Source organism: Meriones unguiculatus, chromosome X (genome assembly GCF_030254825.1).
Source record: "Meriones unguiculatus strain TT.TT164.6M chromosome X, Bangor_MerUng_6.1, whole genome shotgun sequence".
NCBI classification, from domain to species: domain Eukaryota; kingdom Metazoa; phylum Chordata; class Mammalia; order Rodentia; family Muridae; genus Meriones; species Meriones unguiculatus.
Window position 1 is genome coordinate 105,072,443 of NC_083369.1, and position 72,089 is coordinate 105,144,531.

Genomic DNA, 72,089 nt, shown 5'->3' on the forward strand with positions numbered 1-72,089 from the left:
TCCATCTTGTAAAGTGGGCTTAAGTCAAATTAGATATTGGTTGGTTATTTCCACAATGTTTGTACCACCATTGTACAAGCATATTTTGTGGAGAGCATCTACATATGTTTCTTGTGCCTTAGATTATGCTTTTTTGTTTTTGTTTTTGCTTTTCTTGTTTTGTCCTATTCTGGTGTGTTAGCTTTCATTTTTTCTCACTATAATTTATTAGGTTGTATTATGTTATGTTATGTTATGTTATGTTATGTTATGTTATATTTCCTCAGAATCCAGCTTTTTTTTTTTAATGTGAGAGAAAAGGGGAGTGGATCGTAAGGGAGATGCGAGGAAGAACTGTGAGGAGTAGAGAGAAGAAAAACCATATTTAGGATATATTAATTTTTAATAATATGTTTTTAATAAAAGGCAAAAAAATGCAAGATTATAAGTAGAAAAAATGTAATAATGGTTTGGCCTGAAGATATGTATTTTTTGTTTGTTTTGTTCTATATTTGGCTCACTAAGTGTGTTTGAACTTCTTGTAATCAATTGAAAAATTGTACACTAATTCTGACTTGTAATATGTTATCAATTTCATGGTAGTTGAAATTTGCTACTGCGTAAAATACCAGCACAAAAACAAGCTATTTCATCTATAACCAAAACTGTGCAATGGAACTATCCAAACAGTCCACATTAAAGCTTGGAACCCACATGACTTATCCAGATATAAGATAGTTACTTGGAGCACCACAAAGACAATTACTATTTTTCTTCTGTTAATAATGAATTCTAACCCAGGCTTAATCACAAGAGTGACAACAGTTGAGCACATATTCCAAATGCATATGCATTCGTGATAGAACTTCAGATAATGTAATGATTTAGTTCACATACAAAGTTGTGATTTAACTCTTGATATCGTAGTATGTTATCTCTGAGTAATATGTGGATCCTACTCAAATCTTCTTTGTCTCTTTGTATCCATGTGTGTACGAGGGATGATAGCAGTATTTTCTACTTCCTAGGCAGTGTTGAGTGTTGAATGAATTCATAGATACAAAATATGTCAATAATTGTTAATCTTTTTGGAAGCTAACATAAAAGAAAATCTCTGTGTATGCATATATGTATGTGCATGAGTGGAAATCAGATGGTTCTACGGTATGAATGCACAGAGATGATTCTTAATAAATATTGAACAGTGAGTCATTTTTCAGGCAACAAAGAAAGAATAGCCAAAACAGAAAAGAAATCATGAAAAGTGTTATACACTGTGGTTCGACTGCAATTAAATACAAGTAAAAAAGATGTATTCTGGCAGTGTTGGCATAGGGCAAGATGTACTTTCTGTGATGACTGTTAAGTTCTAGACTGAAAGGAAGTAGATCTCCAGGAAAGGAGATGACAGGGGGAGCTGGGAAGATTGAAGAGATGATAAACGCTGGTAGGGATGTATTGTATGAGAGAAGACTCTATTTTCAATGAAAAAGGAAAGAAAGTAAAGGCAGATTCATTAGGCAGTAAAGGAATGTGATACAAACTAATAAGCCCCATACAGTTTTCTTTATATGAGCATCCCAGATTCTTTCCATTCTGGTTTTAGCACTTGATTATAGACATCCATTATTTCACATTTAACCCCTAATCACAGTAATGTTTTTGTCATAATCATATAAAATGTTATTAAGTTTCATCTGTTTGGCAGCAAAACTCTTATGTTTGATGATGGAAGATAACACCTAAATGCTTGTGTATAGGAAGTTTAGTTTTCAATGGCATCCAAATGTGGGGTCTTTGGAAAGTGTATGAGATTATGAGGTCTCTTAAATCATCAATGGAAAAGGCAATGATGGATTCATAATTGGATAATATTGTTGCGAGGTCATAGAATTGTTATGAATTGAGGACAGATAGAAACAAAATACCATGGTGTGCCACTGAAGGTTACAGTTCTACTTGCCCTTTTTCTTCCTGTGTCTTTTTACTGCTTCCTATATATCATGAAGTGAACAGTGTTGCCACTCCTGATGTGATCTGATAGACTAAGATCAGAAAGAAGGAGAGGAAGTCCTCCCCTATCAGTGGACTGCTGGATGAGCAAGAGTGGAGAAGGGGGAGAGAAGGTGGGTTTTGGAGGGGAGTAAGGAGGGAACTTCAGAAGGACACTAAGGGAATAAACTGTAATTAATAAAAATAAAAATATGCTACATAAAAAAGAAACCACCACATTTATCATTCCTTTCTTCCTTCCCACTTTATTATTATATTATTAGTCTTATGTCAAAAACATTCTCAACAAATCTCTTCTGTAAAAGTAGTTATTTTTTTTGTTAAACTGTGTGTTCTGGCTCAGTTTATGTCAACTTGATACAAGTCAGGATCATTTGGGAAAAAGGAACTTTAGCTGATAAAATGGGCTCGCCACAATAGTCTGTGGGCAAACTTGTATGCTGTTTTCTTGACTGATGATGGATGTGGCAGGGTTAACTTTACTTAGGTAGTAGTACCTAGTTGATTTGACAGCAAAAAGAAAACAGGTTGAGTGAGTCATGATGAACATTCCTCCTTGGTTTCTGCATCAAAATCCCGTCTCTAGCTTTTCACTTTGTATGAGCTTCTGCACTGAGTTTTCTCCATGGTGGTCTGTGATATGGAAGTGTAAGTAAAATAAACCATTTCCTCATTAAATTATGTTTGGTCCATGTATTTTTCACAGCAATAGAAACTGCAACAAAAACACTAACAATTAACAGTTTTATGCTTGTTATATAGTTACGTTTAGAACAAATAACAGGTTATAATTTCAGAGACTGTTTATTGACAACATTGAAGGTATTAACAATTTTTTTTAACTTTTATTAATTACATTTACTCACTTTGTACCTCCCTAAACCCCTCACTCCTCCCCTCCTAGCAGACTAGGATCAGAAGGAAGAAAAAGAAACCCTCCCCTACCAGTGGACTTGGGGAGGGGCATTCGAGGAGAAGGGGGAGGAAGGGAGGGATTGGGAGGGGAGGAGGGAGGGAACTAGAGGGGGGGATACAAAGTAAAAAAAAAATAAGGTGTAATTAAAAATAAAATTAAATTAAAATTAAAAAAAGATCCAAGCTAACTCTAGAAAGCAGAACAAAAGATACTTATCCTATGTTGTCATATTGGAATGAGGGATTAAAGAGACACTTCTTTCCTCTGAAGTATCTGATGTATATCTTCAGGTCTTGAAGTGAGATTAAAATTTAAATTGAGGGCCAGGAATGTTCATATACAACAGTAGTGATCAACATACAGGTTGTACCCACCATCAACTGACCCACTATTGCCTGATCTTTAGTCTTATCTGGTAAGGTGTTTTTTTTTTTTTTTTTTTCAATGCAGTTTATTCAGGAACCTTGAACAATCATCTGACCCTGGGGAAAGCCAGCCCACAGCTTAAATAGCCTCTGGGTAGCCAACCCAGGCGTGCTACGTGTGCAATGCAGATAGGTCCACATACATGGAAGCAAGCCAGATCCTCAGCCTTAGCCAAATGTGGAATTGTTCGTGACAGAGAGCACTCACCATCGGGAAGGTGGAAGGCGGAAACCAGCTCCATCTTTAAGGCACAGCATTACGCAGCTCTCTACGGTTCCCCCTTTTTGTTTTAGACGCATCAGGCAAGAGTAGAGGTCTGATCTCTGATATTAGAAATAAATTGGGACTTTGTACCGATGTTCATTTAGGTGTCATCCACCCAAAGAGCATCAGACCCGTCCGATACTGGTTTGATGATTGTGAAAGTTCTCCCTTTGACTGGAGGTTTTTCCTTCACTCAGCATGAGATTTCTGTGGGGAGTCCCATTTCTTTGAGGTCTGTTATTTCACTAGTCTGATAGATTAAGAGACACAAGTGTCTCTTTAGTAAAACCTCGTTTCCACTGGGCCTGTTATAGAAGCAACACACTGTGAAGTTCCTGCTCAACATCAAATTTCTTATGAAGGATATTCAAGGTTATTCTTGCCACTTCCACTACTTTCTCTGAGATGTAACAAGTGTATTCTAATATGCTGATGTCTTTGGTGGGCCTGAAGGACTTTCCTTACTTATAGAGTGGGATATAAAAACACAACTAGGAGACCCATGTCTAACTGGAAATGTTTCCTCTTTTTGTGGCATAGTGCTGTCTCTGACAATATTGCATGTTTTACAGCCTCAGATAGGTTGTGGCAATACACACACTTAACATTTTGCCCTTCTCTTGCAAAATACAAGGAACAGGTACACATTCTTCTTCATTCTTATCTATGAGATAAGTGAAAAAGAGGAATTTTTTCTTCTCCCCTCCTCCTTCCTTTCCTCCCTCTCCTCCTCCCATCCTCCTCCCCTCCTCCTCTTCCTTCTCCTTCTCCTTCTTTAGTTTTATTTTTAATTTTTATCTTTTACAATTTATTTTGTATACCAAGTGTGGGCCTCTCTCTCATCTCCTCCAAATCCTATCCTGCCTCCTTCTTCCCCCATCCCTTTCCCCTAGACCACTGAGAGGGCCAGTCCTACTGCCCTGCCATCTGATCCTAGCCTATCTAGTGTCATCAGTATGGACTGGATCCTTTAATTTTGTTGGAAAGGCCATGTCGTTCTCTTCATTCCATCCATGTGTGTAACAGAGTGCTTACTGTCTGGTCCTCAAAGATGTGAGATCCAATGTCACTTCTTTGTCATATGTATACCCACATTCCCTTCTTTGTAATATGTCCAACCAAATTCCATGTGGGGCCTCCATCAGAAAAGCACCTTAAATGTCTACCTTGCCATATCCCCACCTAAAGTCCCCATTGTGTCATATACCCACCTAAGTCTTTTTTCTGGCACCCAACCATTTGTGACCAAATTCTGTTTTTTTCTCATATACCCATCCAAATTCTCTCCTTGTTCATGTACACACCCAAATTGCTTGTCTGGCCCTAAACTTGGTGATACCTAAATCCCTCTCTTTTCATAATACCCCCCACACACATACTCCTTCTTTCGCTCTATACCTGCCATTCATTCCTCCTTGCCATTTCCAGTTCTACCATGAGTGACTCACAAGGACACGAACCATTTCAATTAAAAATTAATTTATATTTAACAATAACAATGTGATTTAAATTTTATAGTTTGTGGAGAGAATTTCTCCACATCATGATAACCATTTATGCGTTATCTTCCTCAACTCCTCCGGTTGCATCAAACCTGGTAGCCTGAACTGTGGTGACACTTGCAGTTGAGGTAGTTGTGGTGATGGTTGTACTTGTGCTTGCCAGGTTTGAGGTTTCACTTAAGATGACTGAATGTTCATCTTTGACAGTTGAAATTTGGAGTACTATGGATGAAATTTTGCATGCAATGGTTGAATTTTGGCTTGCAATGGTTAAAATTTTGCCTGCCATGGTTGAAATTTCACGAGTGATCATGGAAGTTTCACCTACAATGGTTAAAGTGTCACTTGTGATGGCTGACATGTCACCGGTGAAGATTGCAGTTTCGCCCGAGAAGGTTGAACTTTGGCCCGAGAAGGTTGCATTTTGGGCAGCGAAGGTTGAACTTTGGCCCGAGAAGGCTGCATTTTGGGCAGCGAAGGTTGAAGTTTCGCCCGAGAAGGTTGCATTTTGGGCAGCGAAGGTTGAAGTTTCGCCCGAGAAGGTTGCATTTTGGGCAGCGAAGGTTGAAGTTTCGCCCGAGGAGGTTGAATTTTGGGCAGCGAAGGTTGAAGTTTTGCCCGAGAAGGTTGCATTTTGGGCAGCGAAGGTTGAAGTTTCGCCCGAGAAGGTTGCATTTTGGGCAGCGAAGGTTGCATTTTGGGCAGCGAAGGTTGCATTTTGGGCAGCGAAGGTTGAAGTTTCGCCCGAGAAGGTTAAACTTTGGGCAGCGAAGGTTGAAGTTTCGCCCACAAAGGTTGCAGTTTTGGCCGCGAAGGTTGAAGTTTCGCCTGCAACAGTGCTTGTGTTTGGTTCTCTGGCATGTTGATCACTGAAAATATTTTCAGGCTGTTCTTCGTGCCTCAAAGGTTCATCATCCAGCTTTGTCTCTTTGGCCTTCTTCAGTACAGGCTGTTGAACATCATCTTTTTTAGAAGTCTTCTGCTGGGAGCGTCTGCCACGCTTGTTGGCTTTAGAAGCCTATAGTGATAAGAGGGAAGACACAAAAGATTTAGTTAATTTATAAAGAAGTGGGGATAAAAAGTGAAGGGGCATTGTCAGGAAGAGTGAGGGTACATAAGGTGATTTAGGCCAGGCTAGAGAAAGAAAGTCACTTTAAGCAAGAGTAGTATATCAGTGGAGGGAGCTCTAGCAGGATAGGTCATCTTACCGCTTTGGCAAGTATGCTTGGTGGGTAAAACTTGTAGGCTGCCTTTGTCTTTATTGGCATAACTGGCTTAGATATGGCTTCCCCATCGTGGATAGAAGATGTCGGGCAGTCCATTTTGGACAGCTCTTCCTTTGGTTTATTGGTCTTCTTTGCCATGTTCAATTTCAGGTTGTCTTGCTTCAAGAGGTCTGGGCAACTGACCAGCAGTGAAGTCCACACCCCTCAGGCCTGATTGCTCACGAACACTTCAGCCAATAGGAGGCCAGCACATGCTCAGACATCACAAAACATGGCTCTGACCCACCGGGATGCCTGGTGAAGCAACAAACAGCAAAATGTACCACTCTGGCCACTTATTGTGAGGGAGAAACAAATAATGAGGAAGCAAAGAGAGTCCAGTGTTATAAGGAAGCTTCCCTTCAACAACCCCAAGGCAACTTTTGCACACCATTCTTCTGCATCTATTCCTTTTAGCTATTGCAGAACACACAACAAGGTATTTGCTTCTCAAGACACCTCCCCAAGTCTCCCATTGCTCAAGGATTCATTCCACTATGTCTTCCTTAATCTTTGCCTAGTATCTTGAATGTCTTCCCTAAAATCATTCCTAAGTGCATTGCTGTATTTGGATATCAGTATATATGCCAATCATGATCCCTAACTGTTGTAACAAACATCTAGGCTCCCAGCAGGAACCAGCCTCTTAACTCACATCTATACACAGAACTCTTTGCTCTGTATATCCGACCTTACTTTATACAGAGACTTCCCATGTCCTCCTCCATGGTCAAGCCTGGTGAATTTACCTTAGCAAATTATACTTGTTTTTTCTACATCCTATAATATGTAGCCTGGGTCCCAACCTATTAGGCTTCCTTCAGTCTACCTATATCACCCAAGCTTGTCATACCATTAAGTCCTACTGCCAATGTCCAGGAACTCCACCTAGTACCACCCTAAGTATAGGTAATATCTAGGATCCCTCCATGACTGGCACTATTCACATCTACTCACAGGACAGTTTGCAACATATACATCACACTCCATACACAGACTTCCAAGGACCTCTTCTCCTACTCTAGACAGGGTGCCGAAACACACACACACACACACACATACACACACACACACACACACACAGAGAGAGAGAGAGAGAGAGAGAGAGAGAGAGAGAGAGAGAGCCCTAAGTATTTGTACTTCTGCATTCCAATGGAACAACTGAATCTACCTAACCTGGCTATGTAGTCTTGTGATAGTAAAACTACAGGTTTTCACTGGGTCCCAAGTCATAAACCCTAGCTTAGTCTCAACCTTTTCCTTTGCTTTGGGAAGAATATAGGTGCCTGTGAGGCCTTCACTCACCCATGGGGCAATTTGCACAACATACACCAGTGAAGTCCAAACACAATAATTTCACTTCTTCTTCCAGTTTTTTTAACATGTTGAGTACACTACCAGACACTTGCTGTCCAAAACCTGCCAAATCTAAAGTGTGTACCACAAAGAATGGCCAGTTCTAAACTGGTCTTCTTGCATTGCAGTACTGACACCTAGGCTTTAACAAAATCCCCAGTACTGTACCAGCCTAGCCTGAAAACCACATCCAGTGCTATAGCGAACATCTAAGCTCCCAAGGGGAGAACCCTGTATACATTTACAAACAGGATAATTTGAGTTGCTCTCACCTCTCTACTTAATAATCAATTTTCCAATTTTCCTCCTTTGTCATTTTCCAGGGTCTAGCCAGGTGTGTACCCCCACACTTAACACCTGTTTTTTTTTTTTTTTTTTTTCTATATTCAGTGGGATCTACTCTGGAGAATATAACCCCTGATCCATCATAGAATGGCAGCTTTTACCTTACAATAGTGACTTCTGACCTTCTTCAGGACCCCTAGTCTCAAACTCCAGCATCTTCTCTCTACACCTTCCTGTCCAGTAGCCAATACCATGGATCCTTCAGAATCTACAGTAGCTGCATCTACTCATGAAAAATTTCCTGTGCATGTATGACCTCACTGTTTATCCAGACTTCCCATGTCCTCCCCCAATGTCAAATCAGGTAACTATTTGCCCCACTATATCCTTGCTTTCCACATTATATTATATATCCTAATTTATCACTGCCAATGTCCCAGCCTAGTTTTGCACTTACATTCTTGTGTGTTATTAGTGACCATAAGCTTCAACAGCATTTCTAATACAGATGCCAAGATGCACCATTTATTCCTGATATGTATCAAACATACAGGCACCCACCAGGAAGCCACCATACATGTATACCCACACTTATATACATTGTGCCACCTAAAATACCCCACCCTATACCTAGACTTCCCATGTCGACACTCAGGAGAGCATGTTGTTTACTTCCTCACAAACTAATGTTTGATTTTTCTGCATTCTTCTGGAAATAGACCAGATATCACAGAAAAAAAATACTAGCCTATTCAGATCAACTATGCCATGTAAAATCAACATCTAGGGTTCCAGAGAGCCTTAAACCTGGCCTACATCCATCACTTCCATTGGAGTTGTAACCAAGGCACTTGACACTCTTTCTCCACAACCAATGGAAGCAGCCTGTATTCCAGTACTCTGACCATTGTAGGCAGTAGGGTCCCGAGTCTCTCAGCTCAAACTCCTCTTACAAAAGCTCCTGGATTTTAGCTATATCTAACCTCTTCTTAGGGCTGACCATACAAGTATTACCCAGCCCTCACAGAACTTTGTATAGCATATACTCTATCACTTCTTATTCTTATTTTTGTGTGTCCTCACCAAGGGGCCAAATATTTGAGAATACCCTCCAACAAATTTTTCCTTTCTATAAACTGCTGCATCTACTCTAAGTCCCATAGCAAGTATGCACCTCTCTACTTCAGGAACAACTTCAAGGATTACTCATTCCATCAGATTTTCCTGGGCATTGGACACTTTCTAGATTTCTGCCAAGACCATCCTTCCATCAGCAAAACACTTTTGATAGAATTTGTTTCATAAAATCACCCTTCTCCTTCTCTATGGTATAGTGTCTCATGTATTTCTTTGAAAAGATAACTGTTTCTCAAAACTACTAGGGTTTAAACTGGTTAGAACTGAAAATGCCAGTCCTAGCACAGTTACAAACTCTTAACAGTAATGGTTTCTAGCTGGTGGTATGTCCCAAATTCTGAGTTTGAGACTCTTATCACCATTCCATCCTGGGCAATAATGAATCATCCAGGATTGTAGAAGACTGAATCTAAACACAAACAGCCATAAAACCATTTCTATTGTCTATATAATGCCACTCTCTACTAAGTTTTCCATGTCATTTCCAGGGTCAAGTCTGTTGAATACCCACTGACTCACTGTTGATACATGTCCAGCAAAAACATGCTGAAACTTATCAGGTACCTTGCATAGTCCTACAACCTACAGCATGCAGTCAAGTCCTAAGCCTTCTAAAAATACATAATCTACCAAAAGAATAGTCCACAAAAGTCTCTCTGTACTGAGGCTAACATTTCTCTATATTTCTACAAGGTAGTCCTGTATGTACTTCTACACACATGAGACTTTGATCTATATACATCTCTCTGTCCCATACCCAGATTTTCTATATGCCAGTTTTGTTACTCTCCAAGGTCTAGGCAGTTGAGTACCCTCAAACTCACTGATCTTTCCATATTCAGTGAGATCTAACCTAGATAAAAATAACCCATGTTCCATCTTAAAATGGCTGCCTACACCTTGCAGTGGTCACTTCTGGTCTACTTCAAGATCCCAAATCTCAAACAGCAGCAGCATCTCACCACCCCTTTCTGTCATGTAACAAACCCCTAAACTCCCTAGCACCTACCTTACCTGCACCTACACATGAAATATTGACTGTGCATTCATAACCCTACTCCTTTTTGGACTTATCACACCTTCACCCGTTGTCTACCCAGGTGAATATCCCCAACATTACATACTTGTTTTTTCACATGCAAACATATAAATCTTGTATTTCCTTGCCAATGTTACAGACTAGGTTTGACACTTGGATTTTGCATGTTGCCATAGCTCACCAAATGCTTCAACTGTGTCCCAAACATATAAGCATAGTCCCAACATAGTAAAATATTTTGTATCCAGCATTAAAAGTTTCCACCAAAACCTGCCTGACATTCTATCCACATGTACATATTTTGACTCCCCAAAATACTGACTACATACTCAGACTTACTATGTCCTCCTCCATGGGATAAAATGTTTGTTATTCATTTACAACCAGACATTTGATCTTTTAGATCTTCTGGATATAAAACATCAGACAGACAATATGCTAGCCTATTACTATCATGTGTACCATACAGTAGAACCACATAGGTTTCTACATAGCCACAAACCTAATGTCCTCACCTAGATGCATCATTTCTAGTAGAGTTGTAGCCAATACTTAGGATGCAGACATTATGCTACATGCACACACACAGAGGAACTCTTTTGCTTTTTATATCAACCTAATCCATAACCACACTTCTAATTTCCTCCTCCAGGCTTCAGCATAGTATACCATCCATCACTATTTGCTTGTTTTCTACATCCATTTAGAACTGGGCTGTGTTCCACAGTCCTGCCTAGTCTGTCTGTCTGACCTATGCAGCAGCAACCTCTAGACAGTAGAGTCCCATTTCTCTATGCTCAAACTCATCTCACAAGCCTCCTGTAATGTAGCTAACTTCTAGGCTTTTTCAACAACTTTTCCTACAATAATGCACCTACAGGCACTCTGTGTAGCCTACACTCTGTCAGTTATTATTCTTATTTTATTGTTCTCCTGATGGGCACCACTTTTTGAGTAAAACCTGCACTAAACTGTTGTTTTTGCAAACACTGCTGTATCTGCTCTAGATCCCATAGCCAGTACCACACCCCTCTACCACACTAACATCTCCTATCATTACTAGTTCCATTGGGTTCTCCTTTGCACTTGATAGTATCTAGACATCCATCCAGTCCACCCTTCTCTGAGCAAAACACTTTTGGTGGTTTCTGGTGCTGCTTACATCATCCCACTCCATACCATGATTAATAACCACTCCTCCTCCTTGGTCTAGACTATGGATTAATTATTTATACAAGATAATAGTTTTCTAAGACTAGTAGGATCTAGACTGTTTAGAACATTCAATGACAATCCTAGCATATGTCCTTGTTCCTAGAAGCATTGACTTCTGTCTTTTGGTAGGATCCCAAATCCTGAGTTCCTGCCTATATTCACCATATTGTCCTGTGCTAGAGACAATATCTAAGTTTCTGAAAGGAAACATTTCAGTTTTTCTGCTGCTTTCGATACAATGTCACTCTCTACTCAGTTTTCTGTGTCATTACCAAGATCAAACCTGTTGAGCACCCACTAACAAAATCTTGATCATGTCTCACTACAACATGCTGAATCTTATCCAGTACCTTGCATAGTCCTACCACCTGTATCATTTAAGTAGGCTCCTCTGTGTTTCAACAAATTTCAAATCTTGACCCTGCATAGTCCAAAAATGTCGCCCTATGTTATAGGCAATGTTTATCTATGCTCCTAACAGGTAGTACTATACTTACTTCTATCTATATATATGACACTTTGAGATGCCCTCACCTGTCTACTTTCTAATCCCAAATCCCCATTGTCCTCCCATACAACTATCCATAGTATAGCCAGATAAGTACTCCCACACTCAGCACTTGCTTTTTCATATTCAGTGGGCTCTACATTAGACAAAACAACAATTCTTCCATCTTAGAATGGCTGCATGCACTTTGCAGTAATCCCTTCTGTTCTTCCTCAGGATCCCACATTTCACACCTGAGAATCATCCCACCACCCCTTCCTGCCTTCTATTGAACAGGTAATATCCCTTAACACTATCATACCTAGAGTTACTAAAGAAACATTTACTGTGCATACATAATTCTGCTTTTCATTCAGACTTCCCAATGTCTAAGCAGGTGATAATTTTCCCAAATACATAATTGTTTTTCTCCATCCCACCTTGTATAACTTATATATCACTGACAGCTTCACAGAAGATTTGACCCTTACAATCTTGGATGTTGCTATTATGAACCCGATGTTTCAATAGAGCTGTAAATATCTACCATTTTTATATACAACATACAGATTCTTACCTAGATCTTATGGTCAGACAGGGAGACAAGTGTCTATGTTCGACCTGTGCTAACTCCTCCTGCAATGTCAAGGCTGTAGTAGACCCTGCACACCCATATCTGTCTGTGATGGGCACTGTTCCTATAACAGATCCCAGACCACTGACCTCTCCTTCTTATAACACCTGTGAACTAATTTTAATCCATAATATCTTAGACAGTTAGGCAATTAAAGAAGCTACCTGATGACATGGGTGGTCACTTGTCCTTCCCTAAGTCTGGTAGTATGCAATTACATCTATACCATAGCTCTCCTGTTCATGGTCCTCCATACTGTCCCTCTCAAAAAAGTCCTTCCTCCTTGGGCTTATCATTAGAATCTCACAGTTTTTCTTCTCACCTCTCTCTTTCTCTCTCTTTTATCTGTCTGTCTCTCTTTCTCTAACTCTGTCACTGTATCACAGTCTCATTCTCTGTCTCTCTCTGTCTCTCTGTCTCTCTCTGTCTCTCTCTCTCTGTCTCTCTCTCTCTCTCTCTCGGTGTGTGTGTGTGTGTGTGTGTGTGTGTGTGTGTGTGTGATTAGGGTGGTGGCTACTTGTTCCTGACTTCTTCTGCCTTGAGCCAGCCAGTTTCCTATAAGCAGTGCACATTTCAACCATTCCTGAAGGAAAGCACATCTGTCTGAATCGCAAAAGAGACATGCTGTACTTGGTGAGAAGGACTACAACACAGAGGAAGAATCACAGAAGTCTCACATGTCACTCTTGATCTCTGTTCATGCCAGGATGCAATATTGATTCCTTCAATTACTCAGGCATCAGGAGGCACAGTCAGGCAGAGCAATGTGGACTCAGGACTCCTGTGACACAGCTCTGCTTGGAAGCCCCCATTTTCCCATGTCCCCTCTATGAGTGAGGGCACACAGAGCATAAGGACCACAGAACTTTTCTTCTGAATTAGTAACCTTACAGAAATATGGTGGGTAAATGACATTCTCCTCAATCCCACAGTCATTTCCTTCCTACCCTCTGTATCCATAAACTACTGGTGGAAACTGCTAGCCCACTATTCACAATGCAAATGTGTGGTGTCTCTCCTGTAACATTCTCTACCAAACATTATTGACCTCAACTCTGATATAACAGTGCATAAAGTGACTAACTACATAAAGGTTGTTAGTTGTGTGCCACGCCATACATGTTTGATGATGCAATACTAAATGAGCATGGTGGAAAATTGGAGCCGAATTTAGGTATCATCAGAGTAACCATTCCTCTGATAAGAATGTTTCATCTAACAGGGCTGCTGTCTCCCTCTGATGTGATCCTCTTGGAGTCCTGGGCCTTGTGAAAGAGGTGTCTCCTGAGGACACAGAGGAAAACATAAGCCCCTCAGTTACATTAGGCTGACTTCTGATGGACTTTCATGAAACATGCCTTCCAGCAAGGTTGAATGAGAACCATAAAGCTCAACCACAGCCACACCATCCAGAAACCATGCTTGACAGGGTACCTTTAGAAATCACAGATGTGTTAGTTACACTTAGAGAATGCACCTTTCCAGCCCAGAGCAGGCCTGTACAAGATTTTTCACATTTCCTCAAGAAGGCAGTTCTCAGCCCTACATACTTCTGTTAGAACACTTACCTAGGAATACCAAGTGTGTGTTCAAGTCCACTGGCCAGGGTATCCATGCAGCATTTGTAACCCAGTCATAAAGAGATTAATGTGTAACTCCTATCAAGCCACACGCCACCCACAAACTCCAGTGTGTATTCTGTATGTGAAGGCCTTTTAATCTAGTGCATATAAAACTTCTTGTCCATCCTTCAGACTGCTTTAATATTTTCCCTATTGTCACCTCCATCTACCATTTTGGGCATCCTCTGTATCCAGGTCACTCCTTACAATCAACAGTTTGCTGAAATATTTTGATAGCTACCTTTCTTATGAAACAGCACTATCATCTCCTTAGGCACTAGGAAAAGTGAGGGAGATGGAATCCTGAAAACTTTGTCTCAGAGGTTGCTTTTACTCCTGGGACCTAAGTACATTTAAAAAAGAACTTGCACAAAATCTATCTGTGAAAATTACACTCAAATATACTTCAGAAGGGAACAATGGCTTCCTTACCTGTAGAAAGTCATACACAAGGGTGGCAGGGCAGTATGATGAGAGGGGAAAAGACAGGACCAGTGTATATTGCTTACACACAGGAGCAGAGATATACAGAGGGATCCAGATGTGATGATGGGTCATGAGTTAACTGTTGCTGCATGTCCTGTAAAGCCCAGCTGGGGCCTAACAAACTCTGAGTCCTGTAAAATCTCAGACACAGACAAACAAACGCCTCTTGAAGGAACAAAATCTGACCTCAGCTCAGGTGTTCATGATGCCCTGATTTTTCTAACCTCAGTATGCAAAACTGTGATTAGTGGAAAATAAAAACACAGCTGACTTTTGGAGGCCTTAGTTGCTTCCTGTGTTAGGTGTCCAGGCCCAAAGAGTATCACCAGTTGACATGAACAATCCTCCAAAGGAACTGCAGGTCAGAACACTCCACCAGGCCAAAGTCCTGACCCTAGCCCATTGGGTACCTCCCGCCATATAAGAAATCCTTAAATGGCTTCCATCTTCGTTCTAGGAAACAAAACCCACAGCTATCCAGGTTTAAGGTGCTATGAGACAAATGTAGTCATTTGGTCAATAGAACAAGTGCCAATTACTGCCAAGCAGAGAAGAGACATCCATGTACAAGTGTTGGCCAACTATGCTTTCAGGGCCTGAAACTACAAAGATGGTACCAAAGGGGGTGTCACCAGAGGGCAAAAAGAGAGGGCATGGTCGTTGGGGCTTTCCTTCAAAAATTAGTAGTGAGACCCTGAAATTTCCCATGATCAAGCACATAGACTCACAGGGCACACTCACAGGGTCAGCTCTCATACTCATTCAAGTCAGTTGCCCATACCTACCTATGTCCTATGTGTGTCAGTCTAGTAGGCTGACCTCTCTGGTCTGTGAGTATCGTTTCCAAATGTACCTGTAACAAGGAAGGAATGGCTTGTTTCCGTTTTCATGGCAACCACTGTGTCATAGAAAACATTCTATCCCAGGAGCCAGTTTCCTGTGGAAATCAGGAAGTACTAATCCCCCCAGGAGTCTGACTGTTCATTTACATCTCTGTCACCTAGTTCAGTCACCACTAGTCACCTAGTTTCAGGCAGCTGCAGGCCTGAAAGAAAGTAGGCATGCACCCACTAGAGAAGATGACGCTCTTCTTCTAGGGTGCAGGGCCATTGACCATAGAGTCTCTGGGACAAGGCAAGTCAGGAGATGACAGATTCCAGTTTGTGTTCTAACAAAATAAGGCCACCTCTGAAAAGGACACCTTTTCACCTGCTAGAATTAGCAGGGCAGGCATTCTGCTTCTCCAGGTGCAAATTAGTGTTCTAGGTCATTTGACAAAAATGAGGACCTTTGATCTGTGCAGGAGAGAAAGTAGCTCAGGAGTTCATGTGGCAACAGCATCAAAATAAATAAATAAATAAATAAATAAATAAATAGATAGATAGATAGATAGATAAATAACATCCATCTTATATCTCAAGAAGGAAGTGCAGAGAACAAACTGCAAATGGAAGGAAGCTTTAGAAACGTCGAAGCCCACCCCCACTGATATATTTTCTTCCACAGTAGTATACTTCCCAAACAAATCCCAAATCCAACCATATACCAGGAATTTCATATGCAAAATCTCCAGGGAGTTGAGGTTGTCTCCTAGAAACCAACACACTCATCCACATAACACACACACACACACACACACACACACACACTTATCACGCACACTATTCACTAACATTCACAAATTCACACACAGACACAGTCACACTAACACATACACACACAACAATTGCATGTACACACATGCACACAGAGAGACACACACTCAGTGTGTAACCCCACATACTCTTCAACTGGCACACAGGTAAATGTTCCATTAAGCTGTCCAAGGCATGACTACTAGTCACTGCACCCAGCCCTGCATCCAGTGAGATGTTTTCTCAGCAGATTAGATGATATCAGCTTAGAAATTTCAGCTCTTCTTGGTTTTTCTATTCATCCCTTGGCACATCCATGGATCGTTACAGTGCCCTTAGCCTAAGTGACTTCACTGAAAAAGCTTCCAATATTCGGGGAGTGCCAGTGTATTTCTTTCTTAGGGTTGGGTATTCTGTTGCGTGAGCATACATACTTGGCCTATGTCTTCGTCATGAGGGTTTAATTCAGGATCTTTCCACTGTGCCTGGGGTTGCTGTGGGCTTTGGCATATCAATATTTGCTCAAATGCCTCTATTCAATGGAGAGGCTCATAGACCTATGGGTGGAGTGACTGTGTGATGTGCTTATAGCACTTCCCGTTCTGGTGAACACAAAGGTCCTCCCAACAGTAGATATTGAACATTACCTCAGCAAAGGCTGTATTTCACATGCTCCAGGAATGCACAGATCATGGGTGGTAGGGTATGGTGTCCGTGGTGCACTTGGGGGAGGACAAGAGCACCAGGAATTGTCAGAGCCCCAGCTGAACAACACTGTGATGGACATGAGTCTTTCTTAGCCTTCTGATTGGACAAAGCTCCTGGAGGCAATCAGAAAGGGGACTCTAAACACTGCAGGCCAAAAGAGGCTATGCACAAGACTGTACCGTGGGTACTGAGGATCTCCTGTCTCTACCCCGTGTGTTCTTTGCAGGATTCCCTGGACATTTGGGTGCTCCAGAGAAGCAGGCATGAGCAAAGGTGAAACAGAAGGGCTTTACTATTGCCCAGAGCAGTTGCACAAGCAAAGACTCCAGTCAAGCAGACACATCTTCAAGCCCCAAGTTATACTCCTATGATTTTTGGGTGGGGGGCATTTAGGAGTTCCTTCGCCTACTCTCATGGAGGCCTGACTGCTATTCTACAGAGGTCAGCATCTTTAGCTTATGTATGTGAGGACTAATCCTGGAAAAGGTGGAACTTGGTGATTGTCCTGAAGCTTTTCTCTACTGGTGAGTTACTCAATAGGTGCGTTTCTCTACAGGTGAGTTAGTAGAGCTCATAAGGTGACATCACGGGCCTCCCTTCCACCTTAGGGTAGACAAGAAAGGCTGCCTGGGAAAGCTGTATGAAGTTGTTAGGGAATGTAAGGAGTGGGAAGAAGAGCCTGTGTGCTCCTGCGGAAATTCGGGATCTTCCACATGGCTTCCTCACTACCCTTTGGATACTCCAGAGATACTGAACAGTTCCATACTTACAAATGTGGTACCATTGATTATGGTGAGCATAGGTGACTGGGGCACTTTTGGCCCATCCTAAATGAGTTCTCAGTTTAACACTGTACAACAGAAAGCTCCAAGACAAGCATACATGCTTAGTGGAGGCACAGGATTGAGTATATGGTGGTAGTGCTGCTGGTGGGGGTTGTGAAAAATGGAACAGCATTGTTCTCAAGGCACACAAAGAGCAGAGTGGTAGAATACTTTCCCAGAGAAAATACCTGGAACCACCCTGGAGGAGAAAGAGGGTCTCAGGGACTTTGTTGAGCTATGTTTGTCCCTGTAGGTGAATGTATTGGATATGGGACCCAAGTTGTTACCTGAGCTGGAGATGCGGACCCTGAATACTACACTGGAGTGGAGGAGGTGAGCAAGGTGGTGTGAGAAGGGTTTGATACCATGCAGTGTGTGAGTAGAGCAGGAATGACTGTTTCTGTGCTTGCAGAGGGACCATGGATCTGCCACAGGGCCCTTGATGAAGTCCTTGGGCAGAGGTTACATTTATCCATAACCGCACTTCCACAGTTGGACCTAATTAAACACGTATGTGGGAGTTGCAGTTCCTTCCAGGCCTGAGGGGCACAATTTCCCATTTACACATCCTTGATTGCAAGAGTTCCTAACCAAGGAAAGAGAGAGGATAGGAACTCACATCTTATGTCCTTGTTTTTACTCAGAGGCCAAATCAACTACAAAGGGAGGTCGAGTAAGCTGTGATCACCCTCTCAAGGAGAAGCAGGATTCTGGGCAACAGTGGGGAGGTGTGTTCCTCTAGGTGAGCAAACAGATCTTTGGACCCTTGGACATTTTCTGAACTGATGATCTAGAGTGTGAGGTCCACATGGAATGGCTCAGGACCCAGGAGGATGCTCCAGGAACAATTTGTGAGTGATGCAGGGTGTGAGAAAAGAAGAGGGGGGCAGGAAGCACATATTGCCTGAGGAGGTAGTCAGGGCCTACCCATGGGTCTTTCTGAGGTCTTAGTGTATGACACTTGTTCTCTTGATCCACATGTCCACACGTGAGCCTATTTGAAAAGGGATATGTGTTTATCGGTTCCCTTAAAGCCCCTACCACAGTGGTTTCTTGCTGATGCATGTGCAACCCCAAGCCCCAAGTCAAACATGCACGATTTCCAGGTGGGCCTCAGTAACCAGCAAAGATTGGTCAGGCTCAAACATGCACACACTTTTTCACCATGTTGTAACACTTCCAGAAGTGACTTCTCAAAGTTGTGACTACCTTCAAGGATTAGAATTGTTTGGGAGGTTTGCAGGGAGGAGGCCCCTTTCTGCAGATGGCTGACTTAGTGTTGTGACCTGGAGTAGTACCCATCCAAAAGTTACTTCTTGCTAGCTGTGCCCATGCTCAAGGGTGAGAAGGATGTGTTTTGGGGGTGGGGTGATAGGGATTGCTGTGGGTTACAACTCCAATGCTGAGTGACTTAGTATCAGGACTCACTGTAGGACCCTTCAGGAATTGATGTTGCTAGCTGTGCCCACCCTCTGGGTTAGAGAGAGATTTTCTCCTGAGCAGAGGGTGGTTGATGTGGGTTATAATTCTCTAGATGAGTGACTTAGTACCAAAGCCCACTCTTGGATCTTTTAGTACGTGATGTCTCACTAGCTGTGTCTACCTTCAAGGGATGGTGATCTCTGAGATTGAAGGGAGGTGTGTTTCCCTAGCTCTGTGACTGTGTCTTACCTTTCTGGAAGTGAAATGACTCCGGCTGTGACCACACTTGAGGGAAAGAAGGGTATGGGAGGATTGCTGTGAGATAGATCTCTCTATAGCTGTGGCATGAGGTAGTTGGGAACCATCTAAGTCCACAAGGGGACTTCCAGAGCCTGACTTTCCCATCATGGAGAAAGAGGCCATGGGGGTTTCACAGCGAGAACCAAAAGGACATCAGAGTGAGTAGGCAGAAGAGGCTGTATCTGGAGAAGGAACTAGGGACTCTGTCTGTGTAGTGCAGACAGGCTCCCATGGCCCATAATTCCACCGGAAGGACCATTTAAACAAGAGTTGTGGGTGTACTTGTCCTTCCTGCGTTTAGGAGCAGACTTTACTATTCACATGTTTCAATGCATAGGTGGTCTCTGCTTCCTTCTTACACAAATGCAGCACCTGAATGATCCTCTCCCTCATATTCCCTTCCCCCCTCTCCCCCTCTCCTCTTCCTGCCCTCACTCTTGGCCTGCCACATTCAGTGCAGCCTACATACTTCTGTTAGAAATCATACCTGGGAATACCAAGTGTGTGTTCAAGCCCACTAGCCAAGGTATCCATGCAGCATTTGTAACCCAGTCATAAAAAGATGTGTGTAACTCCTCTCAGGACACAATCCACCCCCAACCTCCAGTGTGTATTCTGTCTGTGTAGGCCTTTTACTCTAGTGCATATAAAAGTTCTTGACCCTCCTGCAGACTGCTTTAATATGTTCCCTTTTGTCACCTCCATCTACCATTTTGGGAAAAACCTGTATCCAGGCCACTCCTTACAATTAACTGTTTGCTGAAATTTCTTTGATAGTTACGTTTCCTGTGAAAACAGCACTATCATCTCCATGGGCACTAGGAGAAGTGAGGGAGATGGAATCCCAAAAACTTTGTCTCAGAGTTTGCTTTTCTCCTGGGACCTAAGTGCTTTTAACAAAGACCTTGCAGAGATTACCTCTCTGGAAATTCTATTCACATGTTCAACAGATGGGAACGACGGCTTCGCTGCTTGTAGAAAGTCATACACTTGGGTGAGGGGCAGTCTGATGAGAGGGTACAGGAAGTTCCCAGTGTATATTGCTCACACACAGGAGCTGAGATACTAAGAGGGATCCAGATGTGCTGATGGGTCATCAGTTACCTGTTGCTTCACTACCTGTAATGCCCACTGGGGCTTAACACAACTCTGAGTCCTATAAAATCTCAGGCACACACAAACGAAAGCTTCTTGAAGGAACAAAATAGGACCTATGCTCAGGTGTTCATGATGCCCCGATTTTTCTGATCTCAGTCTGCATAAGTGTGATTGGTGGTCAATAGAGACTCAGCTGTCTTTTGGAGGCCTTTGTTGCTTCCTATGTTAGGTATCCAGGCCCAAAGAGTATCACCACTTACAATCAACAATCCTCCAAAGGAAATGCAGGTCAGCACCCTCCACCCATTCCTAAGTCCTTACCACAGCCTATTGGCTGCCTCCCCCCATATAACAAATCCTTAAATGGCTTCCATCTTCTTTCTAGGAAACAAAACCCACAGCTATCCAGGGTTAAGGTGCTATCAGATGAAAGTAGTCATTTGGTCAATAGCACAAGTGCCAATTACTGCCAAGCAGAGAAGAGACATCCATGTACACGTGTTGGCCAACTATGCTTTCAGGGCCTGAAACTACAGAGATGGTACCAAAGGGGGTGTCACCAGAGGGCAAAGAGAGAGGGCATGGTCGTTGGGGCTTCCCTTCAAAAATTAGTAGTGAGACCCTCCCCTTTCCCATGCTCAAGCACACAGACTCACAGGGCACACTCACACGGTCAGCTCTCACACTCATTCAGGTTGGGTGCCCGTACCTACCTATGTCCTATGTGTGTCAGTCTAGTGGACTGACCTCTCTGGTCTGTGAGTATCGTTTCCAAATGTACCTGTAACAAGGAAGGAATGGCTTGTTCCCGTTTTCATGGCAACCATTGTGTCATAGAAAACATTCTATCCCAGGAGCCAGTTTCCTGTGGAAATCAGGAAGTACTAATCCCCCCAGGAGTCTGACTGTTCATTTACATCTCTGTCACCTAGTTCAGTCACCACTAGTCACCTAGTTTCAGGCAGCTGCAGGCCTGAAAGAAAGTAGGCATGCACCCACTAGAGAAGATGACGCTCTTCTTCTAGGGCGCAGGGCCATTGACCATAGAGTCTCTGGGACAAGGCAAGTCAGGAGATGACAGATTCCAGTTTGTGTTCTAACAAAATAAGGCCACCTCTGAAAAGGACACCTTTTCACCTGCTAGAATTAGCAGGGCAGGCATTCTGCTTCTCCAGGTGCAAATTAGTGTTCTAGGTCACTTGACAAAAATGAGGACCTTTGACCTGTGCAGGAGAGAAAGTAGCTCAGGAGTTCATGTGGCAACAGCATCAAAATAAATAAATAAATAAGTAGATAGATAGATAAATAAATAAATAACATCCATCTTATATCTCAAGAAGGAAGTGTAGAGATCAAACTGCAAATGGAAGGAAGCTTTAGAAACGTCGAAGCCCACCCCCACTGACATATTTTCTTCCACAGTAGTATACTTCCCAAACAAATCCCAAACCAAGCCATATACCAGGAATTGCATATGCAAAATCTCCAGGGAGTTGAGGTTGTCTCCTATAAACCAACACACTCATCCACATAACACACACACACACACACACACACACACACACACACTTATCACGCACACTATTCACTAACATTCACAAATTCACACACAGACACAGTCACACTAACACATACACACACAACAATTGCATGTACACACATGCACACAGAGAGACACACACTCAGTGTGTAACCCCACATACTCTTCAACTGGCACACAGGTAAATGTTCCATTAAGCTGTCCAAGGCATGACTACTAGTCACTGCACCCAGCCCTGCATCCAGTGAGATGTTTTCTCAGCAGATTAGATGATATCAGCTTAGAAATTTCAGCTCTTCTTGGTTTTTCTATTCATCCCTTGGCACATCCATGGATCGTTACAGTGCCCTTAGCCTAAGTGACTTCACTGAAAAAGCTTCCAATATTCGGGGAGTGCCAGTGTATTTCTTTCTTAGGGTTGGGTATTCTGTTGCGTGAGCATACATACTTGGCCTATGTCTTCGTCATGAGGGTTTAATTCAGGATCTTTCCACTGTGCCTGGGGTTGCTGTGGGCTTTGGCATATCAATATTTGCTCAAATGCCTCTATTCAATGGAGAGGCTCATAGACCTATGGGTGGAGTGACTGTGTGATGTGCTTATAGCACTTCCCGTTCTGGTGAACACAAAGGTCCTCCCAACAGTAGATATTGAACATTACCTCAGCAAAGGCTGTATTTCACATGCTCCAGGAATGCACAGATCATTGGTGGTAGGGTATGGTGTCCATGGTGCAGTTGGGGGAGGACAAGAGCACCAGGAATTGTCAGAGCCCCAGCTGAACAACACTGTGATGGACATGAGTCTTTCTTAGCCTTCTGATTGGACAAAGCTCCAGGAGGCAATCAGAAAGGGGACTCTAAACACTGCAGGCCAAAAGAGGCTATGCACAAGACTGTACCTTGGGTACTGAGGATCTCCTGTCTCTACCCCGTGTGTTCTTTGCAGGATTCCCTGGACATTTGGGTGCTCCAGAGAAGCAGGCATGAGCAAAGGTGAAACAGAAGGGCTTTACTATTGCCCAGAGCAGTTGCACAAGCAAAGACTCCAGTCAAGCAGACACATCTTCAAGCCCCAAGTTATACTCCTATGATTTTTGGGTGGGGGGCATTTAGGAGTTCCTTCGCCTACTCTCATGGAGGCCTGACTGCTATTCTACATAGGTCAGCATCTTTAGCTTATGTATGTGAGGACTAATCCTGGAAAAGGTGGAACTTGGTGATTGTCCTGAAGCTTTTCTCTACTGGTGAGTGACTCAATAGGTGCGTTTCTCTACAGGTGAGTTAGTAGAGCTCATAAGGTGACATCATGGGCCTCCCTTCCACCTTAGGGTAGACAAGTCAAGAAAGGCTGCCTGGGAAAGCTGTATGAAGTTGTTAGGGAATGTAAGGAGTGGGAAGAAGAGCCTGTGTGCTCCTGCGGAAATTCGGGACCTTCCACATGGCTTCCTCACTACCCTTTGGATACTCCAGAGATACTGAACAGGTCCATACTTACAAATGTGGTACCATTGATTATGGTGAGCATAGGTGACTGGGGCACTTTTGGCCCATCCTAATTGACTTCTCAGTTTAACCCTGCACAACAGAAAGCTCCAAGACAAGCATACATGCTTAGTGGAGGCACAGGATTGAGTATATGGTGGTAGTGCTGCTGGTGGGGGTTGTGAAAAATGGAACAGCATTGTTCTCAAGGCACACAAAGAGCAGAGTGGTAGAATACTTTCCCAGAGAAAATACCTGGAACCACCCTGGAGGAGAAAGAGGGTCTCAGGGACTTTGTTGAGCTATGTTTGTCCCTGTAGGTGAATGCCTTGGATATGGGACCCAAGTTGTTACCTGAGCTGGAGATGCGGACCCTGAATACTACACTGGAGTGGAGGAGGTGAGCAAGGTGGTGTGGGAAGGGTTTGATACCATGCAGTGTGTGAGTAGAGCAGGAATGACAGTTTCTGTGCTTGCAGAGGGACCATGGATCTGCCACAGGGCCCTTGATGAAGTCCTTGGGCAGAGGTTACATTTATCCATAACCTCACTTCCACAGTTGGACCTACTTAAAACACGTATGTGGGAGTTGCAGTTTCTTCCAGGCCTGAGGGGCACAATTTCCCATTTACACATCCTTGATTGCAAGAGTTCCTAACCAAGGAAAGAGAGAGGATAGGAACTCACATCTTATGTCCTTGTTTTTACTCAGAGGCCAAATCAACTACAAAGGGAGGTCGAGTAAGCTGTGATCACCCTCTCAAGGGGAAGCAGGATTCTGGGCAACAGTGGGGAGGTGTGTTCCTCTAGGTGAGCAAACAGATCTTTGGACCCTTGGTCATTTTCTGAACTGATGATCTAGAGTGTGAGGTCCACATGGAATGGCTCAGGACCCAGGAGGATGCTCCAGGAACAATTTGTGAGTGATGCAGGGTGTGAGAAGAGAAGAGGGGGGCAGGAAGCACATATTGCCTGAGGAGGTAGTCAGGGCCTACCCATGGGTCTTTCTGAGGTCTTAGTGTATGACACTTGTTCTCTTGATCCACATGTCCACACGTGAGCCTATTTGAAAAGGGATATGTGTTTATCGGTTCCCTTAAAGCCCCTACCACAGTGGTTTCTTGCTGATGCATGTGCAACCCCAAGCCCCAAGTCAAACATGCACGATTTCCAGGTGGGCCTCAGTAACCAGCAAAGATTGGTCAGGCTCAAACATGCACACACTTTTTCACCATGTTGTAACACTTCCAGAAGTGACTTCTCAAAGTTGTGACTACCTTCAAGGATTAGAATTGTTTGGGAGGTTTGCAGGGAGGAGGCCCCTTTCTGCAGATGGCTGACTTAGTGTTGTGACCTGGAGTAGTACCCATCCAAAAGTTACTTCTTGCTAGCTGTGCCCATGCTCAAGGGTGAGAAGGATGTGTTTTGGGGGTGGGGTGATAGGGATTGCTGTGGGTTACAACTCCAATGCTGAGTGACTTAGTATCAGGACTCACTGTAGGACCCTTCAGGAATTGATGTTGCTAGCTGTGCCCACCCTCTGGGTTAGAGAGAGATTTTCTCCTGAGCAGAGGGTGGTTGATGTGGGTTATAATTCTCTAGATGAGTGACTTAGTACCAAAGCCCACTCTTGGATCTTTTAGTACGTGATGTCTCACTAGCTGTGTCTACCTTCAAGGGATGGTGATCTCTGAGATTGAAGGGAGGTGTGTTTCCCTAGCTCTGTGACTGTGTCTTACCTTTCTGGAAGTGAAATGACTCCGGCTGTGACCACACTTGAGGGAAAGAAGGGTATGGGAGGATTGCTGTGAGATAGATCTCTCTATAGCTGTGGCATGAGGTAGTTGGGAACCATCTAAGTCCACAAGGGGACTTCCAGAGCCTGACTTTCCCATCATGGAGAAAGAGGCCATGGGGGTTTCACAGCGAGAACCAAAAGGACATCAGAGTGAGTAGGCAGAAGAGGCTGTATCTGGAGAAGGAACTAGGGACTCTGTCTGTGTAGTGCAGACAGGCTCCCATGGCCCATAATTCCACCGGAAGGACCATTTAAACAAGAGTTGTGGGTGTACTTGTCCTTCCTGCGTTTAGGAGCAGACTTTACTATTCACATGTTTCAATGCATAGGTGGTCTCTGCTTCCTTCTTACACAAATGCAGCACCTGAATGATCCTCTCCCTCATATTCCCTTCCCCCCTCTCGCCCTCTCCTCTTCCTGCCCTCACTCTTGGCCTGCCACATTCAGTGCAGCCTACATACTTCTGTTAGAAATCATACCTGGGAATACCAAGTGTGTGTTCAAGCCCACTAGCCAAGGTATCCATGCAGCATTTGTAACCCAGTCATAAAAAGATGTGTGTAACTCCTCTCAGGACACAATCCACCCCCAACCTCCAGTGTGTATTCTGTCTGTGTAGGCCTTTTACTCTAGTGCATATAAAAGTTCTTGACCCTCCTGCAGACTGCTTTAATATTTTCCCTATTGTCACCTCCATCTACCATTTTGGGAAAAACCTGTATCCAGGCCACTCCTTACAATTAACTGTTTGCTGAAATTTCTTTGATAGTTACGTTTCCTGTGAAAACAGCACTATCATCTCCATGGGCACTAGGAGAAGTGAGGGAGATGGAATCCCAAAAACTTTGTCTCAGAGTTTGCTTTTCTCCTGGGACCTAAGTGCTTTTAACAAAGACCTTGCAGAGATTACCTCTCTGGAAATTCTATTCACATGTTCAACAGATGGGAACGACGGCTTCGCTGCTTGTAGAAAGTCATACACTTGGGTGAGGGGCAGTCTGATGAGAGGGTACAGGAAGTTCCCAGTGTATATTGCTCACACACAGGAGCTGAGATACTAAGAGGGATCCAGATGTGCTGATGGGTCATCAGTTACCTGTTGCTTCACTACCTGTAATGCCCACTGGGGCTTAACACAACTCTGAGTCCTATAAAATCTCAGGCACACACAAACGAAAGCTTCTTGAAGGAACAAAATAGGACCTATGCTCAGGTGTTCATGATGCCCCGATTTTTCTGATCTCAGTCTGCATAAGTGTGATTGGTGGTCAATAGAGACTCAGCTGTCTTTTGGAGGCCTTTGTTGCTTCCTATGTTAGGTATCCAGGCCCAAAGAGTATCACCACTTACAATCAACAATCCTCCAAAGGAAATGCAGGTCAGCACCCTCCACCCATTCCTAAGTCCTTACCACAGCCTATTGGCTGCCTCCCCCCATATAACAAATCCTTAAATGGCTTCCATCTTCTTTCTAGGAAACAAAACCCACAGCTATCCAGGGTTAAGGTGCTATCAGACGAAAGTAGTCATTTGGTCAATAGCACAAGTGCCAATTACTGCCAAGCAGAGAAGAGACATCCATGTACACGTGTTGGCCAACTATGCTTTCAGGGCCTGAAACTACAGAGATGGTACCAAAGGGGGTGTCACCAGAGGGCAAAGAGAGAGGGCATGGTCGTTGGGGCTTCCCTTCAAAAATTAGTAGTGAGACCCTCCCCTTTCCCATGCTCAAGCACACAGACTCACAGGGCACACTCACACGGTCAGCTCTCACACTCATTCAGGTTGGGTGCCCGTACCTACCTATGTCCTATGTGTGTCAGTCTAGTGGACTGACCTCTCTGGTCTGTGAGTATCGTTTCCAAATGTACCTGTAACAAGGAAGGAATGGCTTGTTCCCGTTTTCATGGCAACCATTGTGTCATAGAAAACATTCTATCCCAGGAGCCAGTTTCCTGTGGAAATCAGGAAGTACTAATCCCCCCAGGAGTCTGACTGTTCATTTACATCTCTGTCACCTAGTTCAGTCACCACTAGTCACCTAGTTTCAGGCAGCTGCAGGCCTGAAAGAAAGTAGGCATGCACCCACTAGAGAAGATGACGCTCTTCTTCTAGGGCGCAGGGCCATTGACCATAGAGTCTCTGGGACAAGGCAAGTCAGGAGATGACAGATTCCAGTTTGTGTTCTAACAAAATAAGGCCACCTCTGAAAAGGACACCTTTTCACCTGCTAGAATTAGCAGGGCAGGCATTCTGCTTCTCCAGGTGCAAATTAGTGTTCTAGGTCACTTGACAAAAATGAGGACCTTTGACCTGTGCAGGAGAGAAAGTAGCTCAGGAGTTCATGTGGCAACAGCATCAAAATAAATAAATAAATAAGTAGATAGATAGATAAATAAATAAATAACATCCATCTTATATCTCAAGAAGGAAGTGTAGAGATCAAACTGCAAATGGAAGGAAGCTTTAGAAACGTCGAAGCCCACCCCCACTGACATATTTTCTTCCACAGTAGTATACTTCCCAAACAAATCCCAAACCAAGCCATATACCAGGAATTGCATATGCAAAATCTCCAGGGAGTTGAGGTTGTCTCCTATAAACCAACACACTCATCCACATAACACACACACACACACACACACACACACACACTTATCACGCACACTATTCACTAACATTCACAAATTCACACACAGACACAGTCACACTAACACATACACACACAACAATTGCATGTACACACATGCACACAGAGAGACACACACTCAGTGTGTAACCCCACATACTCTTCAACTGGCACACAGGTAAATGTTCCATTAAGCTGTCCAAGGCATGACTACTAGTCACTGCACCCAGCCCTGCATCCAGTGAGATGTTTTCTCAGCAGATTAGATGATATCAGCTTAGAAATTTCAGCTCTTCTTGGTTTTTCTATTCATCCCTTGGCACATCCATGGATCGTTACAGTGCCCTTAGCCTAAGTGACTTCACTGAAAAAGCTTCCAATATTCGGGGAGTGCCAGTGTATTTCTTTCTTAGGGTTGGGTATTCTGTTGCGTGAGCATACATACTTGGCCTATGTCTTCGTCATGAGGGTTTAATTCAGGATCTTTCCACTGTGCCTGGGGTTGCTGTGGGCTTTGGCATATCAATATTTGCTCAAATGCCTCTATTCAATGGAGAGGCTCATAGACCTATGGGTGGAGTGACTGTGTGATGTGCTTATAGCACTTCCCGTTCTGGTGAACACAAAGGTCCTCCCAACAGTAGATATTGAACATTACCTCAGCAAAGGCTGTATTTCACATGCTCCAGGAATGCACAGATCATTGGTGGTAGGGTATGGTGTCCATGGTGCAGTTGGGGGAGGACAAGAGCACCAGGAATTGTCAGAGCCCCAGCTGAACAACACTGTGATGGACATGAGTCTTTCTTAGCCTTCTGATTGGACAAAGCTCCAGGAGGCAATCAGAAAGGGGACTCTAAACACTGCAGGCCAAAAGAGGCTATGCACAAGACTGTACCTTGGGTACTGAGGATCTCCTGTCTCTACCCCGTGTGTTCTTTGCAGGATTCCCTGGACATTTGGGTGCTCCAGAGAAGCAGGCATGAGCAAAGGTGAAACAGAAGGGCTTTACTATTGCCCAGAGCAGTTGCACAAGCAAAGACTCCAGTCAAGCAGACACATCTTCAAGCCCCAAGTTATACTCCTATGATTTTTGGGTGGGGGGCATTTAGGAGTTCCTTCGCCTACTCTCATGGAGGCCTGACTGCTATTCTACATAGGTCAGCATCTTTAGCTTATGTATGTGAGGACTAATCCTGGAAAATGTGGAACTTGGTGATTGTCCTGAAGCTTTTCTCTACTGGTGAGTGACTCAATAGGTGCGTTTCTCTACAGGTGAGTTAGTAGAGCTCATAAGGTGACATCATGGGCCTCCCTTCCACCTTAGGGTAGACAAGTCAAGAAAGGCTGCCTGGGAAAGCTGTATGAAGTTGTTAGGGAATGTAAGGAGTGGGAAGAAGAGCCTGTGTGCTCCTGCGGAAATTCGGGACCTTCCACATGGCTTCCTCACTACCCTTTGGATACTCCAGAGATACTGAACAGGTCCATACTTACAAATGTGGTACCATTGATTATGGTGAGCATAGGTGACTGGGGCACTTTTGGCCCATCCTAATTGACTTCTCAGTTTAACCCTGCACAACAGAAAGCTCCAAGACAAGCATACATGCTTAGTGGAGGCACAGGATTGAGTATATGGTGGTAGTGCTGCTGGTGGGGGTTGTGAAAAATGGAACAGCATTGTTCTCAAGGCACACAAAGAGCAGAGTGGTAGAATACTTTCCCAGAGAAAATACCTGGAACCACCCTGGAGGAGAAAGAGGGTCTCAGGGACTTTGTTGAGCTATGTTTGTCCCTGTAGGTGAATGCCTTGGATATGGGACCCAAGTTGTTACCTGAGCTGGAGATGCGGACCCTGAATACTACACTGGAGTGGAGGAGGTGAGCAAGGTGGTGTGGGAAGGGTTTGATACCATGCAGTGTGTGAGTAGAGCAGGAATGACAGTTTCTGTGCTTGCAGAGGGACCATGGATCTGCCACAGGGCCCTTGATGAAGTCCTTGGGCAGAGGTTACATTTATCCATAACCTCACTTCCACAGTTGGACCTACTTAAAACACGTATGTGGGAGTTGCAGTTCCTTCCAGGCCTGAGGGGCACAATTTCCCATTTACACATCCTTGATTGCAAGAGTTCCTAACCAAGGAAAGAGAGAGGATAGGAACTCACATCTTATGTCCTTGTTTTTACTCAGAGGCCAAATCAACTACAAAGGGAGGTCGAGTAAGCTGTGATCACCCTCTCAAGGGGAAGCAGGATTCTGGGCAACAGTGGGGAGGTGTGCTCCTCTAGGTGAGCAAACAGATCTTTGGACCCTTGGTCATTTTCTGAACTGATGATCTAGAGTGTGAGGTCCACATGGAATGGCTCAGGACCCAGGAGGATGCTCCAGGAACAATTTGTGAGTGATGCAGGGTGTGAGAAGAGAAGAGGGGGGCAGGAAGCACATATTGCCTGAGGAGGTAGTCAGGGCCTACCCATGGGTCTTTCTGAGGTCTTAGTGTATGACACTTGTTCTCTTGATCCACATGTCCACACGTGAGCCTATTTGAAAAGGGATATGTGTTTATCGGTTCCCTTAAAGCCCCTACCACAGTGGTTTCTTGCTGATGCATGTGCAACCCCAAGCCCCAAGTCAAACATGCACGATTTCCAGGTGGGCCTCAGTAACCAGCAAAGATTGGTCAGGCTCAAACATGCACACACTTTTTCACCATGTTGTAACACTTCCAGAAGTGACTTCTCAAAGTTGTGACTACCTTCAAGGATTAGAATTGTTTGGGAGGTTTGCAGGGAGGAGGCCCCTTTCTGCAGATGGCTGACTTAGTGTTGTGACCTGGAGTAGTACCCATCCAAAAGTTACTTCTTGCTAGCTGTGCCCATGCTCAAGGGTGAGAAGGATGTGTTTTGGGGGTGGGGTGATAGGGATTGCTGTGGGTTACAACTCCAATGCTGAGTGACTTAGTATCAGGACTCACTGTAGGACCCTTCAGGAATTGATGTTGCTAGCTGTGCCCACCCTCTGGGTTAGAGAGAGATTTTCTCCTGAGCAGAGGGTGGTTGATGTGGGTTATAATTCTCTAGATGAGTGACTTAGTACCAAAGCCCACTCTTGGATCTTTTAGTACGTGATGTCTCACTAGCTGTGTCTACCTTCAAGGGATGGTGATCTCTGAGATTGAAGGGAGGTGTGTTTCCCTAGCTCTGTGACTGTGTCTTACCTTTCTGGAAGTGAAATGACTCCGGCTGTGACCACACTTGAGGGAAAGAAGGGTATGGGAGGATTGCTGTGAGATAGATCTCTCTATAGCTGTGGCATGAGGTAGTTGGGAACCATCTAAGTCCACAAGGGGACTTCCAGAGCCTGACTTTCCCATCATGGAGAAAGAGGCCATGGGGGTTTCACAGCGAGAACCAAAAGGACATCAGAGTGAGTAGGCAGAAGAGGCTGTATCTGGAGAAGGAACTAGGGACTCTGTCTGTGTAGTGCAGACAGGCTCCCATGGCCCATAATTCCACCGGAAGGACCATTTAAACAAGAGTTGTGGGTGTACTTGTCCTTCCTGCGTTTAGGAGCAGACTTTACTATTCACATGTTTCAATGCATAGGTGGTCTCTGCTTCCTTCTTACACAAATGCAGCACCTGAATGATCCTCTCCCTCATATTCCCTTCCCCCCTCTCGCCCTCTCCTCTTCCTGCCCTCACTCTTGGCCTGCCACATTCAGTGCAGCCTACATACTTCTGTTAGAAATCATACCTGGGAATACCAAGTGTGTGTTCAAGCCCACTAGCCAAGGTATCCATGCAGCATTTGTAACCCAGTCATAAAAAGATGTGTGTAACTCCTATCAGGACACAATCCACCCCCAACCTCCAGTGTGTATTCTGTCTGTGTAGGCCTTTTACTCTAGTGCATATAAAAGTTCTTGACCCTCCTGCAGACTGCTTTAATATTTTCCCTATTGTCACCTCCATCTACCATTTTGGGAAAAACCTGTATCCAGGACACTCCTTACAATTAACTGTTTGCTGAATTTTCTTTGATAGTTACGTTTCCTGTGAAAACAGCACTATCATCTCCATGGGCACTAGGAGAAGTGAGGGAGATGGAATCCCAAAAACTTTGTCTCAGAGTTTGCTTTTCTCCTGGGACCTAAGTGCTTTTAACAAAGACCTTGCAGAGATTACCTCTCTGGAAATTCTATTCACATGTTCAACAGATGGGAACGACGGCTTCGCTGCTTGTAGAAAGTCATACACTTGGGTGAGGGGCAGTCTGATGAGAGGGTACAGGAAGTTCCCAGTGTATATTGCTCACACACAGGAGCTGAGATACTAAGAGGGATCCAGATGTGCTGATGGGTCATCAGTTACCTGTTGCTTCACTACCTGTAATGCCCACTGGGGCTTAACACAACTCTGAGTCCTATAAAATCTCAGGCACACACAAACGAAAGCTTCTTGAAGGAACAAAATAGGACCTATGCTCAGGTGTTCATGATGCCCCGATTTTTCTGATCTCAGTCTGCATAAGTGTGATTGGTGGTCAATAGAGACTCAGCTGTCTTTTGGAGGCCTTTGTTGCTTCCTATGTTAGGTATCCAGGCCCAAAGAGTATCACCACTTACAATCAACAATCCTCCAAAGGAAATGCAGGTCAGCACCCTCCACCCATTCCTAAGTCCTTACCACAGCCTATTGGCTGCCTCCCCCCATATAACAAATCCTTAAATGGCTTCCATCTTCTTTCTAGGAAACAAAACCCACAGCTATCCAGGGTTAAGGTGCTATCAGACGAAAGTAGTCATTTGGTCAATAGCACAAGTGCCAATTACTGCCAAGCAGAGAAGAGACATCCATGTACACGTGTTGGCCAACTATGCTTTCAGGGCCTGAAACTACAGAGATGGTACCAAAGGGGGTGTCACCAGAGGGCAAAGAGAGAGGGCATGGTCGTTGGGGCTTCCCTTCAAAAATTAGTAGTGAGACCCTCCCCTTTCCCATGCTCAAGCACACAGACTCACAGGGCACACTCACACGGTCAGCTCTCACACTCATTCAGGTTGGGTGCCCGTACCTACCTATGTCCTATGTGTGTCAGTCTAGTGGACTGACCTCTCTGGTCTGTGAGTATCGTTTCCAAATGTACCTGTAACAAGGAAGGAATGGCTTGTTCCCGTTTTCATGGCAACCATTGTGTCATAGAAAACATTCTATCCCAGGAGCCAGTTTCCTGTGGAAATCAGGAAGTACTAATCCCCCCAGGAGTCTGACTGTTCATTTACATCTCTGTCACCTAGTTCAGTCACCACTAGTCACCTAGTTTCAGGCAGCTGCAGGCCTGAAAGAAAGTAGGCATGCACCCACTAGAGAAGATGACGCTCTTCTTCTAGGGTGCAGGGCCATTGACCATAGAGTCTCTGGGACAAGGCAAGTCAGGAGATGACAGATTCCAGTTTGTGTTCTAACAAAATAAGGCCACCTCTGAAAAGGACACCTTTTCACCTGCTAGAATTAGCAGGGCAGGCATTCTGCTTCTCCAGGTGCAAATTAGTGTTCTAGGTCACTTGACAAAAATGAGGACCTTTGACCTGTGCAGGAGAGAAAGTAGCTCAGGAGTTCATGTGGCAAAAGCATCAAAATAAATAAATAAATAAGTAGATAGATAGATAAATAAATAAATAACATCCATCTTATATCTCAAGAAGGAAGTGTAGAGATCAAACTGCAAATGGAAGGAAGCTTTAGAAACGTCGAAGCCCACCCCCACTGACATATTTTCTTCCACAGTAGTATACTTCCCAAACAAATCCCAAACCAAGCCATATACCAGGAATTGCATATGCAAAATCTCCAGGGAGTTGAGGTTGTCTCCTAGAAACCAACACACTCATCCACATAACACACACACACACACACACACACACACTTATCACGCACACTATTCACTAACATTCACAAATTCACACACAGACACAGTCACACTAACACATACACACACAACAATTGCATGTACACACATGCACACAGAGAGACACACACTCAGTGTGTAACCCCACATACTCTTCAACTGGCACACAGGTAAATGTTCCATTAAGCTGTCCAAGGCATGACTACTAGTCACTGCACCCAGCCCTGCATCCAGTGAGATGTTTTCTCAGCAGATTAGATGATATCAGCTTAGAAATTTCAGCTCTTCTTGGTTTTTCTATTCATCCCTTGGCACATCCATGGATCGTTACAGTGCCCTTAGCCTAAGTGACTTCACTGAAAAAGCTTCCAATATTCGGGGAGTGCCAGTGTATTTCTTTCTTAGGGTTGGGTATTCTGTTGCGTGAGCATACATACTTGGCCTATGTCTTCGTCATGAGGGTTTAATTCAGGATCTTGCCACTGTGCCTGGGGTTGCTGTGGGCTTTGGCATATCAATATTTGCTCAAATGCCTCTATTCAATGGAGAGGCTCATAGACCTATGGGTGGAGTGACTGTGTGATGTGCTTATAGCACTTCCCGTTCTGGTGAACACAAAGGTCCTCCCAACAGTAGATATTGAACATTACCTCAGCAAAGGCTGTATTTCACATGCTCCAGGAATGCACAGATCATTGGTGGTAGGGTATGGTGTCCATGGTGCACTTGGGGGAGGACAAGAGCACCAGGAATTGTCAGAGCCCCAGCTGAACAACACTGTGATGGACATGAGTCTTTCTTAGCCTTCTGATTGGACAAAGCTCCAGGAGGCAATCAGAAAGGGGACTCTAAACACTGCAGGCCAAAAGAGGCTATGCACAAGACTGTACCTTGGGTACTGAGGATCTCCTGTCTCTACCCCGTGTGTTCTTTGCAGGATTCCCTGGACATTTGGGTGCTCCAGAGAAGCAGGCATGAGCAAAGGTGAAACAGAAGGGCTTTACTATTGCCCAGAGCAGTTGCACAAGCAAAGACTCCAGTCAAGCAGACACATCTTCAAGCCCCAAGTTATACTCCTATGATTTTTGGGTGGGGGGCATTTAGGAGTTCCTTCGCTTACTCTCATGGAGGCCTGACTGCTATTCTACATAGGTCAGCATCTTTAGCTTATGTATGTGAGGACTAATCCTAGAAAAGGTGGAACTTGGTGATTGTCCTGAAGCTTTTCTCTACTGGTGAGTGACTCAATAGGTGCGTTTCTCTACAGGTGAGTTAGTAGAGCTCATAAGGTGACATCATGGGCCTCCCTTCCACCTTAGGGTAGACAAGTCAAGAAAGGCTGCCTGGGAAAGCTGTATGAAGTTGTTAGGGAATGTAAGGAGTGGGAAGAAGAGCCTGTGTGCTCCTGCGGAAATTCGGGACCTTCCACATGGCTTCCTCACTACCCTTTGGATACTCCAGAGATACTGAACAGGTCCATACTTACAAATGTGGTACCATTGATTATGGTGAGCATAGGTGACTGGGGCACTTTTGGCCCATCCTAATTGACTTCTCAGTTTAACCCTGCACAACAGAAAGCTCCAAGACAAGCATACATGCTTAGTGGAGGCACAGGATTGAGTATATGGTGGTAGTGCTGCTGGTGGGGGTTGTGAAAAATGGAACAGCATTGTTCTCAAGGCACACAAAGAGCAGAGTGGTAGAATACTTTCCCAGAGAAAATACCTGGAACCACCCTGGAGGAGAAAGAGGGTCTCAGGGACTTTGTTGAGCTATGTTTGTCCCTGTAGGTGAATGCCTTGGATATGGGACCCAAGTTGTTACCTGAGCTGGAGATGCGGACCCTGAATACTACACTGGAGTGGAGGAGGTGAGCAAGGTGGTGTGGGAAGGGTTTGATACCATGCAGTGTGTGAGTAGAGCAGGAATGACAGTTTCTGTGCTTGCAGAGGGACCATGGATCTGCCACAGGGCCCTTGATGAAGTCCTTGGGCAGAGGTTACATTTATCCATAACCTCACTTCCACAGTTGGACCTACTTAAAACACGTATGTGGGAGTTGCAGTTTCTTCCAGGCCTGAGGGGCACAATTTCCCATTTACACATCCTTGATTGCAAGAGTTCCTAACCAAGGAAAGAGAGAGGATAGGAACTCACATCTTATGTCCTTGTTTTTACTCAGAGGCCAAATCAACTACAAAGGGAGGTCGAGTAAGCTGTGATCACCCTCTCAAGGGGAAGCAGGATTCTGGGCAACAGTGGGGAGGTGTGTTCCTCTAGGTGAGCAAACAGATCTTTGGACCCTTGGTCATTTTCTGAACTGATGATCTAGAGTGTGAGGTCCACATGGAATGGCTCAGGACCCAGGAGGATGCTCCAGGAACAATTTGTGAGTGATGCAGGGTGTGAGAAGAGAAGAGGGGGGCAGGAAGCACATATTGCCTGAGGAGGTAGTCAGGGCCTACCCATGGGTCTTTCTGAGGTCTTAGTGTATGACACTTGTTCTCTTGATCCACATGTCCACACGTGAGCCTATTTGAAAAGGGATATGTGTTTATCGGTTCCCTTAAAGCCCCTACCACAGTGGTTTCTTGCTGATGCATGTGCAACCCCAAGCCCCAAGTCAAACATGCACGATTTCCAGGTGGGCCTCAGTAACCAGCAAAGATTGGTCAGGCTCAAACATGCACACACTTTTTCACCATGTTGTAACACTTCCAGAAGTGACTTCTCAAAGTTGTGACTACCTTCAAGGATTAGAATTGTTTGGGAGGTTTGCAGGGAGGAGGCCCCTTTCTGCAGATGGCTGACTTAGTGTTGTGACCTGGAGTAGTACCCATCCAAAAGTTACTTCTTGCTAGCTGTGCCCATGCTCAAGGGTGAGAAGGATGTGTTTTGGGGGTGGGGTGATAGGGATTGCTGTGGGTTACAACTCCAATGCTGAGTGACTTAGTATCAGGACTCACTGTAGGACCCTTCAGGAATTGATGTTGCTAGCTGTGCCCACCCTCTGGGTTAGAGAGAGATTTTCTCCTGAGCAGAGGGTGGTTGATGTGGGTTATAATTCTCTAGATGAGTGACTTAGTACCAAAGCCCACTCTTGGATCTTTTAGTACGTGATGTCTCACTAGCTGTGTCTACCTTCAAGGGATGGTGATCTCTGAGATTGAAGGGAGGTGTGTTTCCCTAGCTCTGTGACTGTGTCTTACCTTTCTGGAAGTGAAATGACTCCGGCTGTGACCACACTTGAGGGAAAGAAGGGTATGGGAGGATTGCTGTGAGATAGATCTCTCTATAGCTGTGGCATGAGGTAGTTGGGAACCATCTAAGTCCACAAGGGGACTTCCAGAGCCTGACTTTCCCATCATGGAGAAAGAGGCCATGGGGGTTTCACAGCGAGAACCAAAAGGACATCAGAGTGAGTAGGCAGAAGAGGCTGTATCTGGAGAAGGAACTAGGGACTCTGTCTGTGTAGTGCAGACAGGCTCCCATGGCCCATAATTCCACCGGAAGGACCATTTAAACAAGAGTTGTGGGTGTACTTGTCCTTCCTGCGTTTAGGAGCAGACTTTACTATTCACATGTTTCAATGCATAGGTGGTCTCTGCTTCCTTCTTACACAAATGCAGCACCTGAATGATCCTCTCCCTCATATTCCCTTCCCCCCTCTCGCCCTCTCCTCTTCCTGCCCTCACTCTTGGCCTGCCACATTCAGTGCAGCCTACATACTTCTGTTAGAAATCATACCTGGGAATACCAAGTGTGTGTTCAAGCCCACTAGCCAAGGTATCCATGCAGCATTTGTAACCCAGTCATAAAAAGATGTGTGTAACTCCTATCAGGACACAATCCACCCCCAACCTCCAGTGTGTATTCTGTCTGTGTAGGCCTTTTACTCTAGTGCATATAAAAGTTCTTGACCCTCCTGCAGACTGCTTTAATATTTTCCCTATTGTCACCTCCATCTACCATTTTGGGAAAAACCTGTATCCAGGCCACTCCTTACAATTAACTGTTTGCTGAAATTTCTTTGATAGTTACGTTTCCTGTGAAAACAGCACTATCATCTCCATGGGCACTAGGAGAAGTGAGGGAGATGGAATCCCAAAAACTTTGTCTCAGAGTTTGCTTTTCTCCTGGGACCTAAGTGCTTTTAACAAAGACCTTGCAGAGATTACCTCTCTGGAAATTCTATTCACATGTTCAACAGATGGGAACGACGGCTTCGCTGCTTGTAGAAAGTCATACACTTGGGTGAGGGGCAGTCTGATGAGAGGGTACAGGAAGTTCCCAGTGTATATTGCTCACACACAGGAGCTGAGATACTAAGAGGGATCCAGATGTGCTGATGGGTCATCAGTTACCTGTTGCTTCACTACCTGTAATGCCCACTGGGGCTTAACACAACTCTGAGTCCTATAAAATCTCAGGCACACACAAACGAAAGCTTCTTGAAGGAACAAAATAGGACCTATGCTCAGGTGTTCATGATGCCCCGATTTTTCTGATCTCAGTCTGCATAAGTGTGATTGGTGGTCAATAGAGACTCAGCTGTCTTTTGGAGGCCTTTGTTGCTTCCTATGTTAGGTATCCAGGCCCAAAGAGTATCACCACTTACAATCAACAATCCTCCAAAGGAAATGCAGGTCAGCACCCTCCACCCATTCCTAAGTCCTTACCACAGCCTATTGGCTGCCTCCCCCCATATAACAAATCCTTAAATGGCTTCCATCTTCTTTCTAGGAAACAAAACCCACAGCTATCCAGGGTTAAGGTGCTATCAGACGAAAGTAGTCATTTGGTCAATAGCACAAGTGCCAATTACTGCCAAGCAGAGAAGAGACATCCATGTACACGTGTTGGCCAACTATGCTTTCAGGGCCTGAAACTACAGAGATGGTACCAAAGGGGGTGTCACCAGAGGGCAAAGAGAGAGGGCATGGTCGTTGGGGCTTCCCTTCAAAAATTAGTAGTGAGACCCTCCCCTTTCCCATGCTCAAGCACACAGACTCACAGGGCACACTCACACGGTCAGCTCTCACACTCATTCAGGTTGGGTGCCCGTACCTACCTATGTCCTATGTGTGTCAGTCTAGTGGACTGACCTCTCTGGTCTGTGAGTATCGTTTCCAAATGTACCTGTAACAAGGAAGGAATGGCTTGTTCCCGTTTTCATGGCAACCATTGTGTCATAGAAAACATTCTATCCCAGGAGCCAGTTTCCTGTGGAAATCAGGAAGTACTAATCCCCCCAGGAGTCTGACTGTTCATTTACATCTCTGTCACCTAGTTCAGTCACCACTAGTCACCTAGTTTCAGGCAGCTGCAGGCCTGAAAGAAAGTAGGCATGCACCCACTAGAGAAGATGACGCTCTTCTTCTAGGGTGCAGGGCCATTGACCATAGAGTCTCTGGGACAAGGCAAGTCAGGAGATGACAGATTCCAGTTTGTGTTCTAACAAAATAAGGCCACCTCTGAAAAGGACACCTTTTCACCTGCTAGAATTAGCAGGGCAGGCATTCTGCTTCTCCAGGTGCAAATTAGTGTTCTAGGTCACTTGACAAAAATGAGGACCTTTGACCTGTGCAGGAGAGAAAGTAGCTCAGGAGTTCATGTGGCAACAGCATCAAAATAAATAAATAAATAAGTAGATAGATAGATAAATAAATAAATAACATCCATCTTATATCTCAAGAAGGAAGTGTAGAGATCAAACTGCAAATGGAAGGAAGCTTTAGAAACGTCGAAGCCTACCCCCACTGACATATTTTCTTCCACAGTAGTATACTTCCCAAACAAATCCCAAACCAAGCCATATACCAGGAATTGCATATGCAAAATCTCCAGGGAGTTGAGGTTGTCTCCTATAAACCAACACACTCATCCACATAACACACACACACACACACACACACATTTATCACGCACACTATTCACTAACATTCACAAATTCACACACAGACACAGTCACACTAACACATACACACACAACAATTGCATGTACACACATGCACACAGAGAGACACACACTCAGTGTGTAACCCCACATACTCTTCAACTGGCACACAGGTAAATGTTCCATTAAGCTGTCCAAGGCATGACTACTAGTCACTGCACCCAGCCCTGCATCCAGTGAGATGTTTTCTCAGCAGATTAGATGATATCAGCTTAGAAATTTCAGCTCTTCTTGGTTTTTCTATTCATCCCTTGGCACATCCATGGATCGTTACAGTGCCCTTAGCCTAAGTGACTTCACTGAAAAAGCTTCCAATATTCGGGGAGTGCCAGTGTATTTCTTTCTTAGGGTTGGGTATTCTGTTGCGTGAGCATACATACTTGGCCTATGTCTTCGTCACGAGGGTTTAATTCAGGATCTTTCCACTGTGCCTGGGGTTGCTGTGGGCTTTGGCATATCAATATTTGCTCAAATGCCTCTATTCAATGGAGAGGCTCATAGACCTATGGGTGGAGTGACTGTGTGATGTGCTTATAGCACTTCCCGTTCTGGTGAACACAAAGGTCCTCCCAACAGTAGATATTGAACATTACCTCAGCAAAGGCTGTATTTCACATGTTCCAGGAATGCACAGATCATTGGTGGTAGGGTATGGTGTCCATGGTGCAGTTGGGGGAGGACAAGAGCACCAGGAATTGTCAGAGCCCCAGCTGAACAACACTGTGATGGACATGAGTCTTTCTTAGCCTTCTGATTGGACAAAGCTCCAGGAGGCAATCAGAAAGGGGACTCTAAACACTGCAGGCCAAAAGAGGCTATGCACAAGACTGTACCTTGGGTACTGAGGATCTCCTGTCTCTACCCCGTGTGTTCTTTGCAGGATTCCCTGGACATTTGGGTGCTCCAGAGAAGCAGGCATGAGCAAAGGTGAAACAGAAGGGCTTTACTATTGCCCAGAGCAGTTGCACAAGCAAAGACTCCAGTCAAGCAGACACATCTTCAAGCCCCAAGTTATACTCCTATGATTTTTGGGTGGGGGGCATTTAGGAGTTCCTTCGCCTACTCTCATGGAGGCCTGACTGCTATTCTACATAGGTCAGCATCTTTAGCTTATGTATGTGAGGACTAATCCTGGAAAAGGTGGAACTTGGTGATTGTCCTGAAGCTTTTCTCTACTGGTGAGTGACTCAATAGGTGCGTTTCTCTACAGGTGAGTTAGTAGAGCTCATAAGGTGACATCATGGGCCTCCCTTCCACCTTAGGGTAGACAAGTCAAGAAAGGCTGCCTGGGAAAGCTGTATGAAGTTGTTAGGGAATGTAAGGAGTGGGAAGAAGAGCCTGTGTGCTCCTGCGGAAATTCGGGACCTTCCACATGGCTTCCTCACTACCCTTTGGATACTCCAGAGATACTGAACAGGTCCATACTTACAAATGTGGTACCATTGATTATGGTGAGCATAGGTGACTGGGGCACTTTTGGCCCATCCTAATTGACTTCTCAGTTTAACCCTGCACAACAGAAAGCTCCAAGACAAGCATACATGCTTAGTGGAGGCACAGGATTGAGTATATGGTGGTAGTGCTGCTGGTGGGGGTTGTGAAAAATGGAACAGCATTGTTCTCAAGGCACACAAAGAGCAGAGTGGTAGAATACTTTCCCAGAGAAAATACCTGGAACCACCCTGGAGGAGAAAGAGGGTCTCAGGGACTTTGTTGAGCTATGTTTGTCCCTGTAGGTGAATGCCTTGGATATGGGACCCAAGTTGTTACCTGAGCTGGAGATGCGGACCCTGAATACTACACTGGAGTGGAGGAGGTGAGCAAGGTGGTGTGGGAAGGGTTTGATACCATGCAGTGTGTGAGTAGAGCAGGAATGACAGTTTCTGTGCTTGCAGAGGGACCATGGATCTGCCACAGGGCCCTTGATGAAGTCCTTGGGCAGAGGTTACATTTATCCATAACCTCACTTCCACAGTTGGACCTACTTAAAACACGTATGTGGGAGTTGCAGTTTCTTCCAGGCCTGAGGGGCACAATTTCCCATTTACACATCCTTGATTGCAAGAGTTCCTAACCAAGGAAAGAGAGAGGATAGGAACTCACATCTTATGTCCTTGTTTTTACTCAGAGGCCAAATCAACTACAAAGGGAGGTCGAGTAAGCTGTGATCACCCTCTCAAGGGGAAGCAGGATTCTGGGCAACAGTGGGGAGGTGTGTTCCTCTAGGTGAGCAAACAGATCTTTGGACCCTTGGTCATTTTCTGAACTGATGATCTAGAGTGTGAGGTCCACATGGAATGGCTCAGGACCCAGGAGGATGCTCCAGGAACAATTTGTGAGTGATGCAGGGTGTGAGAAGAGAAGAGGGGGGCAGGAAGCACATATTGCCTGAGGAGGTAGTCAGGGCCTACCCATGGGTCTTTCTGAGGTCTTAGTGTATGACACTTGTTCTCTTGATCCACATGTCCACACGTGAGCCTATTTGAAAAGGGATATGTGTTTATCGGTTCCCTTAAAGCCCCTACCACAGTGGTTTCTTGCTGATGCATGTGCAACCCCAAGCCCCAAGTCAAACATGCACGATTTCCAGGTGGGCCTCAGTAACCAGCAAAGATTGGTCAGGCTCAAACATGCACACACTTTTTCACCATGTTGTAACACTTCCAGAAGTGACTTCTCAAAGTTGTGACTACCTTCAAGGATTAGAATTGTTTGGGAGGTTTGCAGGGAGGAGGCCCCTTTCTGCAGATGGCTGACTTAGTGTTGTGACCTGGAGTAGTACCCATCCAAAAGTTACTTCTTGCTAGCTGTGCCCATGCTCAAGGGTGAGAAGGATGTGTTTTGGGGGTGGGGTGATAGGGATTGCTGTGGGTTACAACTCCAATGCTGAGTGACTTAGTATCAGGACTCACTGTAGGACCCTTCAGGAATTGATGTTGCTAGCTGTGCCCACCCTCTGGGTTAGAGAGAGATTTTCTCCTGAGCAGAGGGTGGTTGATGTGGGTTATAATTCTCTAGATGAGTGACTTAGTACCAAAGCCCACTCTTGGATCTTTTAGTACGTGATGTCTCACTAGCTGTGTCTACCTTCAAGGGATGGTGATCTCTGAGATTGAAGGGAGGTGTGTTTCCCTAGCTCTGTGACTGTGTCTTACCTTTCTGGAAGTGAAATGACTCCGGCTGTGACCACACTTGAGGGAAAGAAGGGTATGGGAGGATTGCTGTGAGATAGATCTCTCTATAGCTGTGGCATGAGGTAGTTGGGAACCATCTAAGTCCACAAGGGGACTTCCAGAGCCTGACTTTCCCATCATGGAGAAAGAGGCCATGGGGGTTTCACAGCGAGAACCAAAAGGACATCAGAGTGAGTAGGCAGAAGAGGCTGTATCTGGAGAAGGAACTAGGGACTCTGTCTGTGTAGTGCAGACAGGCTCCCATGGCCCATAATTCCACCGGAAGGACCATTTAAACAAGAGTTGTGGGTGTACTTGTCCTTCCTGCGTTTAGGAGCAGACTTTACTATTCACATGTTTCAATGCATAGGTGGTCTCTGCTTCCTTCTTACACAAATGCAGCACCTGAATGATCCTCTCCCTCATATTCCCTTCCCCCCTCTCGCCCTCTCCTCTTCCTGCCCTCACTCTTGGCCTGCCACATTCAGTGCAGCCTACATACTTCTGTTAGAAATCATACCTGGGAATACCAAGTGTGTGTTCAAGCCCACTAGCCAAGGTATCCATGCAGCATTTGTAACCCAGTCATAAAAAGATGTGTGTAACTCCTATCAGGACACAATCCACCCCCAACCTCCAGTGTGTATTCTGTCTGTGTAGGCCTTTTACTCTAGTGCATATAAAAGTTCTTGACCCTCCTGCAGACTGCTTTAATATTTTCCCTATTGTCACCTCCATCTACCATTTTGGGAAAAACCTGTATCCAGGCCACTCCTTACAATTAACTGTTTGCTGAAATTTCTTTGATAGTTACGTTTCCTGTGAAAACAGCACTATCATCTCCATGGGCACTAGGAGAAGTGAGGGAGATGGAATCCCAAAAACTTTGTCTCAGAGTTTGCTTTTCTCCTGGGACCTAAGTGCTTTTAACAAAGACCTTGCAGAGATTACCTCTCTGGAAATTCTATTCACATGTTCAACAGATGGGAACGACGGCTTCGCTGCTTGTAGAAAGTCATACACTTGGGTGAGGGGCAGTCTGATGAGAGGGTACAGGAAGTTCCCAGTGTATATTGCTCACACACAGGAGCTGAGATACTAAGAGGGATCCAGATGTGCTGATGGGTCATCAGTTACCTGTTGCTTCACTACCTGTAATGCCCACTGGGGCTTAACACAACTCTGAGTCCTATAAAATCTCAGGCACACACAAACGAAAGCTTCTTGAAGGAACAAAATAGGACCTATGCTCAGGTGTTCATGATGCCCCGATTTTTCTGATCTCAGTCTGCATAAGTGTGATTGGTGGTCAATAGAGACTCAGCTGTCTTTTGGAGGCCTTTGTTGCTTCCTATGTTAGGTATCCAGGCCCAAAGAGTATCACCACTTACAATCAACAATCCTCCAAAGGAAATGCAGGTCAGCACCCTCCACCCATTCCTAAGTCCTTACCACAGCCTATTGGCTGCCTCCCCCCATATAACAAATCCTTAAATGGCTTCCATCTTCTTTCTAGGAAACAAAACCCACAGCTATCCAGGGTTAAGGTGCTATCAGACGAAAGTAGTCATTTGGTCAATAGCACAAGTGCCAATTACTGCCAAGCAGAGAAGAGACATCCATGTACACGTGTTGGCCAACTATGCTTTCAGGGCCTGAAACTACAGAGATGGTACCAAAGGGGGTGTCACCAGAGGGCAAAGAGAGAGGGCATGGTCGTTGGGGCTTCCCTTCAAAAATTAGTAGTGAGACCCTCCCCTTTCCCATGCTCAAGCACACAGACTCACAGGGCACACTCACACGGTCAGCTCTCACACTCATTCAGGTTGGGTGCCCGTACCTACCTATGTCCTATGTGTGTCAGTCTAGTGGACTGACCTCTCTGGTCTGTGAGTATCGTTTCCAAATGTACCTGTAACAAGGAAGGAATGGCTTGTTCCCGTTTTCATGGCAACCATTGTGTCATAGAAAACATTCTATCCCAGGAGCCAGTTTCCTGTGGAAATCAGGAAGTACTAATCCCCCCAGGAGTCTGACTGTTCATTTACATCTCTGTCACCTAGTTCAGTCACCACTAGTCACCTAGTTTCAGGCAGCTGCAGGCCTGAAAGAAAGTAGGCATGCACCCACTAGAGAAGATGACGCTCTTCTTCTAGGGTGCAGGGCCATTGACCATAGAGTCTCTGGGACAAGGCAAGTCAGGAGATGACAGATTCCAGTTTGTGTTCTAACAAAATAAGGCCACCTCTGAAAAGGACACCTTTTCACCTGCTAGAATTAGCAGGGCAGGCATTCTGCTTCTCCAGGTGCAAATTAGTGTTCTAGGTCACTTGACAAAAATGAGGACCTTTGACCTGTGCAGGAGAGAAAGTAGCTCAGGAGTTCATGTGGCAACAGCATCAAAATAAATAAATAAATAAGTAGATAGATAGATAAATAAATAAATAACATCCATCTTATATCTCAAGAAGGAAGTGTAGAGATCAAACTGCAAATGGAAGGAAGCTTTAGAAACGTCGAAGCCTACCCCCACTGACATATTTTCTTCCACAGTAGTATACTTCCCAAACAAATCCCAAACCAAGCCATATACCAGGAATTGCATATGCAAAATCTCCAGGGAGTTGAGGTTGTCTCCTATAAACCAACACACTCATCCACATAACACACACACACACACACACACACATTTATCACGCACACTATTCACTAACATTCACAAATTCACACACAGACACAGTCACACTAACACATACACACACAACAATTGCATGTACACACATGCACACAGAGAGACACACACTCAGTGTGTAACCCCACATACTCTTCAACTGGCACACAGGTAAATGTTCCATTAAGCTGTCCAAGGCATGACTACTAGTCACTGCACCCAGCCCTGCATCCAGTGAGATGTTTTCTCAGCAGATTAGATGATATCAGCTTAGAAATTTCAGCTCTTCTTGGTTTTTCTATTCATCCCTTGGCACATCCATGGATCGTTACAGTGCCCTTAGCCTAAGTGACTTCACTGAAAAAGCTTCCAATATTCGGGGAGTGCCAGTGTATTTCTTTCTTAGGGTTGGGTATTCTGTTGCGTGAGCATACATACTTGGCCTATGTCTTCGTCACGAGGGTTTAATTCAGGATCTTTCCACTGTGCCTGGGGTTGCTGTGGGCTTTGGCATATCAATATTTGCTCAAATGCCTCTATTCAATGGAGAGGCTCATAGACCTATGGGTGGAGTGACTGTGTGATGTGCTTATAGCACTTCCCGTTCTGGTGAACACAAAGGTCCTCCCAACAGTAGATATTGAACATTACCTCAGCAAAGGCTGTATTTCACATGTTCCAGGAATGCACAGATCATTGGTGGTAGGGTATGGTGTCCATGGTGCAGTTGGGGGAGGACAAGAGCACCAGGAATTGTCAGAGCCCCAGCTGAACAACACTGTGATGGACATGAGTCTTTCTTAGCCTTCTGATTGGACAAAGCTCCAGGAGGCAATCAGAAAGGGGACTCTAAACACTGCAGGCCAAAAGAGGCTATGCACAAGACTGTACCTTGGGTACTGAGGATCTCCTGTCTCTACCCCGTGTGTTCTTTGCAGGATTCCCTGGACATTTGGGTGCTCCAGAGAAGCAGGCATGAGCAAAGGTGAAACAGAAGGGCTTTACTATTGCCCAGAGCAGTTGCACAAGCAAAGACTCCAGTCAAGCAGACACATCTTCAAGCCCCAAGTTATACTCCTATGATTTTTGGGTGGGGGGCATTTAGGAGTTCCTTCGCCTACTCTCATGGAGGCCTGACTGCTATTCTACATAGGTCAGCATCTTTAGCTTATGTATGTGAGGACTAATCCTGGAAAAGGTGGAACTTGGTGATTGTCCTGAAGCTTTTCTCTACTGGTGAGTGACTCAATAGGTGCGTTTCTCTACAGGTGAGTTAGTAGAGCTCATAAGGTGACATCATGGGCCTCCCTTCCACCTTAGGGTAGACAAGTCAAGAAAGGCTGCCTGGGAAAGCTGTATGAAGTTGTTAGGGAATGTAAGGAGTGGGAAGAAGAGCCTGTGTGCTCCTGCGGAAATTCGGGACCTTCCACATGGCTTCCTCACTACCCTTTGGATACTCCAGAGATACTGAACAGGTCCATACTTACAAATGTGGTACCATTGATTATGGTGAGCATAGGTGACTGGGGCACTTTTGGCCCATCCTAATTGACTTCTCAGTTTAACCCTGCACAACAGAAAGCTCCAAGACAAGCATACATGCTTAGTGGAGGCACAGGATTGAGTATATGGTGGTAGTGCTGCTGGTGGGGGTTGTGAAAAATGGAACAGCATTGTTCTCAAGGCACACAAAGAGCAGAGTGGTAGAATACTTTCCCAGAGAAAATACCTGGAACCACCCTGGAGGAGAAAGAGGGTCTCAGGGACTTTGTTGAGCTATGTTTGTCCCTGTAGGTGAATGCCTTGGATATGGGACCCAAGTTGTTACCTGAGCTGGAGATGCGGACCCTGAATACTACACTGGAGTGGAGGAGGTGAGCAAGGTGGTGTGGGAAGGGTTTGATACCATGCAATGTGTGAGTAGAGCAGGAATGACAGTTTCTGTGCTTGCAGAGGGACCATGGATCTGCCACAGGGCCCTTGATGAAGTCCTTGGGCAGAGGTTACATTTATCCATAACCGCACTTCCACAGTTGGACCTACTTAAAACACGTATGTGGGAGTTGCAGTTCCTTCCAGGCCTGAGGGGCACAATTTCCCATTTACACATCCTTGATTGCAAGAGTTCCTAACCAAGGAAAGAGAGAGGATAGGAACTCACATCTTATGTCCTTGTTTTTACTCAGAGGCCAAATCAACTACAAAGGGAGGTCGAGTAAGCTGTGATCACCCTCTCAAGGGGAAGCAGGATTCTGGGCAACAGTGGGGAGGTGTGTTCCTCTAGGTGAGCAAACAGATCTTTGGACCCTTGGTCATTTTCTGAACTGATGATCTAGAGTGTGAGGTCCACATGGAATGGCTCAGGACCCAGGAGGATGCTCCAGGAACAATTTGTGAGTGATGCAGGGTGTGAGAAGAGAAGAGGGGGGCAGGAAGCACATATTGCCTGAGGAGGTAGTCAGGGCCTACCCATGGGTCTTTCTGAGGTCTTAGTGTATGACACTTGTTCTCTTGATCCACATGTCCACACGTGAGCCTATTTGAAAAGGGATATGTGTTTATCGGTTCCCTTAAAGCCCCTACCACAGTGGTTTCTTGCTGATGCATGTGCAACCCCAAGCCCCAAGTCAAACATGCACGATTTCCAGGTGGGCCTCAGTAACCAGCAAAGATTGGTCAGGCTCAAACATGCACACACTTTTTCACCATGTTGTAACACTTCCAGAAGTGACTTCTCAAAGTTGTGACTACCTTCAAGGATTAGAATTGTTTGGGAGGTTTGCAGGGAGGAGGCCCCTTTCTGCAGATGGCTGACTTAGTGTTGTGACCTGGAGTAGTACCCATCCAAAAGTTACTTCTTGCTAGCTGTGCCCATGCTCAAGGGTGAGAAGGATGTGTTTTGGGGGTGGGGTGATAGGGATTGCTGTGGGTTACAACTCCAATGCTGAGTGACTTAGTATCAGGACTCACTGTAGGACCCTTCAGGAATTGATGTTGCTAGCTGTGCCCACCCTCTGGGTTAGAGAGAGATTTTCTCCTGAGCAGAGGGTGGTTGATGTGGGTTATAATTCTCTAGATGAGTGACTTAGTACCAAAGCCCACTCTTGGATCTTTTAGTACGTGATGTCTCACTAGCTGTGTCTACCTTCAAGGGATGGTGATCTCTGAGATTGAAGGGAGGTGTGTTTCCCTAGCTCTGTGACTGTGTCTTACCTTTCTGGAAGTGAAATGACTCCGGCTGTGACCACACTTGAGGGAAAGAAGGGTATGGGAGGATTGCTGTGAGATAGATCTCTCTATAGCTGTGGCATGAGGTAGTTGGGAACCATCTAAGTCCACAAGGGGACTTCCAGAGCCTGACTTTCCCATCATGGAGAAAGAGGCCATGGGGGTTTCACAGCGAGAACCAAAAGGACATCAGAGTGAGTAGGCAGAAGAGGCTGTATCTGGAGAAGGAACTAGGGACTCTGTCTGTGTAGTGCAGACAGGCTCCCATGGCCCATAATTCCACCGGAAGGACCATTTAAACAAGAGTTGTGGGTGTACTTGTCCTTCCTGCGTTTAGGAGCAGACTTTACTATTCACATGTTTCAATGCATAGGTGGTCTCTGCTTCCTTCTTACACAAATGCAGCACCTGAATGATCCTCTCCCTCATATTCCCTTCCCCCCTCTCCCCCTCTCCTCTTCCTGCCCTCACTCTTGGCCTGCCACATTCAGTGCAGCCTACATACTTCTGTTAGAAATCATACCTGGGAATACCAAGTGTGTGTTCAAGCCCACTAGCCAAGGTATCCATGCAGCATTTGTAACCCAGTCATAAAAAGATGTGTGTAACTCCTCTCAGGACACAATCCACCCCCAACCTCCAGTGTGTATTCTGTCTGTGTAGGCCTTTTACTCTAGTGCATATAAAAGTTCTTGACCCTCCTGCAGACTGCTTTAATATGTTCCCTTTTGTCACCTCCATCTACCATTTTGGGAAAAACCTGTATCCAGGCCACTCCTTACAATTAACTGTTTGCTGAAATTTCTTTGATAGTTACGTTTCCTGTGAAAACAGCACTATCATCTCCATGGGCACTAGGAGAAGTGAGGGAGATGGAATCCCAAAAACTTTGTCTCAGAGTTTGCTTTTCTCCTGGGACCTAAGTGCTTTTAACAAAGACCTTGCAGAGATTACCTCTCTGGAAATTCTATTCACATGTTCAACAGATGGGAACGACGGCTTCGCTGCTTGTAGAAAGTCATACACTTGGGTGAGGGGCAGTCTGATGAGAGGGTACAGGAAGTTCCCAGTGTATATTGCTCACACACAGGAGCTGAGATACTAAGAGGGATCCAGATGTGCTGATGGGTCATCAGTTACCTGTTGCTTCACTACCTGTAATGCCCCCTGGGGCTTAACACAACTCTGAGTCCTATAAAATCTCAGGCACACACAAACGAAAGCTTCTTGAAGGAACAAAATAGGACCTATGCTCAGGTGTTCATGATGCCCCGATTTTTCTGATCTCAGTCTGCATAAGTGTGATTGGTGGTCAATAGAGACTCAGCTGTCTTTTGGAGGCCTTTGTTGCTTCCTATGTTAGGTATCCAGGCCCAAAGAGTATCACCACTTACAATCAACAATCCTCCAAAGGAAATGCAGGTCAGCACCCTCCACCCATTCCTAAGTCCTTACCACAGCCTATTGGCTGCCTCCCCCCATATAACAAATCCTTAAATGGCTTCCATCTTCTTTCTAGGAAACAAAACCCACAGCTATCCAGGGTTAAGGTGCTATCAGACAAATGTAGTCATTTGGTCAATAGCACAAGTGCCAATTACTGCCAAGCAGAGAAGAGACATCCATGTACACATGTTGGCCAACTATGCTTTCAGGGCCTGAAACTACAGAGATGGTACCAAAGGGGGTGTCACCAGAGGGCAAAGAGAGAGGGCATGGTCGTTGGGGCTTCCCTTCAAAAATTAGTAGTGAGACCCTCCCCTTTCCCATGCTCAAGCACACAGACTCACAGGGCACACTCACACGGTCAGCTCTCACACTCATTCAGGTTGGGTGCCCGTACCTACCTATGTCCTATGTGTGTCAGTCTAGTGGACTGACCTCTCTGGTCTGTGAGTATCGTTTCCAAATGTACCTGTAACAAGGAAGGAATGGCTTGTTCCCGTTTTCATGGCAACCATTGTGTCATAGAAAACATTCTATCCCAGGAGCCAGTTTCCTGTGGAAATCAGGAAGTACTAATCCCCCCAGGAGTCTGACTGTTCATTTACATCTCTGTCACCTAGTTCAGTCACCACTAGTCACCTAGTTTCAGGCAGCTGCAGGCCTGAAAGAAAGTAGGCATGCACCCACTAGAGAAGATGACGCTCTTCTTCTAGGGTGCAGGGCCATTGACCATAGAGTCTCTGGGACAAGGCAAGTCAGGAGATGACAGATTCCAGTTTGTGTTCTAACAAAATAAGGCCACCTCTGAAAAGGACACCTTTTCACCTGCTAGAATTAGCAGGGCAGGCATTCTGCTTCTCCAGGTGCAAATTAGTGTTCTAGGTCACTTGACAAAAATGAGGACCTTTGACCTGTGCAGGAGAGAAAGTAGCTCAGGAGTTCATGTGGCAACAGCATCAAAATAAATAAATAAATAAGTAGATAGATAGATAAATAAATAAATAACATCCATCTTATATCTCAAGAAGGAAGTGTAGAGATCAAACTGCAAATGGAAGGAAGCTTTAGAAACGTCGAAGCCTACCCCCACTGACATATTTTCTTCCACAGTAGTATACTTCCCAAACAAATCCCAAACCAAGCCATATACCAGGAATTGCATATGCAAAATCTCCAGGGAGTTGAGGTTGTCTCCTATAAACCAACACACTCATCCACATAACACACACACACACACACACACACACACATTTATCACGCACACTATTCACTAACATTCACAAATTCACACACAGACACAGTCACACTAACACATACACACACAACAATTGCATGTACACACATGCACACAGAGAGACACACACTCAGTGTGTAACCCCACATACTCTTCAACTGGCACACAGGTAAATGTTCCATTAAGCTGTCCAAGGCATGACTACTAGTCACTGCACCCAGCCCTGCATCCAGTGAGATGTTTTCTCAGCAGATTAGATGATATCAGCTTAGAAATTTCAGCTCTTCTTGGTTTTTCTATTCATCCCTTGGCACATCCATGGATCGTTACAGTGCCCTTAGCCTAAGTGACTTCACTGAAAAAGCTTCCAATATTCGGGGAGTGCCAGTGTATTTCTTTCTTAGGGTTGGGTATTCTGTTGCGTGAGCATACATACTTGGCCTATGTCTTCGTCACGAGGGTTTAATTCAGGATCTTTCCACTGTGCCTGGGGTTGCTGTGGGCTTTGGCATATCAATATTTGCTCAAATGCCTCTATTCAATGGAGAGGCTCATAGACCTATGGGTGGAGTGACTGTGTGATGTGCTTATAGCACTTCCCGTTCTGGTGAACACAAAGGTCCTCCCAACAGTAGATATTGAACATTACCTCAGCAAAGGCTGTATTTCACATGTTCCAGGAATGCACAGATCATTGGTGGTAGGGTATGGTGTCCATGGTGCAGTTGGGGGAGGACAAGAGCACCAGGAATTGTCAGAGCCCCAGCTGAACAACACTGTGATGGACATGAGTCTTTCTTAGCCTTCTGATTGGACAAAGCTCCAGGAGGCAATCAGAAAGGGGACTCTAAACACTGCAGGCCAAAAGAGGCTATGCACAAGACTGTACCTTGGGTACTGAGGATCTCCTGTCTCTACCCCGTGTGTTCTTTGCAGGATTCCCTGGACATTTGGGTGCTCCAGAGAAGCAGGCATGAGCAAAGGTGAAACAGAAGGGCTTTACTATTGCCCAGAGCAGTTGCACAAGCAAAGACTCCAGTCAAGCAGACACATCTTCAAGCCCCAAGTTATACTCCTATGATTTTTGGGTGGGGGGCATTTAGGAGTTCCTTCGCCTACTCTCATGGAGGCCTGACTGCTATTCTACATAGGTCAGCATCTTTAGCTTATGTATGTGAGGACTAATCCTGGAAAATGTGGAACTTGGTGATTGTCCTGAAGCTTTTCTCTACTGGTGAGTGACTCAATAGGTGCGTTTCTCTACAGGTGAGTTAGTAGAGCTCATAAGGTGACATCATGGGCCTCCCTTCCACCTTAGGGTAGACAAGTCAAGAAAGGCTGCCTGGGAAAGCTGTATGAAGTTGTTAGGGAATGTAAGGAGTGGGAAGAAGAGCCTGTGTGCTCCTGCGGAAATTCGGGACCTTCCACATGGCTTCCTCACTACCCTTTGGATACTCCAGAGATACTGAACAGGTCCATACTTACAAATGTGGTACCATTGATTATGGTGAGCATAGGTGACTGGGGCACTTTTGGCCCATCCTAATTGACTTCTCAGTTTAACCCTGCACAACAGAAAGCTCCAAGACAAGCATACATGCTTAGTGGAGGCACAGGATTGAGTATATGGTGGTAGTGCTGCTGGTGGGGGTTGTGAAAAATGGAACAGCATTGTTCTCAAGGCACACAAAGAGCAGAGTGGTAGAATACTTTCCCAGAGAAAATACCTGGAACCACCCTGGAGGAGAAAGAGGGTCTCAGGGACTTTGTTGAGCTATGTTTGTCCCTGTAGGTGAATGCCTTGGATATGGGACCCAAGTTGTTACCTGAGCTGGAGATGCGGACCCTGAATACTACACTGGAGTGGAGGAGGTGAGCAAGGTGGTGTGGGAAGGGTTTGATACCATGCAGTGTGTGAGTAGAGCAGGAATGACAGTTTCTGTGCTTGCAGAGGGACCATGGATCTGCCACAGGGCCCTTGATGAAGTCCTTGGGCAGAGGTTACATTTATCCATAACCGCACTTCCACAGTTGGACCTACTTAAAACACGTATGTGGGAGTTGCAGTTCCTTCCAGGCCTGAGGGGCACAATTTCCCATTTACACATCCTTGATTGCAAGAGTTCCTAACCAAGGAAAGAGAGAGGATAGGAACTCACATCTTATGTCCTTGTTTTTACTCAGAGGCCAAATCAACTACAAAGGGAGGTCGAGTAAGCTGTGATCACCCTCTCAAGGGGAAGCAGGATTCTGGGCAACAGTGGGGAGGTGTGCTCCTCTAGGTGAGCAAACAGATCTTTGGACCCTTGGTCATTTTCTGAACTGATGATCTAGAGTGTGAGGTCCACATGGAATGGCTCAGGACCCAGGAGGATGCTCCAGGAACAATTTGTGAGTGATGCAGGGTGTGAGAAGAGAAGAGGGGGGCAGGAAGCACATATTGCCTGAGGAGGTAGTCAGGGCCTACCCATGGGTCTTTCTGAGGTCTTAGTGTATGACACTTGTTCTCTTGATCCACATGTCCACACGTGAGCCTATTTGAAAAGGGATATGTGTTTATCGGTTCCCTTAAAGCCCCTACCACAGTGGTTTCTTGCTGATGCATGTGCAACCCCAAGCCCCAAGTCAAACATGCACGATTTCCAGGTGGGCCTCAGTAACCAGCAAAGATTGGTCAGGCTCAAACATGCACACACTTTTTCACCATGTTGTAACACTTCCAGAAGTGACTTCTCAAAGTTGTGACTACCTTCAAGGATTAGAATTGTTTGGGAGGTTTGCAGGGAGGAGGCCCCTTTCTGCAGATGGCTGACTTAGTGTTGTGACCTGGAGTAGTACCCATCCAAAAGTTACTTCTTGCTAGCTGTGCCCATGCTCAAGGGTGAGAAGGATATGTTTTGGGGGTGGGGTGATAGGGATTGCTGTGGGTTACAACTCCAATGCTGAGTGACTTAGTATCAGGACTCACTGTAGGACCCTTCAGGAATTGATGTTGCTAGCTGTGCCCACCCTCTGGGTTAGAGAGAGATTTTCTCCTGAGCAGAGGGTGGTTGATGTGGGTTATAATTCTCTAGATGAGTGACTTAGTACCAAAGCCCACTCTTGGATCTTTTAGTACGTGATGTCTCACTAGCTGTGTCTACCTTCAAGGGATGGTGATCTCTGAGATTGAAGGGAGGTGTGTTTCCCTAGCTCTGTGACTGTGTCTTACCTTTCTGGAAGTGAAATGACTCCGGCTGTGACCACACTTGAGGGAAAGAAGGGTATGGGAGGATTGCTGTGAGATAGATCTCTCTATAGCTGTGGCATGAGGTAGTTGGGAACCATCTAAGTCCACAAGGGGACTTCCAGAGCCTGACTTTCCCATCATGGAGAAAGAGGCCATGGGGGTTTCACAGCGAGAACCAAAAGGACATCAGAGTGAGTAGGCAGAAGAGGCTGTATCTGGAGAAGGAACTAGGGACTCTGTCTGTGTAGTGCAGACAGGCTCCCATGGCCCATAATTCCACCGGAAGGACCATTTAAACAAGAGTTGTGGGTGTACTTGTCCTTCCTGCGTTTAGGAGCAGACTTTACTATTCACATGTTTCAATGCATAGGTGGTCTCTGCTTCCTTCTTACACAAATGCAGCACCTGAATGATCCTCTCCCTCATATTCCCTTCCCCCCTCTCCCCCTCTCCTCTTCCTGCCCTCACTCTTGGCCTGCCACATTCAGTGCAGCCTACATACTTCTGTTAGAAATCATACCTGGGAATACCAAGTGTGTGTTCAAGCCCACTAGCCAAGGTATCCATGCAGCATTTGTAACCCAGTCATAAAAAGATGTGTGTAACTCCTCTCAGGACACAATCCACCCCCAACCTCCAGTGTGTATTCTGTCTGTGTAGGCCTTTTACTCTAGTGCATATAAAAGTTCTTGACCCTCCTGCAGACTGCTTTAATATTTTCCCTATTGTCACCTCCATCTACCATTTTGGGAAAAACCTGTATCCAGGCCACTCCTTACAATTAACTGTTTGCTGAAATTTCTTTGATAGTTACGTTTCCTGTGAAAACAGCACTATCATCTCCATGGGCACTAGGAGAAGTGAGGGAGATGGAATCCCAAAAACTTTGTCTCAGAGTTTGCTTTTCTCCTGGGACCTAAGTGCTTTTAACAAAGACCTTGCAGAGATTACCTCTCTGGAAATTCTATTCACATGTTCAACAGATGGGAACGATGGCTTCGCTGCTTGTAGAAAGTCATACACTTGGGTGAGGGGCAGTCTGATGAGAGGGTACAGGAAGTTCCCAGTGTATATTGCTCACACACAGGAGCTGAGATACTAAGAGGGATCCAGATGTGCTGATGGGTCATCAGTTACCTGTTGCTTCACTACCTGTAATGCCCCCTGGGGCTTAACACAACTCTGAGTCCTATAAAATCTCAGGCACACACAAACGAAAGCTTCTTGAAGGAACAAAATAGGACCTATGCTCAGGTGTTCATGATGCCCCGATTTTTCTGATCTCAGTCTGCATAAGTGTGATTGGTGGTCAATAGAGACTCAGCTGTCTTTTGGAGGCCTTTGTTGCTTCCTATGTTAGGTATCCAGGCCCAAAGAGTATCACCACTTACAATCAACAATCCTCCAAAGGAAATGCAGGTCAGCACCCTCCACCCATTCCTAAGTCCTTACCACAGCCTATTGGCTGCCTCCCCCCATATAACAAATCCTTAAATGGCTTCCATCTTCTTTCTAGGAAACAAAACCCACAGCTATCCAGGGTTAAGGTGCTATCAGACAAATGTAGTCATTTGGTCAATAGCACAAGTGCCAATTACTGCCAAGCAGAGAAGAGACATCCATGTACACATGTTGGCCAACTATGCTTTCAGGGCCTGAAACTACAGAGATGGTACCAAAGGGGGTGTCACCAGAGGGCAAAGAGAGAGGGCATGGTCGTTGGGGCTTCCCTTCAAAAATTAGTAGTGAGACCCTCCCCTTTCCCATGCTCAAGCACACAGACTCACAGGGCACACTCACACGGTCAGCTCTCACACTCATTCAGGTTGGGTGCCCGTACCTACCTATGTCCTATGTGTGTCAGTCTAGTGGACTGACCTCTCTGGTCTGTGAGTATCGTTTCCAAATGTACCTGTAACAAGGAAGGAATGGCTTGTTCCCGTTTTCATGGCAACCATTGTGTCATAGAAAACATTCTATCCCAGGAGCCAGTTTCCTGTGGAAATCAGGAAGTACTAATCCCCCCAGGAGTCTGACTGTTCATTTACATCTCTGTCACCTAGTTCAGTCACCACTAGTCACCTAGTTTCAGGCAGCTGCAGGCCTGAAAGAAAGTAGGCATGCACCCACTAGAGAAGATGACGCTCTTCTTCTAGGGTGCAGGGCCATTGACCATAGAGTCTCTGGGACAAGGCAAGTCAGGAGATGACAGATTCCAGTTTGTGTTCTAACAAAATAAGGCCACCTCTGAAAAGGACACCTTTTCACCTGCTAGAATTAGCAGGGCAGGCATTCTGCTTCTCCAGGTGCAAATTAGTGTTCTAGGTCACTTGACAAAAATGAGGACCTTTGACCTGTGCAGGAGAGAAAGTAGCTCAGGAGTTCATGTGGCAACAGCATCAAAATAAATAAATAAATAAGTAGATAGATAGATAAATAAATAAATAACATCCATCTTATATCTCAAGAAGGAAGTGTAGAGATCAAACTGCAAATGGAAGGAAGCTTTAGAAACGTCGAAGCCTACCCCCACTGACATATTTTCTTCCACAGTAGTATACTTCCCAAACAAATCCCAAACCAAGCCATATACCAGGAATTGCATATGCAAAATCTCCAGGGAGTTGAGGTTGTCTCCTATAAACCAACACACTCATCCACATAACACACACACACACACACACACACACATTTATCACGCACACTATTCACTAACATTCACAAATTCACACACAGACACAGTCACACTAACACATACACACACAACAATTGCATGTACACACATGCACACAGAGAGACACACACTCAGTGTGTAACCCCACATACTCTTCAACTGGCACACAGGTAAATGTTCCATTAAGCTGTCCAAGGCATGACTACTAGTCACTGCACCCAGCCCTGCATCCAGTGAGATGTTTTCTCAGCAGATTAGATGATATCAGCTTAGAAATTTCAGCTCTTCTTGGTTTTTCTATTCATCCCTTGGCACATCCATGGATCGTTACAGTGCCCTTAGCCTAAGTGACTTCACTGAAAAAGCTTCCAATATTCGGGGAGTGCCAGTGTATTTCTTTCTTAGGGTTGGGTATTCTGTTGCGTGAGCATACATACTTGGCCTATGTCTTCGTCACGAGGGTTTAATTCAGGATCTTTCCACTGTGCCTGGGGTTGCTGTGGGCTTTGGCATATCAATATTTGCTCAAATGCCTCTATTCAATGGAGAGGCTCATAGACCTATGGGTGGAGTGACTGTGTGATGTGCTTATAGCACTTCCCGTTCTGGTGAACACAAAGGTCCTCCCAACAGTAGATATTGAACATTACCTCAGCAAAGGCTGTATTTCACATGTTCCAGGAATGCACAGATCATTGGTGGTAGGGTATGGTGTCCATGGTGCAGTTGGGGGAGGACAAGAGCACCAGGAATTGTCAGAGCCCCAGCTGAACAACACTGTGATGGACATGAGTCTTTCTTAGCCTTCTGATTGGACAAAGCTCCAGGAGGCAATCAGAAAGGGGACTCTAAACACTGCAGGCCAAAAGAGGCTATGCACAAGACTGTACCTTGGGTACTGAGGATCTCCTGTCTCTACCCCGTGTGTTCTTTGCAGGATTCCCTGGACATTTGGGTGCTCCAGAGAAGCAGGCATGAGCAAAGGTGAAACAGAAGGGCTTTACTATTGCCCAGAGCAGTTGCACAAGCAAAGACTCCAGTCAAGCAGACACATCTTCAAGCCCCAAGTTATACTCCTATGATTTTTGGGTGGGGGGCATTTAGGAGTTCCTTCGCCTACTCTCATGGAGGCCTGACTGCTATTCTACATAGGTCAGCATCTTTAGCTTATGTATGTGAGGACTAATCCTGGAAAATGTGGAACTTGGTGATTGTCCTGAAGCTTTTCTCTACTGTTGAGTGACTCAATAGGTGCGTTTCTCTACAGGTGAGTTAGTAGAGCTCATAAGGTGACATCATGGGCCTCCCTTCCAACTTAGGGTAGACAAGTCAAGAAAGGCTGCCTGGGAAAGCTGTATGAAGTTGTTAGGGAATGTAAGGAGTGGGAAGAAGAGCCTGTGTGCTCCTGCGGAAATTCGGGACCTTCCACATGGCTTCCTCACTACCCTTTGGATACTCCAGAGATACTGAACAGGTCCATACTTACAAATGTGGTACCATTGATTATGGTGAGCATAGGTGACTGGGGCACTTTTGGCCCATCCTAATTGACTTCTCAGTTTAACCCTGCACAACAGAAAGCTCCAAGACAAGCATACATGCTTAGTGGAGGCACAGGATTGAGTATATGGTGGTAGTGCTGCTGGTGGGGGTTGTGAAAAATGGAACAGCATTGTTCTCAAGGCACACAAAGAGCAGAGTGGTAGAATACTTTCCCAGAGAAAATACCTGGAACCACCCTGGAGGAGAAAGAGGGTCTCAGGGACTTTGTTGAGCTATGTTTGTCCCTGTAGGTGAATGCCTTGGATATGGGACCCAAGTTGTTACCTGAGCTGGAGATGCGGACCCTGAATACTACACTGGAGTGGAGGAGGTGAGCAAGGTGGTGTGGGAAGGGTTTGATACCATGCAATGTGTGAGTAGAGCAGGAATGACAGTTTCTGTGCTTGCAGAGGGACCATGGATCTGCCACAGGGCCCTTGATGAAGTCCTTGGGCAGAGGTTACATTTATCCATAACCGCACTTCCACAGTTGGACCTACTTAAAACACGTATGTGGGAGTTGCAGTTCCTTCCAGGCCTGAGGGGCACAATTTCCCATTTACACATCCTTGATTGCAAGAGTTCCTAACCAAGGAAAGAGAGAGGATAGGAACTCACATCTTATGTCCTTGTTTTTACTCAGAGGCCAAATCAACTACAAAGGGAGGTCGAGTAAGCTGTGATCACCCTCTCAAGGGGAAGCAGGATTCTGGGCAACAGTGGGGAGGTGTGTTCCTCTAGGTGAGCAAACAGATCTTTGGACCCTTGGTCATTTTCTGAACTGATGATCTAGAGTGTGAGGTCCACATGGAATGGCTCAGGACCCAGGAGGATGCTCCAGGAACAATTTGTGAGTGATGCAGGGTGTGAGAAGAGAAGAGGGGGGCAGGAAGCACATATTGCCTGAGGAGGTAGTCAGGGCCTACCCATGGGTCTTTCTGAGGTCTTAGTGTATGACACTTGTTCTCTTGATCCACATGTCCACACGTGAGCCTATTTGAAAAGGGATATGTGTTTATCGGTTCCCTTAAAGCCCCTACCACAGTGGTTTCTTGCTGATGCATGTGCAACCCCAAGCCCCAAGTCAAACATGCACGATTTCCAGGTGGGCCTCAGTAACCAGCAAAGATTGGTCAGGCTCAAACATGCACACACTTTTTCACCATGTTGTAACACTTCCAGAAGTGACTTCTCAAAGTTGTGACTACCTTCAAGGATTAGAATTGTTTGGGAGGTTTGCAGGGAGGAGGCCCCTTTCTGCAGATGGCTGACTTAGTGTTGTGACCTGGAGTAGTACCCATCCAAAAGTTACTTCTTGCTAGCTGTGCCCATGCTCAAGGGTGAGAAGGATGTGTTTTGGGGGTGGGGTGATAGGGATTGCTGTGGGTTACAACTCCAATGCTGAGTGACTTAGTATCAGGACTCACTGTAGGACCCTTCAGGAATTGATGTTGCTAGCTGTGCCCACCCTCTGGGTTAGAGAGAGATTTTCTCCTGAGCAGAGGGTGGTTGATGTGGGTTATAATTCTCTAGATGAGTGACTTAGTACCAAAGCCCACTCTTGGATCTTTTAGTACGTGATGTCTCACTAGCTGTGTCTACCTTCAAGGGATGGTGATCTCTGAGATTGAAGGGAGGTGTGTTTCCCTAGCTCTGTGACTGTGTCTTACCTTTCTGGAAGTGAAATGACTCCGGCTGTGACCACACTTGAGGGAAAGAAGGGTATGGGAGGATTGCTGTGAGATAGATCTCTCTATAGCTGTGGCATGAGGTAGTTGGGAACCATCTAAGTCCACAAGGGGACTTCCAGAGCCTGACTTTCCCATCATGGAGAAAGAGGCCATGGGGGTTTCACAGCGAGAACCAAAAGGACATCAGAGTGAGTAGGCAGAAGAGGCTGTATCTGGAGAAGGAACTAGGGACTCTGTCTGTGTAGTGCAGACAGGCTCCCATGGCCCATAATTCCACCGGAAGGACCATTTAAACAAGAGTTGTGGGTGTACTTGTCCTTCCTGCGTTTAGGAGCAGACTTTACTATTCACATGTTTCAATGCATAGGTGGTCTCTGCTTCCTTCTTACACAAATGCAGCACCTGAATGATCCTCTCCCTCATATTCCCTTCCCCCCTCTCCCCCTCTCCTCTTCCTGCCCTCACTCTTGGCCTGCCACATTCAGTGCAGCCTACATACTTCTGTTAGAAATCATACCTGGGAATACCAAGTGTGTGTTCAAGCCCACTAGCCAAGGTATCCATGCAGCATTTGTAACCCAGTCATAAAAAGATGTGTGTAACTCCTCTCAGGACACAATCCACCCCCAACCTCCAGTGTGTATTCTGTCTGTGTAGGCCTTTTACTCTAGTGCATATAAAAGTTCTTGACCCTCCTGCAGACTGCTTTAATATTTTCCCTATTGTCACCTCCATCTACCATTTTGGGAAAAACCTGTATCCAGGCCACTCCTTACAATTAACTGTTTGCTGAAATTTCTTTGATAGTTACGTTTCCTGTGAAAACAGCACTATCATCTCCATGGGCACTAGGAGAAGTGAGGGAGATGGAATCCCAAAAACTTTGTCTCAGAGTTTGCTTTTCTCCTGGGACCTAAGTGCTTTTAACAAAGACCTTGCAGAGATTACCTCTCTGGAAATTCTATTCACATGTTCAACAGATGGGAACGACGGCTTCGCTGCTTGTAGAAAGTCATACACTTGGTTGAGGGGCAGTCTGATGAGAGGGTACAGGAAGTTCCCAGTGTATATTGCTCACACACAGGAGCTGAGATACTAAGAGGGATCCAGATGTGCTGATGGGTCATCAGTTACCTGTTGCTTCACTACCTGTAATGCCCCCTGGGGCTTAACACAACTCTGAGTCCTATAAAATCTCAGGCACACACAAACGAAAGCTTCTTGAAGGAACAAAATAGGACCTATGCTCAGGTGTTCATGATGCCCCGATTTTTCTGATCTCAGTCTGCATAAGTGTGATTGGTGGTCAATAGAGACTCAGCTGTCTTTTGGAGGCCTTTGTTGCTTCCTATGTTAGGTATCCAGGCCCAAAGTGTATCACCACTTACAATCAACAATCCTCCAAAGGAAATGCAGGTCAGCACCCTCCACCCATTCCTAAGTCCTTACCACAGCCTATTGGCTGCCTCCCCCCATATAACAAATCCTTAAATGGCTTCCATCTTCTTTCTAGGAAACAAAACCCACAGCTATCCAGGGTTAAGGTGCTATCAGACAAATGTAGTCATTTGGTCAATAGCACAAGTGCCAATTACTGCCAAGCAGAGAAGAGACATCCATGTACACATGTTGGCCAACTATGCTTTCAGGGCCTGAAACTACAGAGATGGTACCAAAGGGGGTGTCACCAGAGGGCAAAGAGAGAGGGCATGGTCGTTGGGGCTTCCCTTCAAAAATTAGTAGTGAGACCCTCCCCTTTCCCATGCTCAAGCACACAGACTCACAGGGCACACTCACACGGTCAGCTCTCACACTCATTCAGGTTGGGTGCCCGTACCTACCTATGTCCTATGTGTGTCAGTCTAGTGGACTGACCTCTCTGGTCTGTGAGTATCGTTTCCAAATGTACCTGTAACAAGGAAGGAATGGCTTGTTCCCGTTTTCATGGCAACCATTGTGTCATAGAAAACATTCTATCCCAGGAGCCAGTTTCCTGTGGAAATCAGGAAGTACTAATCCCCCCAGGAGTCTGACTGTTCATTTACATCTCTGTCACCTAGTTCAGTCACCACTAGTCACCTAGTTTCTGGCAGCTGCAGGCCTGAAAGAAAGTAGGCATGCACCCACTAGAGAAGATGACGCTCTTCTTCTAGGGCGCAGGGCCATTGACCATAGAGTCTCTGGGACAAGGCAAGTCAGGAGATGACAGATTCCAGTTTGTGTTCTAACAAAATAAGGCCACCTCTGAAAAGGACACCTTTTCACCTGCTAGAATTAGCAGGGCAGGCATTCTGCTTCTCCAGGTGCAAATTAGTGTTCTAGGTCACTTGACAAAAATGAGGACCTTTGACCTGTGCAGGAGAGAAAGTAGCTCAGGAGTTCATGTGGCAACAGCATCAAAATAAATAAATAAATAAGTAGATAGATAGATAAATAAATAACATCCATCTTATATCTCAAGAAGGAAGTGCAGAGATCAAACTGCAAATGGAAGGAAGCTTTAGAAACGTCGAAGCCCACCCCCACTGACATATTTTCTTCCACAGTAGTATACTTCCCAAACAAATCCCAAACCCAGCCATATACCAGGAATTGCATATGCAAAATCTCCAGGGAGTTGAGGTTGTCTCCTATAAACCAACACACTCATCCACATACCACACACACACACACACACACACACACACTTATCACGCACACTATTCACTAACATTCACAAATTCACACACAGACACAGTCACACTAACACATACACACACAACAATTGCATGTACACACATGCACACAGAGAGACACACACTCAGTGTGTAACCCCACATACTCTTCAACTGGCACACAGGTAAATGTTCCATTAAGCTGTCCAAGGCATGACTACTAGTCACTGCACCCAGCCCTGCATCCAGTGAGATGTTTTCTCAGCAGATTAGATGATATCAGCTTAGAAATTTCAGCTCTTCTTGGTTTTTCTATTCATCCCTTGGCACATCCATGGATCGTTACAGTGCCCTTAGCCTAAGTGACTTCACTGAAAAAGCTTCCAATATTCGGGGAGTGCCAGTGTATTTCCTTCTTAGGGTTGGGTATTCTGTTGCGTGAGCATACATACTTGGCCTATGTCTTCGTCATGAGGGTTTAATTCAGGATCTTTCCACTGTGCCTGGGGTTGCTGTGGGCTTTGGCATATCAATATTTGCTCAAATGCCTCTATTCAATGGAGAGGCTCATAGACCTATGGGTGGAGTGACTGTGTGATGTGCTTATAGCACTTCCCGTTCTGGTGAAAATAAAGGTCCTCCCAACAATAGATATTGAACATTACCTCAGCAAAGGCTGTATTTCACATGCTCCAGGAATGCACAGATCATTGGTGGTAGGGTATGGTGTCCATGGTGCACTTGGGGGAGGACAAGAGCACCAGGAATTGTCAGAGCCCCAGCTGAACAACACTGTGATGGACATGAGTCTTTCTTAGCCTTCTGATTGGACAAAGCTCCAGGAGGCAATCAGAAAGGGGACTCTAAACACTGCAGGCCAAAAGAGGCTATGCACAAGACTGTACCTTGGGTACTGAGGATCTCCTGTCTCTACCCCGTGTGTTCTTTGCAGGATTCCCTGGACATTTGGGTGCTCCAGAGAAGCAGGCATGAGCAAAGGTGAAACAGAAGGGCTTTACTATTTCCCAGAGCAGTTGCACAAGCAAAGACTCCAGTCAAGCAGACACATCTTCAAGCCCCAAGTTATACTCCTATGATTTTTGGGTGGGGGGCATATAGGAGTTCCTTCGCCTACTCTCATGGAGTCCTGACTGCTGTTCTACAGAGGACAGCATCTTTAGCTTATGTATGTGAGGACTAATCCTGGAAAATGTGGAACTTGGTGATTGTCCTGAAGCTTTTCTCTACTGGTGAGTGACTCAATAGGTGCGTTTCTCTACAGGTGAGTTAGTAGAGCTCATAAGGTGACATCACGGGCCTCCCTTCCACCTAAGGGTAGACAAGTCAAGAAAGGCTGCCTGGGAAAGCTGTATGAAGTTGTTAGGGAATGTAAGGAGTGGGAAGAAGAGCCTGTGTGCTCCTACGGAAATTCGGGACCTTCCACATGGCTTCCTCACTACCCTTTGGATACTCCAGAGATACTGAACAGGTCCATACTTACAAATGTGGTACCATTGATTATGGTGAGCATAGGTGACTGGGGCACTTTTGGCCCATCCTAAATGAGTTCTCAGTTTAACCCTGCACAACAGAAAGCTCCAAGACAAGCATACATGCTTAGTGGAGGCACAGGATTGAGTATATGGTGGTAGTGCTGCTGGTGGGGGTTGTGAGAAATGGAACAGCATTGTTCTCAAGGCACACAAAGAGCAGAGTGGTAGAATACTTTCCCAGAGAAAATACCTGGAACCACCCTGGAGGAGAAAGAGGGTCTCAGGGACTTTGTTGAGCTATGTTTGTCCCTGTAGGTGAATGCCTTGGATATGGGACCCAAGTTGTTACCTGAGCTGGAGATGCGGACCCTGAATACTACACTGGAGTGGAGGAGGTGAGCAAGGTGGTGTGGGAAGGGTTTGATACCGTGCAGTGTGTGAGTAGAGCAGGAATGACAGTTTCTGTGCTTGCAGAGGGACCATGGATCTGCCACAGGGCCCTTGATGAAGTCCTTGGGCAGAGGTTACATTTATCCATAACCGCACTTCCACAGTTGGACCTACTTAAAACACGTATGTGGGAGTTGCAGTTCCTTCCAGGCCTGAGGGGCACAATTTCCCATTTACACATCCTTGATTGCAAGAGTTCCTAACCAAGGAAAGAGAGAGGATAGGAACTCACATCTTATGTCCTTGTTTTTACTCAGTGGCCAAATCAACTACAAAGGGAGGTCGAGTAAGCTGTGATCACCCTCTCAAGGGGAAGCAGGATTCTGGGCAACAGTGGGGAGGTGTGTTCCTCTAAGTGAGCAAACAGATCTTTGGACCCTTGGTCATTTTCTGAACTGATGATCTAGAGTGTAAGGTCCACATGGAATGGCTCAGGACCCAGGAGGATGCTCCAGGAACAATTTGTGAGTGATGCAGGGTGTGAGAAGAGAAGAGGGGGGCAGGAAGCACATATTGCCTGAGGAGGTAGTCAGGGCCTACCCATGGGTCTTTCTGAGGTCTTAGTGTATGACACTTGTTCTCTTGATCCACATGTCCACACGTGAGCCTATTTGAAAAGGGATATGTGTTTATCGGTTCCCTTAAAGCCCCTACCACAGTGGTTTCTTGCTGATGCATGTGCAACCCCAAGCCCCAAGTCAAACATGCACGATTTCCAGGTGGGCCTCAGTAACCAGCAAAGATTGGTCAGGCTCAAACATGCACACACTTTTTCACCATGTTGTAACACTTCCAGAAGTGACTTCTCAAAGTTGTGACTACCTTCAAGGATTAGAATTGTTTGGGAGGTTAGCAGGGAGGAGGCCCCTTTCTGCAGATGGCTGACTTAGTGTTGTGACCTGGAGTAGTACCCATCCAAAAGTTACTTCTTGCTAGCTGTGCCCATGCTCAAGGGTGAGAAGGATGTGTTTTGGGGGTCGGGTGATAGGGATTGCTGTGGGTTACAACTCGAATGCTGAGTGACTTAGTATCAGGACTCACTGTAGGACCCTTCAGGAATTGATGTTGCTAGCTGTGCCCACCCTATGGGTTAGAGAGAGATTTTCTCCTGAGCAGAGGGTGGTTGATGTGGGTTATATTTCTCTAGATGAGTGTCTTAGTACCAAAGCCCACTCTTGGATCTTTTAGTATGTGATGTCTCACTAGCTGTGTCTACCTTCAAGGGATGGTGATCTCTGAGATTGAAGGGAGGTGTGTTTCCCTAGCTCTGTGACTGTGTCTTACCTTTCTGGAAGTGAAATGACTCTGGCTGTGACCACACTTGAGGGAAGAAGAGTATGGGAGGATTGCTGTGAGATAGATCTCTCTATAGCTGTGGCATGAGGTAGTTGGGAACCATCTAAGTCCACAAGGGGACTTCCAGAGCCTGACTTTCCCATCATGGAGAAAGAGGCCATGGGGGTTTCACAGCGAGAACCAAAAGGACATCAGAGTGAGTAGGCAGAAGAGGCTGTATCTGGAGAAGAAACTAGGGACTCTGTCTGTGTAGTGCAGACAGGCTCCCATGGCCCATAATTCCACCGGAAGGACCATTTAAACAAGAGTTGTGGGTGTACTTGTCCTTCCTGCGTTTAGGAGCAGACTTTACTATTCACATGTTTCAATGCATAGGTGGTCTCTGCTTCCTTCTTACACAAATGCAGCACCTGAATGATCCTCTCCCTCATATTCCCTTCCCCCCTCTCGCCCTCTCCTCTTCCTGCCCTCACTCTTGGCCTGCCACATTCAGTGCAGCCTACATACTTCTGTTAGAAATCATACCTGGGAATACCAAGTGTGTGTTCAAGCCCACTAGCCAAGGTATCCATGCAGCATTTGTAACCCAGTCATAAAAAGATGTGTGTAACTCCTCTCAGGACACAATCCACCCCCAACCTCCAGTGTGTATTCTGTCTGTGTAGGCCTTTTACTCTAGTGCATATAAAAGTTCTTGACCCTCCTGCAGACTGCTTTAATATTTTCCCTATTGTCACCTCCATCTACCATTTTGGGAAAAACCTGTATCCAGGCCACTCCTTACAATTATCTGCTGAAATTTCTTTGATAGTTACGTTTCCTGTGAAAACAGCACTATCATCTCCATGGGCACTAGGAGAAGTGAGGGAGATGAAATCCCAAAAACTTTGTCTCAGAGTTTGCTTTTCTCCTGTGACCTAAGTGTTTTAACAAAGAACTTGCACAGATTACCTCTCTGGAAATTCTATTCACATGTTCAACTGATGGGAACGACGGCTTCGCTGCTTGTAGAAAGTCATACACTTGGGTGAGGGGCAGTCTGATGAGAGGGTACAGGAAGTTCCCAGTGTATATTGCTCACACACAGGAGCTGAGATACTAAGAGGGATCCAGTTACCTGTTGCTTCACTACCTGTAATGCCCACTGGGGCTTAACACAACTCTGAGTACTATAAAATCTCAGGCACACACAAACAAAAGCTTCTTGAAGGAACATAATATGACCTCTGCTCAGGTGTTCATGATGCCCCGATTTTTCTGATTTTAGTCTGCCTAAGTGTGATTGGTGGTCAATAGAGACTCAGCTGTCTTTTGGAGGCCTTTGTTGCTTCCTATGTCAGGTATCCAGGCCCAAAGAGTATCACCAGGTGTAATCAACAATCCTCCAAAGGAAATGCAGGTCAGCACCCTCCACCCATTCCTAAGTCCTTACCACAGCCTATTGGCTGCCTACCCCCATATAACAAATCCTTAAATGGCTTCCATCTTCTTTCTAGGAAACAAAACCCACAGCTATCCAGGGTTAAGGCGCTATCAGACGAAAGTAGTCATTTGGTCAATAGCACAAGTGCCAATTCCTGCCAAGCAGAGAAGAGACATCCATGTACACGTGTTGGCCAACTATGCTTTCAGGGCCTGAAACTACAGAGATGGTACCAAAGGGGGTGTCACCAGAGGGCAAAGAGAGAGGGCATGGTCCTTGGGGCTTCCCTTCAAAAATTAGTAGTGAGACCCTCCCCTTTCCCATTCTCAAGCACACAGACTCACAGGGCACACTCACACGGTCAGCTCTCACACTCATTCAGGTTGGGTGCCCGTACCTACCTATGTCCTATGTGTGTCAGTCTAGTGGACTGACCTCTCTGGTCTGTGAGTATCGTTTCCAAATGTACCTGTAACAAGGAAGGAATGGCTTGTTCCCGTTTTCATGGCAACCATTGTGTCATAGAAAACATTCTATCCCAGGAGCCAGTTTCCTGTGGAAATCAGGAAGTACTAATCCCCCCAGGAGTCTGACTGTTCATTTACATCTCTGTCACCTAGTTCAGTCACCACTAGTCACCTAGTTTCAGGCAGCTGCAGGCCTGAAAGAAAGTAGGCATGCACCCACTAGAGAAGATGACGCTCTTCTTCTAGGGTGCAGGGCCATTGACCATAGAGTCTCTGGGACAAGGCAAGTCAGGAGATGACAGATTCCAGTTTGTGTTCTAACAAAATAAGGCCACCTCTGAAAAGGACACCTTTTCACCTGCTAGAATTAGCAGGGCAGGCATTCTGCTTCTCCAGGTGCAAATTAGTGTTCTAGGTCACTTGACAAAAATGAGGACCTTTGACCTGGGCAGGAGAGAAAGTAGCTCAGGAGTTCATGTGTCAACAGCATCAAAATAAATAAATAAATAAGTAGATAGATAGATAAATAAATAACATCCATCTTATATCTCAAGAAGGAAGTGCAGAGATCAAACTGCAAATGGAAGGAAGCTTTAGAAACGTCGAAGCCCACCCCCACTGACATATTTTCTTCCACAGTAGTATACTTCCCAAACAAATCCCAAACCCAGCCATATACCAGGAATTGCATATGCAAAATCTCCAGGGAGTTGAGGTTGTCTCCTATAAACCAACACACTCATCCACATACCACACACACACACACACACACACACACACTTATCACGCACACTATTCACTAACATTCACAAATTCACACACAGACACAGTCACACTAACACATACACACACAACAATTGCATGTACACACATGCACACAGAGAGACACACACTCAGTGTGTAACCCCACATACTCTTCAACTGGCACACAGGTAAATGTTCCATTAAGCTGTCCAAGGCATGACTACTAGTCACTGCACCCAGCCCTGCATCCAGTGAGATGTTTTCTCAGCAGATTAGATGATATCAGCTTAGAAATTTCAGCTCTTCTTGGTTTTTCTATTCATCCCTTGGCACATCCATGGATCGTTACAGTGCCCTTAGCCTAAGTGACTTCACTGAAAAAGCTTCCAATATTCGGGGAGTGCCAGTGTATTTCTTTCTTAGGGTTGGTTATTCTGTTGCGTGAGCATACATACTTGGCCTATGTCTTCGTCACGAGGGTTTAATTCAGGAACTTTCCACTGTGCCTGGGGTTGCTGTGGGCTTTGGCATATCAATATTTGCTCAAATGCCTCTATTCAATGGAGAGGCTCATAGACCTATGGGTGGAGTGACTGTGTGATGTGCTTATAGCACTTCCCGTTCTGGTGAACACAAAGGTCCTCCCAACAGTAGATATTGAACATTACCTCAGCAAAGGCTGTATTTCACATGCTCCAGGAATGCACAGATCATTGGTGGTAGGGTATGGTGTCCATGGTGCACTTGGGGGAGGACAAGAGCACCAGGAATTGTCAGAGCCCCAGCTGAACAACACTGTGATGGACATGAGTCTTTCTTAGCTTTCTGATTGGACAATGCTCCTGGAGGCAATCAGAAAGGGGACTCTAACCACTGCAGGCCAAAAGAGGCTATGCACAAGACTGTACCTTGGGTACTGAGGATCTCCTGTCTCTACCCCGTGTGTTCTTTGCAGGATTCCCTGGACATTTGGGTGCTCCAGAGAAGCAGGCATGAGCAAAGGTGAAACAGAAGGGCTTTACTATTTCCCAGAGCAGTTGCACAAGCAAAGACTCCAGTCAAGCAGACACATCTTCAAGCCCCAAGTTATACTCCTATGATTTTTGGGTGGGGGGCATATAGGAGTTTCTTCGCCTACTCTCATGGAGGCCTGACTGCTATTCTACAGAGGTCAGCATCTTTAGCTTATGTATGTGAGGACTAATCCTGGAAAAGGTGGAACTTGGTGATTGTCCTGAAGCTTTTCTCTACTGGTGAGTGACTCAATAGGTGCGTTTCTCTACAGGTGAGTTAGTAGAGCTCATAAGGTGACATCACGGGCCTCCCTTCCACCTAAGGGTAGACAAGTCAAGAAAGGCTGCCTGGGAAAGCTGTATGAAGTTGTTAGGGAATGTAAGGAGTGGGAAGAAGAGCCTGTGTGCTCCTGCGGAAATTCGGGACCTTCCACATGGCTTCCTCACTACCCTTTGGATACTCCAGAGATACTGAACAGGTCCATACTTACAAGTGTGGTACCATTGATTATGGTGAGCATAGGTGACTGGGGCACTTTTTGGCCCATCCTAAATGAGTTCTCAGTTTAACCCTGCACAACAGAAAGCTCCAAGACAAGCATACATGCTTAGTGGAGGCACAGGATTGAGTATATGGTGGTAGTGCTGCTGGTGGGGGTTGTGAAAAATGGAACAGCATTGTTCTCAAGGCACACAAAGAGCAGAGTGGTAGAATACTTTCCCAGAGAAAATACCTGGAACCACCCTGGAGGAGAAAGAGGGTCTCAGGGACTTTGTTGAGCTATGTTTGTCCCTGTAGGTGAATGCCTTGGATATGGGACCCAAGTTGTTACCTGAGCTGGAGATGCGGACCTTGAATACTACACTGGAGTGGAGGAGGTGAGCAAGGTGGTGTGGGAAGGGTTTGATACCGTGCAGTGTGTGAGTAGAGCAGGAATGACAGTTTCTGTGCTTGCAGAGGGACCATGGATCTGCCACAGGGCCCTTGATGAAGTGCTTGGGCAGAGTTTACATTTATCCATAACCTCACTTCCACAGTTGGACCTACTTAAAACATGTATGTGGGAGTTGCAGTTCCTTCCAGGCCTGAGGGGCACAATTTCCCATTTACACATCCTTGATTGCAAGAGTTCCTAACCAAGGAAAGAGAGAGGATAGGAACTCACATCTTATGTCCTTGTTTTTACTCAGAGGCCAAATCAACTACAAAGGGAGGTCGAGTAAGCTGTGATCACCCTCTCAAGGGGAAGCAGGATTCTGGGCAACAGTGCGGAGGTGTGTTCCTCTAGGTGAGCAAACAGATCTTTGGACCCTTGGTCATTTTCTGAACTGATGATCTAGAGTGTGAGGTCCACATGGAATGGCTCAGGACTCAGGAGGATACTCCAGGAACAATTTGTGAGTGATGCAGGGTGTGAGAAGAGAAGAGGGGGGCAGGAAGCACATATTGCCTGAGGAGGTAGTCAGGGCCTACCCATGGGTCTTTCTGAGGTCTTAGTGTATGACACTTGTTCTCTTGATCCACATGTCCACACGTGAGCCTATTTGAAAAGGGATATGTGTTTATCGGTTCCCTTAAAGCCCCTACCACAGTGGTTTCTTGCTGATGCATGTGCAACCCCAAGCCCCAAGTCAAACATGCACGATTTCCAGGTGGGCCTCAGTAACCAGCAAAGATTGGTCAGGCTCAAACATGCACACACTTTTTCACCATGTTGTAACACTTC